A 72089-nucleotide genomic window follows, 5' to 3' on the forward strand; every position below is an offset into this window, starting at 1 on the left:
ATGATGATATATATTACTACCTAGCTAGTTATGATGATATATATGACTTACTGTAGCTACCTAGCTAGTTATGATGATATATATTACTACCTAGCTAGTTATGATGATATATATGACTTACTGTAGCTACCTAGCTAGTTATGATGATATATATTACTACCTAGCTAGTTATGATGATATATATGACTTACTGTAGCTACCTAGCTAGTTATGATGATATATATTACTACCTAGCTAGTTATGATGATATATATGACTTACTGTAGCTACCTAGCTAGTTATGATGATATATATTACTACCTAGCTAGTTATGATGATATATATGACTTACTGTAGCTACCTAGCTAGTTATGATGATATATATTACTACCTAGCTAGTTATGATGATATATATGACTTACTGTAGCTACCTAGCTAGTTATGATGATATATATATTACTACCTAGCTAGTTATGATGATATATATGACTTACTGTAGCTACCTAGCTAGTTATGATGATATACAGTATATTACTACCTAGCTAGTTATGATGATATATATGACTACCTAGCTAGTTATGATGATATATATTACTACCTAGCTAGTTATGATGATATATATATTACCTAGCTAGTTATGATGATATATATTACTACCTAGCTAGTTATGATGATATATATTACTACCTAGCTAGTTATGATGATATATATTACCTAGCTAGTTACACATTATTGTCTGGGGGCTGTTGTTATTGATAGAGTGTGAGAAGGCTGTTGACTAGCTAGACTGGTGAAGCCGGGGTGAAGTACCTGGTATGAGAGGTTGCCAGTACATAAAACAGGTATGTAAAGTCACCAAGAAGGTAAACGTTTTGAGAACCAGATGTATATAAATATTAAGTGTTAGTTGATACAGTTTTGTAGGGGTATTGTTAACCACTGAGCGGTGTATTCTGTCGAACTTTGCATGTCCGCTAGCATTGAGGCTAGTAGCATGCTAATTTGCGTTGAGGGGGAGGGTGGTGATTCGCGCCAGTGTTAAGTGTTTCTTTTGTTTCGTTTTGGCTCCTGGGCTCATTGGGTTTAATGTGTGAATCAGTATGTATGTATGTAATAAAAGTATAAGCTCACTTCAGTTACTGTTGGTAAGTGTAGCCTAGTTTTGTTGATATATGACTTACCCGTGAACGGAGTAGCCTAAATGTCGTGGCTTGGCTAACACAAAGCTAGCTAATCGTTAGCCTCATAGCTAACGAATGTTAGCTGGCTAATAATGATGGAAAACGTTGCACAAGAGATGTGAATGTGTAAACTCACCTTAAGACTTTACGTTGTCAAATTATCTACAAAGGTCTGATTTATAAACAACACTTCTTCACAACACTTCTTTTTCACTTCTTCGCACGGACGGACGGCTGCTTCCGCTGTTGCGAGCGCGCATACACACATCAAAAAACCGCCAACTCACGGCATCATTACTTGCAACTACGGCATCATTACTTGGACACACAACATGTGTTTTAGGCAAATGGCAATAGAACAATAAACGAAATCAAAGAGAAGCCTAGTTTTCCCACATGTACCGTATTCCCACATGTACCGTAACATATACATTATATTGAATGTTTGCTGCCACTTCGAATGCCTAGTACAATTGACCCACTGGGATACATAAAGTCATTTAGTTTAATACATTCCAGTCAATTCAGGAAAATGTTTAGCTTTCCTTCCTTTGTCCAAATTGAACTCAGGAATTTTAAAGGAATTTAAATCCCAACTCCACAGGAACGATTCCAAGTTAGTTGGAGTGAAGGTATGAAGAGAAACACCTATGTATTTAACTAATGTTATATGAGCCATGAGTTTGTTGTTAGTAGAAGTCATATTCATATTATTTACTGGATGGATTCAGCTTTGAACGCTAGCAATCTCTTTGTCTCCCCCTGCTGTCAGGTTTTAGCCATCAAACACATCTCATTGTACCAAGACTTGAGTAGATGAAGAACATGACGTTACCATGTTAATCTTGTCATCATTGTAGTATTACCGCAATTTCCACTACATACATTGCATATGAATTCAGATTTTTCTGTACAAAAGTACAAAACCAACACAAACACATCATATGGAATGCTCTTTATTGGTAAGACTGAAACAAAACATGAAAAAATGAGTCTTAAACTGCACAAAAGATGTAGCCTACTAGAAGCAGTATAGTTTCCCCTCTACAAACAGTGTAGACTGTTTTCTGTTAGCAGTAGCATTCATAATTTTCCTTGTGTCAATATTTGGTCCATGTGAGAATAACAGAGAAACTGACCCTGGAAATATGCATATCCAAAACGTAAATTATTCAATTGCAAAATGTAAGTTAGAAAATAACATCTCCTATACACTGGTCATTCTGATTAAATTCAATATAACTAAATTAAAACCTGCTATAATGTGGGTTTAAAGGCCGTAATATCTACAAAGTGACATGTCCATACTGTACATGGCATATGGCTTTCAGACACCATGGCGATGAGATAACCTGAAACAGTGAATAGTATAGATGTGTGAAAAGAAGACGATTAACGATCTTAAGAAAGAGCTAAAGTGAAATGATAGAACAAGGTGGATAATCTGGGAGTGAGAAAGCAGTGTTCAAAATGTGCTCAGTGATGATGACATGGGACCCCAGAAAAAAACTCTCCTCGGGGACCACCAGCCGTTCCACATATTTGATCTGTTCCACCACCAGCACACCTGATTCAACTAATCAAGTGCAAAGCAATTATGGTTTGTACTTGATTATTTGAATCAGGTGTGCTGGTGGAGGAACAGATCAAATGTGAGTCTCACACAACGGCTTTGCATTGATGAAACCAGGTAGGATGAACGTATAGTTCGCTGTCCATTCCTCTTTAAATGCCCTGTTTTCACCGTCAACTTTCCTCTTTAGACCTTTGGAGAGTGACATTATGTATCTCTTGCTAGTTAGCAGGTTAAATGTTTAGCTAACTTCACCCGACACGCAAACAACCAATCCAATAATAAATAATGTGACCTTGTCTGGAGCAGGGGGGAATCATTCAGAATAAAAGTATGTTAAATAATTATTAGAATAAGTTAGGCTGCGATACATCGTCAGTCCACACATTTATTATTCAAAACTATGGAAAAGGGTGAAACTACGTTTCAACGTTGTTGAGAATCACAACACAAACTCGCTAGTCAAGCCTAATACTGCAACGAAATGGATTGGACTGCTACCTAGTTAATTATAACACTACTTTACATTGTTAGTAGGCTCACAAAACAAGCTGTGTTAGTTGACTAGCGATGTGTACATTTCTCGAAAGAAAAGTCAAAGCATTAGAACGTGTCACATTTTTTAACAATCAATTACTTTAATTACAAATTATCCTTTGATTATGTTCGGGCCCGCCATCTAGTGGCTACATTTTTTTGGGGCCCGAGGCCAAACCTAATTGCCGACCCCTGCCATAGTGGTTGCCCAAGGTGCAAAAACATTCTGAACAATAGCATCACCTTTTGTCCTGGCACAGGTAAACTTCGGCTCATAAAGCTTCCTTGTCAGTTGAGCAGTGCAGTCGAGGGAGCGGTAACTATGATTTGAAGTTTTTCCCAGCCCCCCTTCCGTTTTAGTGTGCTTTTGCGCTCCATCTCTCTCAGTATCTATCTAGTAACTATCCAGGCTAACTAAATTTATTTTGCCGGCCGGCTCGGCCCAAAACTACCGCGAAACTGAGACGGAGGTCTGGTGCTGCGTGCGTGCGTGACCCCTGACCCCCCCCCCTTCTCTCTGTTGATTGGGCCAGCCCAGTGTCTGTATCAAAAATTGACCAATGGGCCGCTGTCCCTGATTTATGGGCCGTTCAATGGTAGCTTTCGATTTATGGGCCGTTCGATGGTAGCTTTCGGCCGGGCCGGCTGGTTAAAAAATAAAAAATAAAATACACTTTTTTTTTTTTTTGCCGGTCGGCTCGGCCCAAAACTACCGCGGCCCACCGGGCAAATGCCCGGTATGCCAGGTGGCCAGTCCAGCCCTGGTTGGTGCTCCACCACAGCAAACCTCCCACCACTGCCTATTGAAAAGGAAGATTTACAAAGGGAGCAGAGCACCATGGTCTCAGCCTGGCCAGGTCTACAAGAATGAATACATGGAAATTCTGCTTGTAGTTTATCAGTGAAATGACACTTCCTCTTCTTTGAAAGAGCCATCTTTTCAGCCTGTCTTCTTTCCTCTTCTTTCCTTCCAATAGGCCTACTCTTCTGCTCTTGTCAATCCTCTCTCCTCTCTTCACTCTTCCTAATCAGTCCTCTTTCTTGTCTCTCCTCCACTCGTCGTCTCTCCTTCACTGTTCAGTCTTCTAAAACAGAGACACAATCCTGTCCCGCTGCTCCAGCTGGTCCATGGCATTCTGCACTTGCAAGTCCATCTCACTCATTTCCGTAAACCTGTCGCGGAAGTCCATGGGTAGCTGCTCGATCATCTCGAGATAATCCTAACATCTTGGCAAATTTGATGTTTCAGGCGTTTATTAAAACGAATTTGTGTCTTTCAATATGGTAATCTATTAATAATACATTTATTTTATAAGGCGCCTTTCAAGACACTCAAGGTCGCCGTACAACAAGTACAATCAGATTAAGATTAATGACATTATTACTAGTTTGAGAAAGTAATAAAGGCACACTTCCATAGGCTATTATACAAATACATAAACATTTGTTGTAGCCTGGCCAGGTCTACAAGAATAAATAAATGGAAATTCTGCTTGTAGTTTATCAGTGAAATGACACTTCCTCTTCTTTGAAAGAGCCATCTTTTCAGCCTGTCTTCTTTCCTTCCAATAGGCCTACTCTTCTGCTCTTGTCAATCCTCTCTCCTCTCTTCTTCACTCTTCCTAATCAGTCCTCTTTCTTGTCTCTCCTCCACTCGTCGTCTCTCCTTCACTGTTCAGTCTTCTAAAACAGAGACACAATCCTGTACCGCTGCTCCAGCTGGTCCATGGCATTCTGCACTTGCAAGTCCATCTCACTCATTTCCGTAAACCTGTCGCGGAAGTCCATGGGTAGCTGCTCGATCATCTCGAGATAATCCTAACATCTTGGCAAATTTGATGTTTCAGGCGTTTATTAAAACGAATTTGTGTCTTTCAATATGGTAATCTATTAATAAGTAGTTTGAAACATCAAACAGACCAACTGGCCTTTTGCAAGAGTATAGCAAAGTAGGTGTGTGTGTGTGTGTGTGTGTGTGTGTGTGTGTCTGTCTGTCTGTCTGTCTGTCTGTCTGTCTGTCTGTCTGTCTGTCTTTCTGTGTCTGTATGTCTGTCCGTCTGTGGGGTCTTTTTCACGAACTTGAAAAGTAAAAGCAAACACTGGCATATCAAAAATATAGAGGGCTACTTCCAAACTGTAGCTCAAGACTTAACTCAACTTAAGAAAACTCAGTGGTCATATTCCAAAGATTGTCACTAAGCAGGGCAGAAGTGTGGTTCAGCAACAGCAGTCCTCCTACACCTACAATACAATTCACTCAAGTCCTACTGAAGTTTCTCCTTAATTTTAGGCAGGTTTTGGGCTAGGAAAACAAGCATGTCCACCCTGTCTTGAGCCAATCTAACACTGCAGATAATTCCTGAGGTGCTAAACACTCGTTCGGAGGCACAGCTCGATGCTGAAATGCACAAGTACTTTCTTGCACATTGTGAGAGGAGTGGCAGAGTTCCTGCATTTAGCTTCCACCACTCAAGTGGGTTTTCTTCTGCACCAATCTCCTCTATTTTGGTGTATATTTCCAGCTCTTTTTGTAGCTTCTGTGTATTGGTCAATCTCTCCTCAGCTCTGAGGTCACTGCTGCTTTCTCCCTTCTTCTTTGTTTTGATACTGGAAAGAAGCCCTCGCATGTCAGTTTTGAACCGCTTCTCTGGTGAGCATACGGGTTGCCTCACCTCAGGCTCAGTGTGATGTCCGGAGTCCTGCTGCTGCGCTTGCTTCGTGAGGCTTTCTTTCACCTCGGGTTCCATTGTCACAAAGGTGTGTTTAAAACGAGGATCGAGGAATGTGGCACAGTTGAGGGTAATCTGTAAATCTCGGTCTGCATATCGCTTCTTCAGATCCGCTGAAACTTTCTCCTTCATTTCACAGGCGAGGTTGCTATCGGCTTCAGATGGGGCAAGGCAAGACGATATCTCCCACATGACCACCTGAACTGCAGAGAGTGTGGGATGTTGCTCTCCACTGAGGGCATCCGTGAACCGTCGTAGTGGACCAAGCACCTCCTTCACAGTTTCAAGGGTAGTGATGTCACTGTCCTTTGGCATCAGATGCCCCTTCTTCCTGTCGCTGGCCAGGACACCACTCACAGCTTGCTGCTGCTCCAGGAACCTCTCTACCATGTCGTACCCGGAGCTCCACCGTGTTGGTTCATCATGAAGCAGCTTGTGCTTAGGTAGATCCAAGTCTGTCTGCTTTTCAGCCAGCAGCCTGGACAGCTTTGATGACCTTGAGAAGGCGGAAATTGTTTTTCGTAGTCTGGACAGGCTGGATGAAATCCTGTCAATGGCCAGTGCTTTATTGGTGGCCAAATCTAGATTATGTCCAAAACATGGTATCCAGGTGTAGTCTTGCGAAAAGGCCTTTATGTTGTTTGATGCATTGTCGGTGGTGATACCTGACATCCTGCTCATGTTCAAACTCCACTCCTCCATCTTCTCATCCAGGGCCTCCCGTAGGCTTTCGGCGGTGTGGTCACTGTTCAGCTCAGAACACCCCAAGCACCACGCATCCATCTCCCAGCTCTCTGTAATCATCTGCACTGTAACAGCCATGTAGGCTTCCATGGCCCTGCTGGTCCACAGATCTGTCGTACAGGAGAAGTATTTGTTAGGACCTGACAGCTCTACTCTAACTGCCTCTCTGGTTTCTGCATACAGCCTGGGTATTTCTGTATACATAAAGAAGTTCCTCCCAGGAAGCTCATATCTGCCATTGAATTTTTTAACCAATCCCCTAAAGCCAGATTTCTCCACTGTGTATATTGGAATTCGGTCCAAGCAAATGAACTCTGCCACTGCTCGATTCAGTGTTTTGGCTTCCTTTGAAGTTTTCTCATATTGTTTTTGCTGCTGAAACAGTTCTGGTAGGGTCTGGGAGCATGAGGGCTGCCTTCCTTTAGCTGGGGTGGCTGCTTGTTTCTGAAATGAGAAGGATGGGAAATGCATATTATGAATTATTCATATAAAATATTTAAAACGCACATCTAACATAACAGAATCAGCCATGTATAGCCTATGTTACGTTACTTCATTAGCTAGCCAGGCTGGCTAGCACCGGCTGGTTAGCCAGCAACAGCAGCAGTGCTGCCGCACACTTTAGCTAAGAAGTTTATTCATTCATTTTTGTAATATTAGCTAATTGCAAGAACACAGATAATTATAACAAATAAAGCCATACTAACCTCATTAGCTTGCTTGTATTCCAGTGCAAGGTCTGGATGACGACATTGTAGGTGCTTTATTAAGTTTGACGTGTTGCCTCCTTTTGCCTGTATGGCATGATTGCATCTCCTGCAGAACGGACGGCCATCATCTATTGCTTTACCTTCGCGATTTTTATATATATATATATTTTTTTTTTTTAACCTTTATTTTACCAGGAAGTCACATTGAGGTTAAAACCTCTCTTACCAGATCTGCGATCTGGTTTAAAACCAAAACAGTTCCAGATAAAACTTTTTGAGTTAGTTTTCTTTAGTAATGTTGGCGTTGATGGTGCGACGCTATGGGTAGGGAACGCTTCTGCCATGACGATACTGAGAAGACTGGCTCGCGCCCAGACAGACATCCAGATAACGTCAGTAACGTCAAACTGCGGAGATGTGCGCGAGCAAACAAACACAACGGTGTCGCGAGCCAGTCTTGTCCTCATTAGCAGAACCAGTGAATTTGGTAATAGAGGTAACACATTGCCCCGCTGGTACCGTGTTCAACACGGTAGTATAGTATTCCACGGTAGTACCGTTGTATAAAGCTCATGGTATAGTAGGCACCGTGACATTTTGGCACCGCGGTATATCGTTGGTACCGGTATATCGTGCAACACTAGTTTCTTGCGATATGCTGACCTGTTATGAAGATTACAGTTACATGTAAAACAATCTGACCTGTTGCAGCTAGCAGTTGCTACAATTTCTATAAGTGTCTGCAAAGTTGAGCAGTTTCATTTAATAGTAATTGATTTGGCTTGTTTCTTGTTTTGTTCTTATTAATGCAATTTCTTACCATAACACATTCTTTGCTTGTCCAACTGTGGCTATCTCAATCTGCTGCTTTTCTTCCTCAGTAACTGCAAGTGATGACAGCACATAAAGAGCCTTGTGCTCAGCTTGCGCATAACCTGGGCTGGTCACAAGCCCATCAAAGGTCTTGATAGGGAGAGTCTAGATTCAAAGTTAAGCACAGTGTCAGATTTGTACAAATAAGAATGATTTCCTTGTAAGTCAATGAGGTTTCAGTGTAATAATAACTTTAATTTCTATAGCGCCTTTCAATTGTGTAATTGGGATGTTTCTGGTAACATGGAAAGCATATCAAAGTACAAAAGACATAAGTCGTACCTGAGGCATTTCTGGACTCAAAATCCACCCCATCCCAGTAAAACGGCCAAGTTTGGACAGGGATGCCAGTGCCCATTCCTTGTCCTCCTGGGTGACCGGTCTTTTGATTCCAGCTGAAATAATAGTATGAAATGAGTAATACTAATTGAGAATATGTGTTGTATTGCTTTAGTAACAACATAAGCACCACTTGCTAATTAATTACTAACCTTGTGTTGTGGATGGAGTCATCTCAGACACTCTCTTGGCTGCAATTTCATTCGTTTTCGGTGTCTTTGCCCTCTTCCACACGCATTCCACGTCGGTACGGGACACATTTTTCTCCACCCAAATCAACAAAGCAGCCATATGGTGGCACTTGTCTCTGCAGATTGGGCACTCGCAGGTGCTGTACCTGACAGACTGACCCTCAACGTGCACCTGCATTGAAAACAATTTTATCCCTAACCACCCTTACATAAATAACTTACTGCTAACTTAACTCACCTCAGACAGAACATGGCATATCATCTCAACTAGCTAACTTACTGCTAACTTAACTCACCTCAGACAGAACATGGCATATCATCTCAACTAGCTAACTTACTGCTAACTTAACTCACCTCAGACAGAACATGGCATATCATCTCAACTAGCTAACTTACCGCTAACTTAACTCACCTCAACCTCGTAAATCTTTTTTTTCATGGATGCCTGGACACTACCCTTGATAATACCCCCTGAGAAAACCGTGACACTAACCACTTTGTTGGAATTGAACGAATGTAGACCCTTTTTAACTCTCAATGGTGCCTCACTAAAGAAAGACGTGATCGTGAAAAGGTTCACAGGTTCAGCCATTGTTGATTAACTTTGTAATTGTTAGCTAGTTATAGATAATATGCTAGTATAATAATAGTGTAATGGTAAGTTATCGCTAGTACAACTGTTATTCTGGTGCGGAGAATTTCTGGTTTGGCCCCGGAAGTTCCTAAACGTCACGTGTGACGTCAGACTTAACAAGCGGATTGAGTACTGGAATTAGGGGAGTGTCTAACCCTAACCCTCTGTGATTGGCTAATCACTCATCAGGTCTAATGAGAATAGAAGATAAGATGTGGAGCTGATCACAACATGTACTTGTGCCAATCGTGGCAACCTTCTGTTCGAGTAATATTTTGAATACTATGAGTATAATATGTACAATGAGTATGATAAGCTTAACACATTATGCTGCTGGTGTATAATGTAAAATGTAGAAAAGTTGGTTGTACAAATTACAATACAAATATGTTTGATGTACTGTATATAATCCTCTTTTTCTATCAATTGTACCATGTTAAACACAGTGATATAATGTGTGATGGACAAAGATGGCATTTTTTAATTACATTCATCTCCTACTCTCTTATATACATGATTTCATCTGTGTAGTTCATCTGTTGACAATGATGCAGCTCACAAAATATAAATGAGGAGAAATAGTTGCAGAACAAGGAAAAAACTGTTTATTCATAAAGAAAAGAGAAAGAACATGTGAGTCTGGAGGCAATAAAGTGAATGAAGATTAAAACAATGAATGAACAGTGAATGAAGATTTTTATTGTGACGTCCTCTGTTGCCTCTCTTTGACCTCAGCTATAATCTTACAGCGATCCTCCTCCCTTATCCATCTCTCGAGGCCTTGCTTGACGTGGTAGCGCGTGTCGCTGAACCACTGGGTTATGTAATGGCGGGTGAGACCCGTCTGCGCCTGCAAAAGTGTGCAGTCCTCCTTGGTGAGCCACTGGCAGGTGAGGAAGGCCTGCCTCAGGATGGCCTGCTGAGCTGTACTCTTCCTCGGCCGGGGGCCTGGCTTGGACGGACTTGTGCTCTGGGGCTTTTTCTTCTTCTGGGGCCCTGGTTTGTTGTTGTGTCTGTGCTGTTTGAGAGAAGCAACAGTGGAAGTGGGCTTCCGAAGAACAGGTGAAGCCCCGGACGACAGGCGGCTAACCTGGGTGGAGACAGGTGACAGTTTGTGCTTGTTGTTGTTGTTGACATCCTCCCTCCTGAGGACAACTCGCCCCTCCAGCATCTTTTCCTTCGCCACCTCCTCCCTTTTTGCCTCCTTTCCCTTCCCCCCCTCCGCCGATTGCGTCGGGGGGTGGAATGGAGTGCAGCAGAGTTTGCTGCGCACCTCGCGTATCTCCTTGCCGTCCCAGCTGATGCCGAAGCGGAGCCTCCGGACCATGAACCACACTCGGACCTGGTCGGGGTGCAGGGAGCAGCTCTGGGCGAGCACGGCCGTCTCCGTCAGGGTCAGGTAGGGAAACACGTTGAAGGCCTCCACCAGCTTCTCTGTGCCCTCCAGCTCCTGGGTCTGCTCTGAGCGCGCCCACAACAGCTGACCGTTCGAGACGAGAGGCAGACACACCATGTGGTTTTGGTTGAGGCTGAATGCGGCGGTGGGGGCGGAGGCGGAACTACACCCCCCGGATACTTCAGATGTGACCCCCTTGTGACCCTCAGCAGGCTCTGGAGGAGAGGAGAGAGTTTTATCTGGGGTGGAGGCCAGGCGTGGTCTTTGAGCAGCGGGAGGTCTGGGTGTAAAGACTAGGCCTGCTGTCCGAGGGATGGACGACCCCTGGTGGATGGTGGTCCATCTTCCTGTGCCTGGTCATTACAGAACTCCTATGAGGGTGTAAAAGAGAACAAATAAATTATCTCTCATCAACACACAAATTGGGACTGTGTTTGGTATAATGCTGAGCACCCCCCCCCACCATCCTATAGTCATAATGCAGATAAATTAATTAACAAAATGTGTTAATCTGTTGCTGCAAGGGTTTGCGATGGCAATGGCTCCACAGCTGAACTAAAAACAACAACAACAACAACATGCTAAATGGAATTAGACTATCTAGCCACTGTAGCTACCTAGCTAGTTATGATGATATATGACTTACTGTAGCTACCTAGCTAGTTATGATGATATATATGACTTACTGTAGCTACCTAGCTAGTTATGATGATATATATTACTACCTAGCTAGTTATGATGATATATATGACTTACTGTAGCTACCTAGCTAGTTATGATGATATATATTACTCACTGTAGCTACCTAGCTAGTTATGATGATATTGTAGTGACTACATTATGGGTTCATGTTCTCCTCTTACTGTTGGTTGTGTAGTGGGAGGGAACCAGTTCTGGCACTAGGGGCAGAGGGGAGGATTATTAACGTTGCACCTTCCTGTTTAGATACACGAGTTTTGGTAACCATTTTCTGGTCCTGTACTGAGAGTACAAGTTGTTGTTTTGATTAAACAGTTATCATTACGTTGCCTACGTCTTTCCTTTTTCCTCCGGCACTACACTGGTGACCCGACGTGGATTTTTGTTAACGTAATTGTGTACAAAAACCAGCGACGAACATTACAATCCTGCAAAATGTCCGGGCGAGGAAGACGTTCAAACCAGCGGCAGCCATCACCATCCCCTGTCAGGGTAACGCGTGGTGCGCACACTCCCACTCTCAAGCTACCAGAATTCTGGGACTCAACGCCTGCTGCATGGTTTGCTATTGTAGAGGCACATTTCAATAAAAGTGACATCGATGACGACGACGACCGGTACAACCATGCTGTGGCAATGTTGGGCAGCTCCACCGCAGCTCGAGTGGTAGGTTTTTTGTCTGCTCCCCCGACGACGAACAAATATGAGCGCCTCAAGGCCCTGCTTCTAGAGACATTTGAACTGTCCACTGCGGAGAGGGTGCGTCGCCTATTTGCCATGTCGGACTTGGGTGACGAGAGGCCTTCTGCGAGCATGGAGAGGATGCTAAACCTGCTCGGTACAGAAGACCCCATGATCCTCTTCACAGAGCTGTTCATGCGCACATTGCCAGCTCAAGTTAGGATGGCGCTGGCCAACACCGCCATCATGGAGCCCCGCGCCCTGGCCAGGGAGGCGGACCGGTTCGTCTTGGCCATGCCTCAACGGTCCCCCGACCTGCTCGCTCCCGCGGCCGCCCCGCCACCCGACCGTCGCAGGAGAGCGAAGGATGACGCCAGACCTTCTGGCCAGCAGGGTAACGCTGCGGGCCATTGTTTCTACCACGCCACTTTTGGCGCCAAGGCCAAACGGTGCCGCTCACCCTGCACCTTCGGACCGACGGGAAACGGCGGGGCCGGCGCTCAGTAGTGGCCCTGAGCGCTGGCGTCACCAACAGGCTGCTCTTCATACAAGACACCGCCTCTGGTCGCAGTTTCCTTTGTGACACAGGTGCCCAGTGGAGCATCATTCCGGCAGAGAGATCGGATATGGCGAAGGAGGAGCGTGGTCCGCAGTTGGCAGGCGCGGACGGCACACCTATCTGCTCTTACGGCACTAGGGCGGTGGACGTGTGCTTCGGAGGGCAATGTTTTTCGTGGGATTTTGTCATAGCGGCTGTCACATTTCCCCTCCTTGGTGCGGATTTTCTGTGCGCCCACAACCTGTTGGTGGACGTGGGGAACAGGCGCCTGGTCAACTCACAGACTTTCGCTTCATTCGCCTGTACGCAGGGGGAGGCGGTCTACAGCGGGTGGTCCAATACGCTCGCCGAAAGTGACCAGTACCTTCGGCTGCTCGCCGAATTCCCCGACCTTACCAAGCCCACCTTCTCCGCGCCCACGGTGAAACACGGAGTGGAGCACCACGTCGAGACCGAGGGGCCTCCCCTCCACGCCAGGGCCAGGCGCCTCAACCCGGAGAAGCTGGCCATCGCCAGGGCGGAGTTTGCGCATATGGAGCAGGTGGGCATCGTTCGGCGCTCGAGCAGCCCCTGGGCGTCTCCCCTGCACATCGTCCCTAAGTCAGACGGCGGGTGGCGCCCATGTGGGGACTACCGCCGCCTCAACGACGCGTCCAAGCCTGACCGCTACCCGGTCCCACATGTCCAGGACTTTTCAGCGAACCTGGCAGGCAAACGCTTCTTCTCCAAAGTGGACCTGGTACGGGGGTACCATCAGGTGCCGGTGCACCCCGAGGACGTCCCTAAGACGGCCGTAATCACGCCATTTGGGCTCTTCGAGTTTCTGCGGATGCCGTTCGGCCTGAAGAACGCGGCGCAGACCTTCCAACGCCTCATGCACTCGGTGCTCCGGGACCTACCATTCCTCTTCGTCTACTTGGATGACATCCTCGTCGCAAGCACCACGGAGGAGGAGCACCTGTCCCACCTCCGGGCCCTTTTCACACGGCTCAGCCAACATGGGCTGATTGTCAATCCGGCGAAGTGTGAGTTCGGACGGAACGCCATCGACTTTCTCGGGCACCGGGTCTCCGCAGAGGGGGTGACCCCCCTCCCCTCGAAGGTAGAAGCTGTCGCTGCTTTCCCGCGCCCCAGCACAATCAGCGAGCTCAAGGGGTTCATCGGGATGGTAACCTTCTACTATCGCTTCCTCCACCACATCGCTCACATCCTGCGGCCTCTGTACGATGCCCAGAAGGGCAAGACTCTGAAGCAGCCGGTGGACTGGACGGCGGAGCGTGTCAAAGCCTTTCAGGACACCAAGGCGGCCCTGGCCCGCGCTGCCATGTTGGCCCACCCCTCGCCCTCGGCACCCACTGCTCTCACCACGGACGCCTCTGACTTTGCTGTGGGAGCGGTGTACGAACAGTGGGTTGGGGACGCCTGGCAGCCTCTTGCATTCTTCAGCCGCCAGCTGTCTCCCAGAGAGCAAAGGTACAGCACATTCGACAGGGAGCTCCTCGGGCTGTGGCTTGCTGTCAGACACTTCCGTTTTTTACTGGAGGGCCGCGAGTTTACGGCCTACGTGGACCACAAGCCACTCACGCACGCCATGTCCAAGGTGGCGGAGCCGTGGTCCGACCGCCAACAGCGCCAGCTCGCCTACATATCCGAGTTCACCACAGACATCCAGCACGTTGCTGGGAAGTCCAACCAGGTCGCGGATTGTCTCTCCAGGGCGGTGGTTGGTGCGGTCCAACTGGGTTTGGACTACGCGCGCATGGCTGCAGACCAGGCCGCCGACCCCGCCGTCCAGGCTCTCAAGTTGTCGGACACAGGACTGCGCCTAGAAGAGGTGGTTTTCGGTGACGCAGGGGCCACGCTCCTGTGCGACGTCTCCATGGGTCAGCCACGACCGGTGGTCCCCGCCAACTGGAGGCGCCCCGCCTTCGAGGCGATACACGGCTTGTCTCACCCTGGTAGGAAACCGTCCTCACGGCTGGTGTCAGAGAAATTCGTCTGGCATGGGCTCAAGAGGGATGTGAGGGCCTGGGTTGACACGTGCATCGCCTGCCAGCGCGCCAAGGTGCATCGACACGTCAAGGCCCCCCTGGAGCAGTTCTCTGTGCCTGAGCGGAGGTTCGATCATGTAAACGTGGACCTGGTAGGGCCGCTGCCCCCCTCGCACGGATACACCTATCTCTTTACCATGGTGGACAGGACGACTCGCTGGCCGGAGGCAGTTCCGCTCTCCTCAACGACAGCCCCCGACCTGGCCCGGGCGTTCATCGCGGTGTGGGTCTCCCGCTACGGCACCCCTGCTGATCTCTCCTCTGACCGTGGCTCACAGTTTACTTCAGAGCTGTGGGCAGCGGTGGCGGAGAATCTGGGGGTCAAGCTCCACCGCACAACCGCCTATCACCCGCAGGCGAACGGGCTCTGTGAGCGTTTCCATCGATCCATGAAGGCCGCCCTTCGAGCCAGCCTCACGGACAGCGACTGGCTTGACAAGCTGCCGTGGGTCATGCTGGGGCTCAGGACAGCGCCTAAGGAGGACCTCCAGTCGTCGTCCGCTGAGCTGGTGTTTGGACAGCCGCTGCGGGTCCCCGGTGACTTCATTCCCAAGTCAACGGAGCCCTGGTCCGCCGCCGCTCAGCGCGCCTCCCTGCTGGACAGCGCCAGGACCTTCGTCCCGGTCCCGACTACGCAGCATGGTGTCCCTACTTCGAGGGTGCCCCCGGAGCTGCACTCAGCGAGGTTCGTTTTCATTCGTCATGATGGCCACAGGACTCCACTACGTCCTCCTTATGACGGGCCTTTCCGTGTCATCGAGGCCGGAGCCAAGAACTTCATGGTTGACATGGGGGGTTGGCCTGAGTGTGTGTCCGTTGATCGCCTCAAACCGGCCCACTTGGACCTTGAACTGCCCCTGGACTTGGCCCTGCCACCGCGCAGAGGCCGGCCTCCAGTCCTACCTCCCCTGCCGCGCCCTGGCCATTCCCCCCTCCGACCCCGACAACCCCCCGCAGCTCGCGAGCCCCCGGTCGTCGCTGCCCCCCGTCCTTCCCTGCAGGAGGACGTGATGGGCGATGTCACACCTCCTCCCGCACCTCCTGACTTTACCTACGATCGTAGGGGCCGGGCCATACGCCCTCCTCGCCGTGAGGATTTCCAATATTGAGGTGAACACTGGGGGGGCTGGTGTAGTGACTACATTATGGGTTCATGTTCTCCTCTTACTGTTGGTTGTGTAGTGGGAGGGAACCAGTTCTGGCACTAGGGGCAGAGGGGAGGATTATTAACGTTGCACCTTCCTGTTTAGATACACGAGTTTTGGTAACCATTTTCTGGTCCTGTACTGAGAGTACAAGTTGTTGTTTTGATTAAACAGTTATCATTACGTTGCCTACGTCTTTCCTTTTTCCTCCGGCACTACAATATATGACTTACTGTAGCTACCTAGCTAGTTATGATGATATATATTACTACCTAGCTAGTTATGATGATATACAGTATATGACTTACCCGTGAACGGAGTAGCCTAAATGTAGTGGCTTGGCTAACACAAAGCTAGCTAATCGTTAGCCTCATAGCTAACGAATGTTAGCTGGCTAATAATGGTGGAAAACGTTGCACAAGAGATGTGAATGTGTAAACTCACCTTAAGACTTTACGTTGTCAAATTATCTACGAAGGTCTGATTTATCCCGTTAAATCTCGGTCACCAAATCTTCTTTTTGTCCTTCTTCGCACTTCGGACGGACGGCTGCTCCGCTGTTGCGAGCGCGCACAATACATCAAAAAACCGCCAACTGAACTACGGCATCATTACTTGGACACACAACATGTGTTTTAGGCAAATGGCAAGAAAACAATAAACAAAATCAAAGAGAGAAAACAGGGGGGGAAACCTAGCTGGGCGGGGGCAAGGTAATTTCTTATTAATTATTAATTACTCAAAATGAGCTTAATCAAACTAACTAATCGAGGTACATCTGGACCGTCATAACTGCACTCTCTGCACACCCCTCCCCTGGCCTCCCCCCTCCCACGCCTCACCCCTCCACTGGCCTCCCCCCTCCCCTGGCCTCCCACACCTCCCCTGGCCTCCAACACCTCCCCCCTCCCCTGCCCTCCCACACCTCCCCCCTCCACTGGCCTCCCCCCTCCCCTGGCCTCACCCTCCCCTGGCCTCCCACACCTCCCCCCTCCACTGGCCTCCCCCCTCCCCTGGCCTCACCCTCCCCTGGCCTCCCCCACCCCACTAGAAATAATAAATAAATAAACTATGAAAAATGAAATCTGTGAGTAGTGGCAGCAGTGACAGTGTTGTTTTGTTTTTTATAAAAGCCGCACAACATCTCCATATTACACAACATCTCCATTTTACACAACATCTCCATTTTACAGTGCATTCTGATTATATTCTGATCTTCTGAGTCTTTTTCACAAGCAGCTTGCTGATGTGCTGATGTGCGTTAATACCAGAGACAGCAGAAGTAGTATAGAGATGTGTGTGTGTGTGTGCGTGCCAGCCAATCACAAAGCTCCCCAACGGCCGTTCAGAGTGGTCACCCAAGACAGGGAGACCAGGAAGGGCGTCACAGCCGGCACTCTGGAGGAGCTGAGAGACAGGGTGAGAGAGAGAGAGAGAGAGAGAGAGAGAGAGAGGGTGAGGGTGAGAGAGAGAGAGAGAGAGAGAGAGAGAGAGAGAGAGAGAGAGAGAGAGAGAGAGAGAGAGAGAGAGAGAGAGAGAGAGAGAGAGAGAGAGAGAGAGAGAGAGAGAGAGAGAGAGAGAGAGAGAGAGAGAGAGAGAGAGAGAGAGAGAGAGAGAGAGAGAGAGAGAGATTTGATGCAAAACACAATGATTATGAAAATATGCAACACAAATGAAGAGATATTGAGGAGAAAAAACCAAACACATAATACAGATTTGACTTCATACTCACTTAGTTGGACTGTTTCCTGAAAATATCCCTTGGCTTTCTGTCTGTCCAGGTGTGCGAGGCTCTGCTGCTGTCCCTGGTGTGTGAGGAGGACGGGACTGAGGTGGACTCTGAGGACTTCTTCATGTCCCTGCCTGACAACACTGTCCTCATGGCCCTGGAGCCTTGCCAGACATGGAGACCCCCTGCTGTAGGTTGTCTGTGGCCCGATACTGTATCAATATTAGAGTATTTTGCTAATGTAGTCTCATCCCTAATCTGTGCATCTCAGTGTGCATGTACATTAGCCTGTCGTGACGTTAGAATTATAAGGTTCTATCTCCATTTTTGTCAAAATTGAGTTTTGTACATAATCTGATCCATTAGGTGTTTATTAATGCATGTGTGGTGTTATTTTTTTAAATGTTGACATTTTTGAGTTAGTAATTCATGAAATACAAAGGTTCCATCTCACAAAACATAATGGATTGTAAAAACTTTGACGCTCAATATCTCTGAACTGCCCTAAACGGAGATAGAACCTTATAATTCTAAGCTCACGCTGTGTTAACGAGTTTTACGATTAATGTTTTGTATTTTATTGTGTTGTATATTTCATATATATTTAATGTAGCTTTGTAATCATACTAATAGTGTAGACAGGGAGCAAAAGACACCTTGGTCTCAGTTTTCCCTGGATAAATAAAGAAAAAAATGAAAGAAAGAAGTGTGTGTGTGATCCATAAGGATCTCGACATGGAATTCTCTGCCTTACCGTCTAAACCAGGGGTCTTCAACCTTTTCAGCCCAAGGACCCCTTGGACGAGAGACAACCAGAACAGGGACCCCCACATGTAATAAATAAAAAATAAAAAAACATTTTAAGGCCTATAATAACTTTATTCACCTTATTAACCTATTTTGTCACGACCAGAGGTAGGACCCAAACGCAGACACAGGTGAACAGGTAAGAGTTAAATAATAAAGGTTTATTTCTAGTAACAAGGCTGATGGGAATAGGCAGGTGGGTCGTCAGGCAGGCGGGAGGTCAAGCAGGAGGAAGGGTCGGCAGACAGGTGGGGAATCAAGCAGGAAGAATGGTCGGCAGGCAGGTGGAGTAGTCGGCAGACAGGCAGGGGGTCAGACAGGAGGAGTAGTCGGCAGACAGGCAGGGGGTCAGGTCACAAGGGAAAATTAATAAGTAACAGGCTAATTACTGGGTTATTAACCTATATGTGTTTATGATTGATAAAACGTTCATGCATAATTATTATTGGTTATTATTATTATTATTATTGTTGATGAGGCTTATATTTTCTATTATTATTATTATTATTCAACAATTAAACATTTAGCTTCAGGAAGTCAGGTATGCTTACCTCAGTGCGATGACTGGCCCTGGTGGGTGGTACACAGCTTGTCTATTCTGGGGGAGATGGAGGTTGTCAGGCAGAGCATCATGTCATCCTCAGGCTGCAGTCTTGAACGGTATTTGCTCTTCAGGTGGGTGAGGGAGGAGAATCCACTTTCGCAAAGATATGTGGTTGCAAAAGGCAAGAGGCTCACCATGGCCTTTGCTGTCAGTTGTGGGAAGAATTTTTGGCAATGGATCCAGAACTGGATCAGTGGCTTTGACTCGTACACATGCTTGTGTGTACTATCTGTGGACAGGTCGATCAGCTGATCTTCCTCAGCGGCTGTCAGATTTGAGCCGTCGGGTGCATTCTCTTTGAAAGGAAACTGTATCCAGGTCTTGTCCTTTCTCCAGGACTCAGTCTCAGAAAAATATTTTTCGAATTGCCATTCAAGTGCCTCCAAGTGATTACCAATTGCGCGTTTCACGTCAGGCGAGATCACAGCGGAATCCGTCAACTCCTCCACTGATGGAAACATGGAGATGTTATCTCCCCTGACGCGCTCTCTCCATCTTTTCGTTTTTTTCAGGAAGCCTTCCATCTTATCATACAGCTGAATGGCGTGTGTATTGCGGCCCTGCATAGAACTGTTCAGCCGGTTCAACTCTGCGAAAACGTCCGCCAGATATGCCAGTTTAAAGACCCAGGCATTGTCGATGAAATGCGCAGCCAGCTCCGCGCGGTTTTGGCCAATTAGAAATTCGTGGATAGCTGTGCGTAATTCAAATACTCGTGCCAATACGGATCCACGGGAAAGCCATCTGACTTCTGAATGGTGAAGGAGCGCTGTGTGTTCCTCTCCTGTAGCGGCGCATAAAGAAGCGAAGAGGCGAGTTTGTAGGGCACTCTTCTTAATAACATTTACAGCCTTTACAACAGTGTCCATAACATCGGCAAACTCAGCACTCATTTCTTTAGCGGCGAGGGATTCTCTGTGCAGCATGCAGTGAGTCCACATCACTTTGGGGGCGACTTTTCTGACAAGCGCCATCAGTCCACTCTTTTGCCCAGTCATAGCGCGCGCACCGTCGGTACACACCGCGACACACTTTGCCCAACTTACGTCATTTTCACCGAAAAAGTCATCAATCACTTTGAAAATTTCAGCACTTGTTGTGCGTTCAGGAAGCTTCTTACAAAACAAGAACTCTTCACACATTTCGTCTTGGTCAACAAAGCGCACAAATGCCAAGAGCTGTGCGTCTTTGGAGATGTCCACTGATTCATCCAATTGGAGTGCAAATGCCTCCGCCGTTTGTAATTTTAAAAACTGCACCCTCACATCCGATGCCATTTCACCAATTCGCCGAGCAATTGTTGTGTCTGACAATGGGATAGTCTTCAACTTTTCTGCATATCCATATCCATCATTCCCAAACATGGTCTTGCACATATCAGTGGCCGCAGGCAATATCAAATCTTCTGCAATTGTGTATGGCTTTTTACACTGGGCAACGCGAAGAGCAACTTGATATGAGGCTTTCAAAGCAAGCTCACCGACTTTCGCAGATTTTCTTATCATTGTCTGTTGGCCTTGGAGAGAGTGCAGACGAGCCTGAAAGTAGTCCAGTGCTTTATCTTGTAAGTGGCCATGATTCGTCTCAAAGTGTCGTTGCAGCTTTGATGGCTTCATGCTTTCGTTTGAGAGCGTCGCCGCACAAACAACACACACCGGCAATTCCACTCCTTCGGTTTCTATGAAAGTAAATCCAAACTTTAGGTACACTTCTGAATATTTTCGGGACTTTTCTCTTTTGCGTTTATCTGCCCCTGGGGCAGGCGCTGCTGGGGCCGAGGTGGAAGGAGTAGGCCTAGCCGTTGGATCTCGAGCTCGAGGTCTCGTTACTGTTACAAATGTATCCATCCTGCTTCACTAATTAATAGTAGTAACTAATAATGTGAAGTTATAATATCATTATCGGACTCGGACAACTTGCGCAGGTTTAGCTCAACCAGTTTAATCAACACTCAGCTTCAACAGTGCCTCGGGTCATTACCCATAATGCAAATGGTAAATAGTACATTTTTATTCTAAATAGTTTTTTGTCAAAAGTAGCTTATTATTGCCTATTAATGCTTGTAGTTTACTCAATATAACTTTTGTTATATTTTTTAATTGTCACAAATTATTTTGGTGAAAATTGTTAATTATTCTGAAAAAATTTGGCGGACCCCCTGCAGTACCTCTGCGGACCCCCTAGGGGACGCGGACCCCCGGTTGAAGACCACTGGTCTAAACTAAAGCCTTGTTTCTCTCATCCAAACCCTCAGGGAAAGGCTTACTCCAAACCCCAAGATCAGATCAAGCCCCGGACAGGAAAAGACATCGCACGTGTGACCTTTGACCTGTACAGACTGAACCCCAAGGACCTCTTTGGTTCTCTGAGCGTGAAGGCCACCTTCAGGGGCTGGTATTCAGTCAGTGCAGACTTCAAATGCCTTGGGCCCAAGAAAACCGTCAGGTGAGCAGAGGATATGGTGACTTTGTGCGTGTAAGAGGGGGGGGGGCAAAATGATGGCAAAATGATGGCAAAGTCGCAGCATTTTTCATGCAAGGTGTATTTATTTGGCCCGTGTAGACAAAGACAAAGCATACAGACACCACAGCATCCTGGCTCTCCCAACCTCCGACTGCCTAGGGTTTACTCTGGGGCCCCTCTTAAACTCTAAGCCCCGCCCCCTTGGAACATACTGGTGGCAGTGGTGGGATAGTGCTTCCGATCACCATGGACACACTCAATCAGGGTCTGGTGACCATGGTTAACACAATGAGCAGGCACATTGACCTTTCTTATCAGTGACAGTGAGCTACCAGTATCTAACATGGCCACGAGGGGTGTCCCATTAACATGTACTGTAAGCAACCCGGTGTTGTCACCCATCCCCTCCTTCTCGTGGTCTGTTGCTCTAGGGACACAACACAATCCTGACAGTTTGGGCTTTCTTAACGGACACACAGCTGCTTTATGCCCTGACTGCTGACAATAAAAACAGACCAGTCCAACCCCACCCCTACTGGCTGACTGCTCCCTCACCTCCCCCTTCCCAAAGTTCACCCCCCCAAAGTTACCTTCCCCATCCCTTGGGTCTCTGGCAGTCTTTGGCGCGAGCACAGGTCGTGGCGGTGCTCCTCTTCGAGCATTGAGGTACTGCAGGGCCAATCTCGCAGCGGCGAGTCCATCCTGTGGCTCGTGCTCTCGAACCCAGGTTTGCGTGTCCAGTGGTAGAAATGTCAAATTTCAGCAACAGTGCCTCCCTCAGATCCGCGTAGACATTGGACATGTCCTCGTCCATGGCGGTGTAGGCCTCTAGGGCTTTGCCCGTCAACAACGGGACCAACCGACACGCCCACTCACCCTCCGGCCACTGCCATGTCCTTGCCATTCTTTCGAACCGCAGGAGGTAATTCTCAATGTCCTTCCCCTGCTGGTATAATGGTATTTTAGGCTCTTTCCGCTGAAAAACCGGCAATTCATCCCCGCTGACGAGGTCAGCCTGGCCGCTTGGATTGCTGGCACGCTGCCCCCAGCTGACCGACGAAACACCCGACCTTCTTGGGCCTGGAGTCGGGAGTGCCCATCTGGGACTACTGCTGGCTGACGTGGCTGGACCCGACGGGACTGCTGCCCCAGCCCCTCTGGACGGTGATGGGAGGAGTGATGCCTGGAGGCCGCGGAGTTCCTCCCGTAGGTCCTCATCTCTCCTCTGTTGAGTAGACAAAAAGTTCTGAAACAGGGACAACAAGTCAGGGTCCGCTGCCGATTCAACTGGGGCTGACCCAGTCCGCCTGGATCTAGGCCCGGGCTTGTCATACCCCTGGCTGTCCTCATCCTCAGAGGTGGTCGCTGCCTGCCATGCCTTCTCCTTTTTCCCTGCTGGGGCCAACCGATCTGAACGCAGCCCCGTCCTGGTCTTCTTCCGGCCCAGGCCCGTACGCACTGGTTTGCGACTTGCCATCCCACCTCTTCTCCGGAGCAAAGTCGTCCTCCTCTTCCTCCTGTTTCACCGCCAGCTGGAACCTGACGTCCTCGTCCGACTCCGAGACGGCCGTCTTCAGGGCCTTGACCTTCTTCTGGGCTTTTCCAGCCGCCTTCTCTTTGCTTCTCTCCTTCTTGGCCTTTGCGCTCTTTGGTGCGTCTCCACTGGACCCTCCTGTCTCCCCGCTCCTCCTCTGCCTGGGTGACTTGGCCTTGGCCTTGGCCTTCTTCTCTCCTCCCATCTCAGCCGTACTGACCTAGACACTGACCAACCGCTTCTCCTGGCCTGGGCAGAAGGACCTGCTAGTTATGTAGAGGTGAGATGAGGACTGTGGTCCGAGCAGGTCTGGAAGAGGATGAAGGCAGAAAGTTTGTACAAAGTTTGTAGAGAGAAGCGCTTCGATGGTGTCCAGTCGACGTGCCAGCGGGGTTGCCAGCCATTGAAGCCATTTAACTTTTTTTTTTTTTACTAATTACTGCCTGTATATTCAACTGATTCACTCACGTTCTTCCTCTCTCAGAGAAGCCCTCCGTGTTGCCTCCACCCTCCTCCAAGCAGCTGGTCATATTATGATCAGCGCTGCTTCTGTGATTCGCCGGATCATCGAGGGGGCGGAGTCCTGGCAGCCCCAGCCGGCAGGCTCTATGGAGTACTGGAATTAGGGGAGTGTCTAACCCTAACCCTCTGTGATTGGCTAATCACTCATCAGGTCTAATGAGAATAGAAGATAAGATGTGGAGCTGATCACAACATGTACTTGTGCCAATCGTGGCAACCTTCTGTTCGAGTAATATTTTGAATACTATGAGTATAATATGTACAATGAGTATGATAAGCTTAACACATTATGCTGCTGGTGTATAATGTAAAATGTAGAAAAGTTGGTTGTACAAATTAAAATACAAATAAGTTTGATGTATATAATCCTCTTTTTCTATCAATTGTACCATGTTAAACACAGTGATGATATAATGTGTGATGGACAAAGATGTCATTTTTTAATTACATTCATCTCCTACTGTCTTATATACATGATTTCATCTGTGTAGTTCATCTGTTGACAATGATGCAGCTCACAAAATATAAATGAGGAGAAATAGTTGCAGAACAAGGAAAAAACTGTTTATTCATAAAGAAAAGAGAAAGAACATGTGAGTCTGGAGGCAATAAAGTGAATGAAGATTAAAACAATGAATGAACAGTGAATGAAGATTTTTATTGTGACTTCCTCTGTTGCCTCTCTTTGACCTCAGCTATAATCTTACAGCGATCCTCCTCCCTTATCCATCTCTCGAGGCCTTGCTTGACGTGGTAGCGCGTGTCGCTGAACCACTGGGTTATGTAATGGCGGGTGAGACCCGTCTGCGCCTGCAAAAGTGTGAGGTCCTCCTTGGTGAGCCACTGGCAGGTGAGGAAGGCCTGCCTCAGGATGGCCTGCTGAGCTGTACTCTTCCTCGGCCGGGGGCCTGGCTTGGACGGACTTGTGCTCTGGGGCTTTTTCTTCTTCTGGGGCCCTGGTTTGTTGTTGTGTCTGTGCTGTTTGAGAGAAGCAACAGTGGAAGTGGGCTTCCGAAGAACAGGTGAAGCCCCGGACGACAGGCGGCTAACCTGGGTGGAGACAGGTGACAGTTTGTGCTTGTTGTTGTTGTTGTTGACATCCTCCCTCCTGAGGACAACTCGCCCCTCCAGCATCTTTTCCTTCGCCACCTCCTCCCTTTCTGCCTCCTTTCCCTTCCCCCCCTCCGCCGATTGCGTCGGGGGGTGGAATGGAGTGCAGCAGAGTTTGCTGCGCACCTCGCGTATCTCCTTGCCGTCCCATCTGATGCCGAAGCGGAGCCTCCGGACCATGAACCACACTCGGACCTGGTCGGGGTGCAGGGAGCAGCTCTGGGCGAGCACGGCCGTCTCCGTCAGGGTCAGGTAGGGAAACACGTTGAAGGCCTCCACCAGCTTCTCTGTGCCCTCCAGCTCCTGGGTCTGCTCTGAGCGCGCCCACAACAGCTGACCGTTCGAGACGAGAGGCAGACACACCATGTGGTTTTCGTTGAGGCTGAATGCGGCGGTGGGGGCGGAGGCGGAACTACACCCCCCGGATACTTCAGATGTGACCCCCTTGTGACCCTCAGCAGGCTCTGGAGGAGAGGAGAGAGTTTTATCAGGGGTGGAGGCCAGGCGTGGTCTTTGAGCAGCGGGAGGTCTGGGTGTAAAGACTAGGCCTGCTGTCTCAGTCTTGTCCGAGGGATGGACGACCCCTGGTGGATGGTGGTCCATCTTCCTGTGCCTGGTCATTACAGAACTCCTATGAGGGTGTAAAAGAGAACAAATAAATTATCTCTCATCAACACACAAATTGGGACTGTGTTTGGTATAATGCTGAGCACCCCCCCCCCCCCACCATCCTATAGTCATAATGCAGATAAATTAATTAACAAAATGTGTTAATCTGTTGCTGCAAGGGTTTGCGATGGCAATCAGGCTCCACAGCTGAACTAAAAACAACAACAACAACAAAAACATGCTAAATGGAATTAGACTATCTAGCCACTGTAGCTACCTAGCTAGTTATGATGATATATGACTTACTGTAGCTACCTAGCTAGTTATGATGATATATATGACTTACTGTAGCTACCTAGCTAGTTATGATGATATACTGTATATGACTTACTGTAGCTACCTAGCTAGTTATGATGATATATATTACTACCTAGCTAGTTATGATGATATATATGACTTACTGTAGCTACCTAGCTAGTTATGATGATATATATTACTCACTGTAGCTACCTAGCTAGTTATGATGATATATGACTTACTGTAGCTACCTAGCTAGTTATGATGATATATATTACTACCTAGCTAGTTATGATGATATATATGACTTACTGTAGCTACCTAGCTAGTTATGATGATATATATTACTACCTAGCTAGTTATGATGATATATATGACTTACCCGTGAACGGAGTAGCCTAAATGTAGTGGCTTGGCTAACACAAAGCTAGCTAATCGTTAGACTCATAGCTAACGAATGTTAGCTGGCTAATAATGATGGAAAACGTTGCACAAGAGATGTGAATGTGTAAACTCACCTTAAGACTTTACGTTGTCAAATTATCTACTAAGGTCTGATTTATCCCGTTAAATCTCGGTCACCAAATCTTCTTTTTGTCCTTCTTCGCACTTCGGACGGACGGCTGCTCCGCTGTTGCGAGCGCACAATACATCAAAAAACCGCCAACTGAACTACGGCATCATTACTTGGACACACAACATGTGTTTTAGGCAAATGGCAAGAAAACAATAAACGAAATCAAAGAGAGAAAAAAGGGGGGGAAACCTAGCTGGGCGGGGGCAAGGTAATTTCTTAATAATTATTAATTACTCAAAATGAGCTTAATCAAACTAACTAATCGAGGTACATCTGGACCGTCGTAACTGCACTCTCTGCACACCCCTCCCCTGGCCTCCCCCCTCCCATGCCTCCCCCCTCCACTGGCCTCCCCCCTCCCCTGGCCTCCCACACCTCCCCTGGCCTCCAACACCTCCCCCCTCCCCTGCCCTCCCACACCTCCCCCCTCCACTGGCCTCCCCCCTCCCCTGGCCTCACCCTCCCCTGGCCTCCCACACCTCCCCCCTCCACTGGCCTCCCCCTCCCCTGGCCTCCCCCCTCCCCTGGCCTCCCCCCTCCCCTGGCCTCCCATGCCTCCCCCCTCCCCTGGCCTCCCATGCCTCCCCCCTCCCCTGGCCTCACCCTCCCCTGGCCTCCCACACCTCCCCCCTCCCCCCTCCACTGGCCTCCCCCTCCCCTGGCCTCCCCCCTCCACTGGCCTCATCCTCACCTGGCTTTCCATGCCTCACCCCCTCATGTCTCCTTCATACTAACTTCAGTAAACTACTAGGGGTTCACTAGTTAGTTTAACTTCAGTAAACTAGGTAGTTTAACTTCAGTAAACTACTAGGGGTAGTGGTGGTCTAGTGGATAGTGAGTTGGACTTGTGATCGGAAGGTTGTGAGTTCAAATCCCGCCTGAAACCACACCACTACTAGTGTGCCCTTGAGTAAGGCACTTAGCCCTCAGTTACTCCAGGGGGAATGTCCCTGTAATTCGTAATTGTAAGTCGCTTTGGATAAAGGCGTCTGCTAAATGGCAAAATTAATTAAATTAAATTTACATTATTTAATAACATTTTTTTTATGTTGTTGAAAATATTACAAACATTTACAGTAGAAATAATAAATAAAAAAACTATGAAAAATGAAATCTGTGAGTAGTGGCAGCAGTGACAGTGTTGTTTTGTTTTTTATAAAAGCCGCACAACATCTCCATATTACACAACATCTCCATTTTACACAACATCTCCATTTTCCAGTGCATTCTGATTATATTCTGATCTTCTGAGTCTTTTTCACAAGCAGCTTGCTGATGTGCGTTAATACCAGAGACAGCAGAAGTAGTGTAGAGATGTGTGTGTGTTCGTATCCCGGCTCGCCAGATCCAGATATGGCCGAGGCACACGGGAAGCGGCATATTGGCCGGCCGCTTCCGAGGGTGGTATAGGAGTATTTCTGGACTAGGATCCGTCGCGCAACACCGCCCCCGTCTGGTGCTGGAGTAACGGTACTGGGCTCGAGGAGCCAGTCAGCCTAGTCTGCCTGGCGGCCTCCTCTGGGACTGCCGGCCACGGGGTCGTGCGGCGGATCCTTCGCAATAGGCAGGGGATAATTGGATGCTAAATTGGGTTAAATTGGCTACCAAATTGGGTGAAAAGGGGATAAAATCTGAAAAACAAATAAAAAAAAAAAAGAGATGTGTGTGCGTGCCAGCCAATCACAAAGCTCCCCAACGGCCGTTCAGAGTGGTCACCCAAGACAGGGAGACCAGGAAGGGCGTCACAGCCGGCACTCTGGAGGAGCTGAGAGACAGGGTGAGAGAGAGGAAGAGAGAGAGAGAGAGACTTGATGCAACACACAATGATTATGAAAATATGCAACACAAATTAAGAGATATTGAGGAGAAAAAACCAAACACATAATACAGATTTGACTTCATACTCACTTAGTTGGACTGTTTCCTGAAAATATCCCTTGGCTTTCTGTCTGTCTAGGTGTGCGAGGCTCTGCTGCTGTCCCTGTCCACCATGTGTCTGTCCCTGGTGTGTGAGGAGGACGGGACTGAGGTGGACTCTGAGGACTTCTTCATGTCCCTGCCTGACAACACTGTCCTCATGGCCCTGGAGCCTTGCCAGACATGGAGACCCCCTGCTGTAGGTTGTCTGTGGCCCGATACTGTATCAATATTAGAGTATTTTGCTAATGTAGTCTCATCCCTAATCTGTGCATCTCAGTGTGCATGTACATTAGCCTGTCGTGACGTTAGAATTATAAGGTTCTATCTCCATTTTTGTCAAAATTGAGTTTTGTACATAATCTGATCCATTAGGTCAGGGGTCCCCAAACTTTTTTCTGTGAGGGCCACATCATTTTTCCTTTCTGTGATGGGGGGCCTGGGTTGGTCTCTAACATAAAATAATATGGAACGGAGTGGAATGGAGGCGGTTGCGCAAAGCAATTGCGCGCAGGAGAGCACTGGTGGATGCAAACAAAGTCTAAACAGTTGAATTTGGATGGAATTTATACCTATAGTGATATGTCAATGAAATATAATCAGTTTTACAGTCTGATACTTGAGGGAGGACCCTCATCATACACGGGGGGACCCATGAAGCAGGGATGTCTGGGGATCCTTAAACGAGCATCAAACACTTAATTTCTTGCATTCTGGTGAATTTAGATGCAATTTGTGCCCTTTCTGCATCAATTTATGGTGGAAATTTATTTCCAATTATTTGCGAAACAGCGCCCCCGCCACCACTTCGGTGCAATGCCGCAATTGCAGTTAGAAATTACACGTTGTTCAAAGGGCCGGTCCAAGTGTGGGGGTGGGCCGTAGTTTGGGGACCCCTGCATTAGGTGTTTATTAATGCATGTGTGGTGTTATTTTTTTTAATGTTGACATTTTTGAGTTAGTAATTCATGAAATACAAAGGTTCCATCTCACAAAACATAATGGATTGTAAAAACTTTGACGCTCAATATCTCTGAACTGCCCTAAACGGAGATAGAACCTTATAATTCTAAGCTCACGCTGTGTTAACGAGTTTTACGATTAATGTTTTGTATTTTATTGTGTTGTATATTTCATATATATTTAATGTAGCTTTGTAATCATACTAATAGTGTAGACAGGGAGCAAAAGACACCTTGGTCTCAGTTTTCCCTGGATAAATAAAGAAAAAAAAGAAAGAAAGACGTGTGTGTGTGATCCATAAGGATCTCGACATGGAATTCTCTGCCTTACCGTCTAAACTAAAGCCTTGTTTCTCTCATCCAAACCCTCAGGGAAAGGCTTACTCCAAACCCCAAGATCAGATCAAGCCCCGGACAGGAAAAGACATCGCACGTGTGACCTTTGACCTGTACAGACTGAACCCCAAGGACCTCTTTGGTTCTCTGAGCGTGAAGGCCACCTTCAGGGGCTGGTATTCAGTCAGTGCAGACTTCAAATGCCTTGGGCCCAAGAAAACCGTCAGGTGAGCAGAGGATATGGTGACTTTGTGCGTGTAAGGGGGGGGGGTATTGATTTTTTTTTTTTTTACTAATTACTGCCTGTATATTCAACTGATTCACTCACGTTCTTCCTCTCTCAGAGAAGCCCTCCGTGTTGCCTCCACCCTCCTCCAAGCAGCTGGTCATATTATGATCAGCGCTGATCTCTAAGATCATAAACAATAACATCAATAATGCCCGCATCCTTTTCAGAACTGTTGACAGACTAACAAATCCCCCAACACCCATTGCTCAGGAATTTCACTCAACTAGTAAATGCAATGAGCTTGCATCCTTTTTTAACAATAAAATAGAAACCATTAGACAAGGCATTAGGTCTTCTGTGTCAGGCATGAAAAACATGTCCCCATTAACAACCCCAAATAGGGCGGACATAACAACCATGTCACAATTTAACACGATTGATTACAAGACCCTAGATAAAATCATGTCACGTCTTAAACCATCCACCTGTGCCCTTGATGTCCTGCCAACAAGCTTTTTAAAAAACATATTTAGCTGCATGGCAGGCGAACTAATACAAATAATTAACACCTCCCTTTCATCAGGAATCTTCCCTGAAGCCCTGAAAACTGCAGTTATTAAGCCTCTACTAAAAAAGAACGGCCTAGACCCATTTGTACTAAACAACTACAGACCCATATCAAACCTTCCCTGTACAGGAAAAATTATTGAAATGGTTGCCCACGAACAACTTAGCAATTATTTGACCCTAAATGATCTCTTTGATGACTTTCAATCAGGCTTTCGCCCCCTACATAGCACTGAATCGGCCCTTATTAAGGTCCTTAATGACATTCGCGTAAACACAGACTCCGGAAAAATCTCAGTTTTGGTACTACTAGATCTTAGTGCTGCCTTTGACACTGTAGACCATGACATTCTAATAGATAGACTAAAAACCTGGGTAGGACTTTCGGGCACTGCCCTAAACTGGTTTAGATCCTACCTACAGGACAGAAGCTACTATGCCTCCATTGGCAACTTTGTATCTGACCAAATTAAAATGACATGTGGGGTTCCCCAAGGGTCAATCCTTGGCCCCCTTCTATTAAATCTCTACATGCTTCCATTGGGACACATCATAAAAAAGAACAAAATTGCCTACCACAACTATGCGGATGACACTCAAATCTACATAGCCCTCTCACCGAACGACTATAGTCCCATTGACAATCTCTGTAATTGCATTGAGCAAATAAACGCCTGGATGACACAAAACTTCCTCCAACTAAACAAGGACAAAACAGAGATAATTGTATTCGCTGCACCTGACAAAAGATCGAAAGTCAGTGCAAAACTTGATTCTCTCTCTCTTCACAGTAAAAAACAGGTCAGAAATATTGGTGTAATTCTAGACTCCGATCTAAACTTCAACAGCCACATAAACTCAATAACTAAATCAGCCTACTATCACCTGAAAAACATAACAAGAATGAGAGGTTTCATGTCCAAGCAAGACCTTGAAAAACTCATCCATGCATTTGTTTCGAGTAGACTTGATTATTGTAATGGTCTATGTAACCCCTGCCATATGGGCGGGGCCTGAGTTCTATTTTAAATAAGTGGCGGTATTACCTGTAATAATAAACTATTCAAATTATGACGATCAGTGCCTCCATTAACTATGTGGAAGTATTTTAAATAGGACTTCCTTTTTAATCCTTTTAATGTATTTATGTTTTAATCATCTGAATATGAATTGCCTATTACCTGTTTATGACACAACACAGTGGCTTTAAATACAAATACCAAAGGGTATATATTTATTTACTAAATGCTAAATTTAAAGTGTTGGTAGTCAATTATAATGTTATACAAAGTCAATAGACAATATTCACAATACAATGTCAACAGACAATATCACAATATCACATAACAAAATATAGGCTCAAAGCCTATTCCAATTCCTTTCAAGGAAATAAATGTAATGTTTCCAATAAACTCAAAGTCAACTCAAAGGATTCACAATTGTACAATATATCATTCAGTAAAATAAAAAGGTGGGCCCACACTCACACACACACACGCACTCTGTAACTCAGTCCATTAACTAGTGTTACCGTTGCAGCTGACGGTGCTTGTGAGCGGGGGCCTTGAAACTGTTATGGCCACTTCACTCGTCCACACGAGTCCAAACAAAAGCTCGTGCGTGGTTCAGTACTCACGTAACCTCGTGGGGAACTCGTAGGTAAACGAGGGGTTTGAAAGATGGTGTAAAAAGAGGCAGAGATGAGGGGGGATGAGGTCCAGCGCTCTCCCACGAGCGCAGGAGAATGATTGAAGGACACTGACGCGAAGATTCAATGGACGGTCTCGAGTTACCCCAGGCGATTGGAAACGGTCTCCGTTGTCCAACGGAGAGCTTTCCTTTGGCTTGGTCTCTCGACTTCCAATTCTCTGGTAGCTTCAATGTGCACCAACATCCAAAGAATAACTGTTCGTTGATTCCCGAATTGTTAATACACACAGCATACACAAGTCTTACTTCCTCGACGAGGTCCTCAAACATTCTGACACGCAACCTAACGCTATTAGTACAAAGTCCCGCCCCCTCTCTCTCAGCATACATTTCATTGGCTAGCTCTTCCCGATGGACCAATGAAATAAAGAAATGAATGAATGACATATAACCAATGAGCGAACTCACATTAGAGTTTGTAAACAAGTACACATTATAAACTTATAACAATGTTAATAACCGTGTACATAACCATGAAATGATGCTTATTTATTAAATGGACTTATTTATTGAAATGCTCATAGCTCACGTTAGTAGCTGGGCTACATCTACTAACAGGCCTATCTAAAGGAGCTGTTCGTAAATTGCAGCTCATCCAAAACGCCGCTGCTAGGGTCCTAACAAAAACAAAGAAATTTGAACACATTACACCAATCCTGAGATCCCTGCACTGGCTACCAGTCTCTCAGAGAATTGAATTCAAAATCCTCCTAATTACATACAAATCACAAAATGGTCTTGGACCAAAATACATATCAGATCTCCTCCCACCCTATATTCCCGCAAGGTCCCTAAGGTCAGCTGAGACAAATCAGCTAATAATTCCAAGAGTAAAAACAAAACACGGTGCAGCAGCTTTCAGTCACGCTGCTGCATGCTCCTGGAACAAACTCCCTGAAGAAATCAAACAGGCCCAAACCCTTAAAATATTTAAATCTAAGCTAAAAACCTTCATGTTTTGCACCAGTTATGATTAAACACAAACACTTCTATCAATGTATTTTGTCCATTAACTATTGTCTTTTTAAATGTTTTATCTATTTACTTCTTATATTTGCTTTTATTCATTGTAATTTTAATTTTCTTATGCTCCTCTTGCTGTATTTTTAAATAATGCATGTAAAGCACTTTGAATTGCCCCTGTTGTATGAAATGTGCTATACAAATAAACTTGCCTTGCCTTGCCTTGTTTTTTTGCAAGCTTTATAAATGAGGCCCCTGATGCCCATTAGAATACTCTGATACCCAATTCAGATTTGATCTGAGATTTATATTTACATTTCTGACATTCAGCAGACGCTTTTTTATTTATTTATTATGATCTGTAAAGGCAAGGAAGAGCTGGAGGCCATGCTGGAGTCCAAAGGCGACCAGGTGGACCTGTTCTCCCTCGCCCAGGAGGACGAAAGGTGGCACAGCTCAACAAGGCCCTGCTGGACTTTGACTCCCGGGTGGGGCCTGGCAAGCTGCACCCCAAGCACCGGCTCATCCCCGACTGTGGCCGCAGCACCAAGATGCCCATGTATCAGCTGTCACTGACCATCAAGATGCCCATGTATCAGCTGTCACTGACCATCAAGATGCCCATGTATCAGCTGTCACTGACCATCAAGACGCCCGTGGTGTTTGACAAGCTACACTCAGAGGCGTGGAGCATCAGTGCCAAGCTGCACTGGTTCGTCTTTGGGCATGCGCCCCAGGACCCGCGGGAGAAGTTTGAGATCTACTACAAGCTCTTGCCAAGCTGCAATCAATGTACACCTTCTCAGAGAGGACGTTTGAGAGCATTCAGTCAAGCCCTTTCTCCATCAACCTGGATAAGAGCACATCAAGCTCCAATAAGAAGGTGCTGTCAATCCTTGTTGGTTACTTTAATCAGGAACTGAAGCATGTGGTCGTCGAGCACCTTGGCTCCATTGAAGTACTAAAGGGCACTGCTGAACATCTGGAAAAGGCCCTAGTGACCTTTTTCAAGGAACACACAACTCAATTTACTAACATGGTTAGCATGATGATGGACTCCTGCAACGTCATGCGAGGGAGTAAGTCCGGGCTGGAGATCAGGATAAGGTCCAAGTACTGTCAGAACCTCCTAGATGTTGATGGAGATTCATGCCACCACATCCACAATGCCGGCAAAATTGGAGATATACAAGATCCACAGTGATATAGTGGAGATATACAAGGACCACAGTGTTGGTGAGCGGGCAAAGGCCAGGATACAATTTTTCCACCAGGACCCCCCCAAAAATTCTTTAAATTAATCTAATATTGTAAAGGGGGGCCTCAGCCGCCAACAATCTTATGTGATTAATCCTCTTGTATACTGTATGTAGCCCAAAATACATATTGTATTTAATCTCTCTCTTCCAGGAATGACGCAAGTTGGGAAGGACAGGAAAGAAAGGGTGTGGAAGAAGCTCTGGTTTGAGAGTCGCAACACAGACCTCCAGCTGAGCATTTACCTCGGCGTCCTTCCCATCATGAAGGAGTATGTTACGGTGTTCCAGGTGTGTGTTTTCACACTAATGAATTAGTGAATTATCAATCTCTGATAGATAAACTAAATAGGCCTATCCTTGTATTCTCTCATCAGTTAGATTGTGATATAAACAGACCCTCAACTGCATGTCTGTGTATGGTAATAGAATTGTTGTAGCATTTTATAATAATGCCATTATTCACAGGGCAGCCAAACCCTTGTCCACAAGCTGCATGACAAGCAGCTTGAAGTTGTGAAAACCTTCATGGGGTGCTTTATCAAGGCTGAGAATCCGCATACCACCCCAAAGAATATCATGGAGTTGGATTTCAAGGCCAAAATGCTGCCTCTCTGTGAGCTGTATGTCGGACAGGTGGCGGAGAAACTGAAGGCAGGAAATCCACGTAATCAGGTTAGTAAATGTATTAAAAACGGCAAATCAAACATTTATAAATTTCTCCAGCTAAAATGATTTAATTGCAATCGTTTTAATGTTTTACAGAGTGTGCTGCAGTTTCTCGAAACAGCGAAGACTGCATACATGTCGACAGCAGCCTATATGCAGAAAAAGCTGCCACTGGACAGCAGGACCCTGCAGTCACTGTCTGCCTTGGACCCATTGGTGAGGGGCCACTCAGAGACGGGCATCCTCCTGAAGTGGCTGGCAGGGATGATGAGCCACTTGGTGCCACACCCCAATTTGACATGCCACTGGAAGTTGTCAAATTCAGCACAAATTCCACCCTTCCCCTGTACACTGATGGGGACAACATGGTTAACTGGTGGGCAAATGTCATTGACACTGGAAGGTACCCAGGCCTCAACCATGTGGTTCGAGCAGCGCTCTCCATTTTCCATGGACCAATGGTGGAGTCATCGTTCAGTGCCATGGGAGATATTATTGACTGCAAAAGCACCAGAATGAGCATGGACACCTTTAGGGACAACCAATCCAGACAACCAAGTATGCCCTCAGGTCCAGGGGTCAGACAGCAATACAGATGTTCAGGAGAGAGGATGTCAAGTTCTCAAAGGTAGACAAGGTCCTATGCAGGAACATCCACACTGCAGGCTCAAAAGACAAGGCTCGCAGACAACAGGCCCTGTTGAAGACAAAAGGGAGGCAGGAAGAGTTTGGTTGCCAGCCAACAACCAGTGCTGCACAAAGCAGGAAGACTGCAGTGGAGGATGACAGGCAAGCCACAGTGAGGCACATGGCTGCTCAAAAAAGAAAAAAAAGCACTGGAAGTGCTGGTACAGGCAAAGAAGGCAAAAAAGCACAAGTGATGTGCTTGGTGGGATGGACTTCATCAGAATTGGTTTTATTTGTTAAAAAATAAATGTTCAAAATATATTTACAGAGCATCTTCTCCTCTTTCATTTGGGAGAGTAAGTCACCAAGGATTAGCCAACAAGTTTTACAACTTCCATATAATGATGGTGGCTTAAACCTACCGAACCTTAACATTTACTTTCTGGCTGCCCAATTTACCCAGATTAGGCAGTGGTTCTCTAGCTCATCTAGCGCATGGTCAAGACTGGAATCTTATGACATTCTTCCATATGAACTGAGATACCTGCCTTATATTGGTTTACAACAGGTTAAAAAAATCACAAATAATCCTATTATTATTAACAGTTTACTAATATGGAAGAACTCCCATAAACGTATGGGTCACAAGGAACACCTTTCGCCCTATACTCCTATCTGGAGAAACCCCAATGTTACATCTTGTTTTAATGATGACACCTTCAAGTCTTGGTACGACAAGGGGATAAGGGAAATAACACATCTTTACGACAGTGGTACATTTGTTTCTTTCCTTCAGTTAAAGTCAAAATATAATTTATCTTCCACACATTTATTTCGATTTTTTCCAAATCTGCCATATGATACAGACAACTCAAGGCACTCTTGAAGAACTCAAGCCCTCCAAAATAGAAGGCCTTATCAATAAGGAGGTTCAAAGTTCTAAATGTATTTCTCAAGTTTATTTATCTCTGCTTGAATGCTTGTCTACAAGTACAGATGCTACGAGGTGTAAATGGGAAAAGGATTTAGACATGGATATAAGTAAAGAGGACTGGTCTTTCTTTTGTCTTAAAGTTCATAAATGTTCTTACAATATGAGGCACAAACTCCTTCTTTTTAAAATTTTGCACAGAACTTATTATACACCTGCAAAACTTTATAAAATGAATAATGAAATGTCCTTTTTGTGCTGGCGCTGCAAAAAACAGAAAGGGGACTTTTACCATATGTTTTGGTCATGTAATTTGTTGTTAACATTTTGGAACTTTGTAATTGACACGATAGCATTATGTTTAAATATTCACATTGCAAAATCATCTCGCTTGTGTCTTTTAGGCACAATCAATATGGATCCTTGGAATGAATTTAAAAATATATATATTGATCTTGCTTTGATTGCTGCAAAAAAGTGTATTGCAATCCATTGGAAATCCGATTACTCTCCTACAATATCACATTGGTTAAATGAAATCTCTAGCTACATTCCATTAGATAAAATATACTATAATATAAGACATAAGAGTCAGGACTTTGTAAAAATATGGCAACCACATATAGATTTTATGGCAAGAAGTTCAGCTTCAGGTACTATTGTTTGATGGACAGTGTTTCTTGTAGGGATGCACAGTGATGTGAATTGCTGTTAATATCATAGCGCATCCCTAATGAATGTATTATTGTGTGTGTGTGTGTGTATGTAGGCATGTGTGTTTTGTCTTATTATTATTATTATATTTTTGTTGTGTTGTCGTTGGGCGTTGCCGCACAATGGTGGGTGGGGGGGGGGGGGGGGGTGGATACAAGGGGGCGGGGAAACAAGAAAAAATGTGTTCAATTATATTGTAAAAATGTTTGAATCTTTGAAAAAAAAAAAAAAGAAGAAAAAAAAGAAGAGGCGGCCCCAGGTCATCCAGGAGTTCCAGAGCCCCGCTCCTGACGGCCCCACGATCATGCTGCTGTCACTCAAAGCTGGCGGGGTGGGACTCAACCTGACAGCCGCCTCCCGTGTTTTCCTCATGGATCCAGCGTGGAACCCTGCAGCAGAGGACCAGTGTGTGGATCGCTGTCACCGCCTGGGCCAGAAGAGAGACGTCTTCATCACCAAGTTCATCGTGAAGGACTCTGTGGAGGAGAACATGGTGAAGATTCAGAGGCAGAAGCAGGATCTGGTGGACAAGGCTTTCGGCTCCAAGAACCCCACCGACAAGAAGGCGTCACGCATTAATGAAATAAAAGCCCTCATGGAGCTGTAGACGTCCCTACGTATGGGAACCTTGTTAAGAAATTCCCATTTTGAAGTTTAGTTTTGATACTGTTTGTTGTGGAATGTTCTCTCAGCACATATGTCCATCGTTACATTCCCACTCACCACACTGCCCTTGGTTAACAAGTCTCATGATACATTTACATTTTTGGGCATTTAACAGATGCCTTTATCCAAAGCGACTTTTCTTTTTTGGGATTGATGTGTGGTTTCATGTATGTGGGAATAAATGTTTTAAGTGACAAAACAAAAAAACTAAACAAAAACAAACAAATTATATTTACAAAATAAATACATCTTTCTTCTAATTCTAATAGATGCGTTTTCATTATTGTTACCGCTGCTTCATAGGTCTGAATAACACTGACAGGCTTTATATGTGTCCCTTGAACAGAGCTTGTATAGAAAAATTATAGCATGCATCATAGGAAGGTGCCTGGGCGCCGTGCAATGATAATTTCCGTCGTTTTCAGTGAAAATAATTTTGTCACCTTTTTGGGCCAGCACCCCTGCATTCCCCAAAAATTTGATTGAGATTGAGATTGAGATAACGTTTATTGCCACTATGCATTACACATATAGGAATTTGCTTCGTCACCACAGCAAGTGCGTTTATACTTTTTTCACATATCAAAAAACAGGACAACACAACAACAACACAGGACAGACAACAGTGCATTGGATAGTGCGGTATAAAGTAAAGTGCAGTGCAGAGTTTTTTTTTTTATTGAGTCCAGTTCAGTCCTGGGCAGACTTGGGGGCGGGGGGGGGCCATTGAATTGTTGCACTCTCTCCAGCAATTACCAGTTCCCGGTGTACCATTCTGTAAGTATTTTCTTCGTGGGGTAATAAAAAACCTAATAATGTTCTTCCATGAAAATTCTCTCCATTGTCCAGAGCTAGAGGTGGTGGATTGTATTTTACATTTTTCAACCATTCTTCCTCAGTTAGGACTATGTTTGCTTCCTTCTCCCACTTATCCCTAACATATAAGGTGGAGTGATTCTTGGTGGACTGTATACTCTTCTGTATAATTCTTGACACCAGTTTCTTGTGGGTGTTGCCCTTATACGCATCAATAAAAATGTTGACGAGACTCATTTCAGAAACCTCATTATTCTTTATATTCTTATAGAAGTAGTATGCCTCAGTTGTAAATACCTGTAGAAATCTTGTTTCTCTAGGTTGTGATTATCAATAAGATATTGAAAGGCCTGTATTGGATGAAATTAGGTAGGGATGTCCCGATCCCATTTTTTCACTACCGATACCTGGGCTTCAGGTATCTGCGATACCGATATCAATCCGATATTTTTATTTATTGTTTTACTCCTGAATAATAACAAATACTTCCCCAGTATAGTCCACAACATTTGGCTATTAAAGACTGCCAGCCTTTATTCAAGCAACAAAAACAGTACTCACTGTTACTCACTACTCGGTGACCAACTGGTTTCAAGTTAAAACAATTTAAACAGCAGCATTCAGCATTGTAGAAAAAAAAATGAGTTACTGTCTGATTTCTAGTTGTAGTGCATTCAGTTCTCTTTCATAGTATTCGTTTGGGAACGCCCCCTGCGTGACCTCATCGCCCAGGCGACGCTTTTATCACGAGGGACGGGACCCTCCGCCTATATAAGACGTACACACGGCATCTGTCGTCATTCAAAAACCTTTGCTCGCTTCTCACTGGAGCTGACAACAACTGTGCGGGTGGCTAGAGCTAAACAGTCAACAGATACGAGCGACCACAACACACACACACACTGTATGGAAAGTTTGAGCGGCAGTGACGGCCGCGCGCTGCTCTTGATTATTTTGAACGTCTCGCTCAGCCCGTCAGTGACGGTGCAGTGTGTGTGTGTTAGCCCGTCAGTGACGGTGCAGTGTGTGTGTGTTAGCCCGTCAGTGACGGTGCAGTGTGTGTGTGTTAGCCCGTCAGTGACGGTGCAGTGTGCGTGTGTTAGCCCGTCAGTGACGGTGCTGAGCCGTGCTGTACGTTAACAAACACGTTTGTACAGCTGTTCCTTTGTGTCGACCTCCCTCTGTGCCTAGAGACTCTTACACTAACGTTACCACCAGGTGCTAGCTAGCTAAGGTAGCTAATGTTACCACCAGGTGCTTGCTAACTAAGGTAGCTAATGTTACCACCAGGTGCTAGCTAGCTAAGGTAGCTAACGTTACCACCAGGTGCTAGCTAGCTAAGGTAGCTAACGTTACCACCAGGTGCTAGCCAGCTATGGTAGCTAACGTTACCACCAGGTGCTAGCTAGCTACGGTAGCTAATGTTACCACCAGGTGCTAGCTAGCTAAGGTAGCTAACTTTACCACCAAGTGCTAGCTAACTAAGGTAGCTAATGTTACCACCAGGTACTAGCTAGCTAAGGTAGCTAACGTTACCGATGCATCATCAGACAGAAATGAGCAACTGCGACTCCGCTGGCAGAAGGGTGAAAGAGGAGAAACACTTTGAAATGGATACCATTTCCACCGACATAAGAACTATTGCCTCTCGCGTAGGCTATTATGAAGGAGTGCACACAAAGGATACGTGCACACTGCACATATCGTATTCGTCCATGTCCTGTACTAGGGTGCATCAAAATGCAATGCAAAAAAAATAATGTCAAAATATCAACTTGTTCATTGTTGCATTTTGCTCTAGTGCACATACAAATGACTTTTGCAATGTTTTGGGAAAATTCATTGAGATTTAGAGGTGTAACGCAGCATGTGAAATTTTGAAATGTTTGTGTTCTATCAAATCAAATCAAATTTTATTTGTATAGCGCATTTCTTACAAGATGCAACTCAATGCGCTTCACACAATGAACATTTTCAGTCAATCAGTCAAATCTGAACAAACCCATGGGTTGATGCAGGCACGGAGGAGAGGAGGGAGAGGGACGTTGTGGCGTAGAGGCCTCCTACATGGGGATGTTGAGCCTGTAAAAGAGCCTGAGCATTGTCAATGGAGAGATCATTCAGCCAACAATTGGGAGTCAGAACGAAAGGCCTAAGCACCTCCAACCTGCTACGTAAAGCTGGACAGGCCCGCCCCAGCTGAGCATCTGTGATGATGACATCTAGCAGCTGAGATGGTGCCTAAAAAACATAATGATGTTGGGTTAAAGGGACTGTCATGTTACAGTACTCAGCCATTGGAATTTTGATTATTTAAAATGAATGAAGCTAGGATTTTTAAGTTTACCTGAAGTGAGTCCCACTCCGGCTCAGAGTTTAGCGGTTCAGGGTCATCAGAACACACTGGCTCCGGTGGATGGGACACAGCTTTCTGAGTGGGCGGGCAGGCTCGGAATCCTTAAGTCAATCAACAAAACAATTTTAGAATGACATCTTGTGGTAAAAAAAATACAGTTTCACATTACATTAACTTTAAAATGTGAACTGTATGTTACACTTACTCGTCCGCAGAGGCTTCACTGAGGCATAGGGGGTTTTGGTTCCCAGTTGTTGGCCATCCAAGGTCTCCAACTGCACCAAATTGTTGTCCCCAACCTCAGTCACCCTGAAGAAAATATGTATTAATAATGGCAAAATTGGACATCACACATCACCCTCTCATTCTGAATATTCTTAAAAGTCTAACATTTACCGGTACGTAGTTGGCCAGTCTGGGTCCATTGTGCCACCAGGTCTCCCACGTTTCCTCTCATTCTTCTTCAGGACCTCCATGCCCGGGAGGATCTCAAACCGCTTGGTTCCCTTCTTGATCCTCTTCCGGTAGCTTTCCCGCTGTTTCTCCTGGGCCTTCTCCACGTTGAGTCGCACCTTGATCGTTGAAGAAAAAGCGAAGCAGCAGAGATTGTAATTCTCTGTTGTGCAGTATAGCTCTGTATATTGCTGAGGCATTGTTATTGCTTTAGCAGTTACTTAGCATCACTCAGGTGGTTGTTCAGTATATAGTTGTGTAATATCTTTCACCTCGTCAAAGACCTCCTCATCCTTCTCAGCCCTGGCGTGGAGATAGTCTGCAGCGGTGTCTTCATCAATCTCGTCCACCTCCACAAAAGGACGGTCGCCTGTGATCTGAAATGAGAGGCAAATAGAGATACGCAATACATACATTTGCATAGAGTTAGTGTTTTATTTTTTGTTTATATTGAGAATCAATTTGCAAAACAAATTATATATTATAAGAACAATAATATCAAGAGTTGACATACCTCAGAGGACAGCCGTGGCTCCCGACCGTACATCAGGCGGTAGGGCGAGTACTTGGTGGAGGCCTGGACGCTGGTGTTATGTGCGAAAAGGATTAACTTAAGGTTGTCCTCCCACCGCTCCTGGTGCCCATCCAGAGATTTCCCGATAGCCCTCTTGAGTGTTTGATTGGTCCGCTCGTCCAGTCCGTTGGTCTGGGGATGGTAGGCAGAGGTAATCCGGTGCTTCATCCCCCACTTCTCAAACAAAATCTGGTTGACCTAAAAAAGAAAGTAAGACAGAAGTCATTAGTTTTGTCCATACAAGTATGTCCATAACTGTTACAAGATCATATGTTTTAGCAAGTACATGACCTTGTTGCAGAACTCTTTGCCCTGGTCAGTCAGGATGACCTCCGGCGCACCATGGGTGTGGAAGATGTCTATCAGGGCCTGGGATGTTGCCACAGTTGGGTTTGTTGTTGAAAAATAAGAACTTGCACTTGGATTCTTAACTCAATGTTTCGTTCACAGTTTCAAACTGAAACCACCACTACAACAATGAACACTGACAACCACAGCAAAACATTTAGAAAAACCCTCCATTCATAAGTGATTAAAACATGCTGTCACGACTTCAGTTTCATCAGAGGTACAGTAGATGTAACAGAGTTAGCATGTAAGCAAAGGTGACATGCCATTAATACACGCCATTAAAATGTCAACACATCAGTTGATTTGAGACCCGATGGAAATAATTGTAATCGTAAACTACTGAATCTGGCAGGTGTTTTTTGTATGGCAGTCAGTCAGCCATTTTCAGCTGACCAAGCACTTTCCAACGAAAGGAGAACATCCATGCATTAAGGGGTTTTCAATGGAGCACTTTGGAAAAACACGGGTTCGGGAACTGCCCCCTGAGGTACTCCAGGAAAAACCTACATCAAAACACCTTGACTGACTTGACTGAAGTAGCTGTTTCTTTTTGGGGGTAGAGGTGTGTGGGTTTGGACTGTTGGGAGTGTGTGGCAGGCTTGTCAGAAACCCCAGTCAACCATGTAGCAGGGCTATCTGTGTACAATCTGGAAAATACTTAAAAAACAACTTTACAAGCAGTACAAACAAATTCATTAGGAAACATAATATTAATTGACACACAAGACGAATGGAAAAACTTGAAACACCTCCTGCAGGATACCTGAAGCTCTGGTCGGATGGTCCTCCTGCAGATGCAGTGCACACTAACGTCCATAGTGTACACTGACTGGGCCGTGCGTGGACACCGTATGGAGCTGCGGAATGGTGTCAGGTGCCCATCCTGAAAGCAGGAAAAGAGGTGCTTACGCATAGCAGACTGATCAAATTCCTTGCTTGCTGGGTCCTCACCTCTGCAGCATGTGAGACTGTTCGCAATAGCAAACAGCCCACAGTCTGAGCTGCCTCTCTGCTGCTGGACATCAGGCCACTGCAGAAGGACCTTGGGACCTGAAAAAGAGAGGAGACCTGTTATTTGAGAAATGAACTCCTCGGTCGACCCGTGACCAGAGGAGTCATAAACGTTAACAGTACCTACCTCGCAGTTGATGTTACTTACCGTAACCCAGTGATTTGAACAAACATTTAAAATCTGAACAAACCCCTGGGTTGATGCAGGCACGGAGGAGAGGAGGGAGAGGGACGTTGTGGCGTAGAGGCCTCCTACATGGGGATGTTGAGCCTGTAAAAGAGCCTGAGCATTGTCAATGGAGAGATCATTCAGCCAACAATTGGGAGTCAGAACGAAAGGCCTAAGCACCTCCAACCTGCTACGTAAAGCTGGACAGGCCCGCCCCAGCTGAGCATCTGTGATGATGACATCTAGCAGCTGAGATGGTGCCTAAAAACATAATGATGTTGGGTTAAAGGGACTGTCATGTTACAGTACTCAGCCATTGGAATTTTGATTATTTAAAATGAATGAAGCTAGGATTTTTAAGTTTACCTGAAGTGAGTCCCACTCCGGCTCAGAGTTTAGCGGTTCAGGGTCATCAGAACACACTGGCTCCGGTGGATGGGACACAGCTTTCTGAGTGGGCGGGCAGGCTCGGAATCCTTAAGTCAATCAACAAAACAATTTTAGAATGACATCTTGTGGTAAAAAAAATACAGTTTCACATTACATTAACTTTAAAATGTGAACTGTATGTTACACTTACTCGTCCGCAGAGGCTTCACTGAGGCATAGGGGGTTTTGGTTCCCAGTTGTTGGCCATCCAAGGTCTCCAACTGCACCAAATTGTTGTCCCCAACCTCAGTCACCCTGAAGAAAATATGTATTAATAATGGCAAAATTGGACATCACACATCACCCTCTCATTCTGAATATTCTTAAAAGTCTAACATTTACCGGTACGTAGTTGGCCAGTCTGGGTCCATTGTGCCACCAGGTCTCCCACGTTTCCTCTCATTCTTCTTCAGGACCTCCATGCCCGGGAGGATCTCAAACCGCTTGGTTCCCTTCTTGATCCTCTTCCGGTAGCTTTCCCGCTGTTTCTCCTGGGCCTTCTCCACGTTGAGTCGCACCTTGATCGTTGAAGAAAAAGCGAAGCAGCAGAGATTGTAATTCTCTGTTGTGCAGTATAGCTCTGTATATTGCTGAGGCATTGTTATTGCTTTAGCAGTTACTTAGCATCACTCAGGTGGTTGTTCAGTATATAGTTGTGTAATATCTTTCACCTCGTCAAAGACCTCCTCATCCTTCTCAGCCCTGGCGTGGAGATAGTCTGCAGCGGTGTCTTCATCAATCTCGTCCACCTCCACAAAAGGACGGTCGCCTGTGATCTGAAATGAGAGGCAAATAGAGATACGCAATACATACATTTGCATAGAGTTAGTGTTTTATTTTTTGTTTATATTGAGAATCAATTTGCAAAACAAATTATATATTATAAGAACAATAATATCAAGAGTTGACATACCTCAGAGGACAGCCGTGGCTCCCGACCGTACATCAGGCGGTAGGGCGAGTACTTGGTGGAGGCCTGGACGCTGGTGTTATGTGCGAAAAGGATTAACTTAAGGTTGTCCTCCCACCGCTCCTGGTGCCCATCCAGAGATTTCCCGATAGCCCTCTTGAGTGTTTGATTGGTCCGCTCGTCCAGTCCGTTGGTCTGGGGATGGTAGGCAGAGGTAATCCGGTGCTTCATCCCCCACTTCTCAAACAAAATCTGGTTGACCTAAAAAAGAAAGTAAGACAGAAGTCATTAGTTTTGTCCATACAAGTATGTCCATAACTGTTACAAGATCATATGTTTTAGCAAGTACATGACCTTGTTGCAGAACTCTTTGCCCTGGTCAGTCAGGATGACCTCCGGCGCACCATGGGTGTGGAAGATGTCTATCAGGGCCTGGGATGTTGCCACAGTTGGGTTTGTTGTTGAAAAATAAGAACTTGCACTTGGATTCTAAACTCAATGTTTCGTTCACAGTTTCAAACTGAAACCACCACTACAACAATGAACACTGACAACCACAGCAAAACATTTAGAAAAATCCTCCATTCATAAGTGATTAAAACATGCTGTCACGACTTCAGTTTCATCAGAGGTACAGTAGATGTAACAGAGTTAGCATGTAAGCAAAGGTGACATGCCATTAATACACGCCATTAAAATGTCAACACATCAGTTGATTTGAGACCCGATGGAAATAATTGTAATCGTAAACTACTGAATCTGGCAGGTGTTTTTTGTATGGCAGTCAGTCAGCCATTTTCAGCTGACCAAGCACTTTCCAACGAAAGGAGAACATCCATGCATTAAGGGGTTTTCAATGGAGCACTTTGGAAAAACACGGGTTCGGGAACTGCCCCCTGAGGTACTCCAGGAAAAACCTACATCAAAACACCTTGACTGACTTGACTGAAGTAGCTGTTTCTTTTTGGGGGTAGAGGTGTGTGGGTTTGGACTGTTGGGAGTGTGTGGCAGGCTTGTCAGAAACCCCAGTCAACCATGTAGCAGGGCTATCTGTGTACAATCTGGAAAATACTTAAAAAACAACTTTACAAGCAGTACAAACAAATTCATTAGGAAACATAATATTAATTGACACACAAGACGAATGGAAAAACTTGAAACACCTCCTGCAGGATACCTGAAGCTCTGGTCGGATGGTCCTCCTGCAGATGCAGTGCACACTAACGTCCATAGTGTACACTGACTGGGCCGTGCGTGGACACCGTATGGAGCTGCGGAATGGTGTCAGGTGCCCATCCTGAAAGCAGGAAAAGAGGTGCTTACGCATAGCAGACTGATCAAATTCCTTGCTTGCTGGGTCCTCACCTCTGCAGCATGTGAGACTGTTCGCAATAGCAAACAGCCCACAGTCTGAGCTGCCTCTCTGCTGCTGGACATCAGGCCACTGCAGAAGGACCTTGGGACCTGAAAAAGAGAGGAGACCTGTTATTTGAGAAATGAACTCCTCGGTCGACCCGTGACCAGAGGAGTCATAAACGTTAACAGTACCTACCTCGCAGTTGATGTTACTTACCGTAACCCAGTGATTTGAACAAACATTTAAAATCTGAACAAACCCCTGGGTTGATGCAGGCACGGAGGAGAGGAGGGAGAGGGACGTTGTGGCGTAGAGGCCTCCTACATGGGGATGTTGAGCCTGTAAAAGAGCCTGAGCATTGTCAATGGAGAGATCATTCAGCCAACAATTGGGAGTCAGAACGAAAGGCCTAAGCACCTCCAACCTGCTACGTAAAGCTGGACAGGCCCGCCCCAGCTGAGCATCTGTGATGATGACATCTAGCAGCTGAGATGGTGCCTAAAAAACATAATGATGTTGGGTTAAAGGGACTGTCATGTTACAGTACTCAGCCATTGGAATTTTGATTATTTAAAATGAATGAAGCTAGGATTTTTAAGTTTACCTGAAGTGAGTCCCACTCCGGCTCAGAGTTTAGCGGTTCAGGGTCATCAGAACACACTGGCTCCGGTGGATGGGACACAGCTTTCTGAGTGGGCGGGCAGGCTCGGAATCCTTAAGTCAATCAACAAAACAATTTTAGAATGACATCTTGTGGTAAAAAAAATACAGTTTCACATTACATTAACTTTAAAATGTGAACTGTATGTTACACTTACTCGTCCGCAGAGGCTTCACTGAGGCATAGGGGGTTTTGGTTCCCAGTTGTTGGCCATCCAAGGTCTCCAACTGCACCAAATTGTTGTCCCCAACCTCAGTCACCCTGAAGAAAATATGTATTAATAATGGCAAAATTGGACATCACACATCACCCTCTCATTCTGAATATTCTTAAAAGTCTAACATTTACCGGTACGTAGTTGGCCAGTCTGGGTCCATTGTGCCACCAGGTCTCCCACGTTTCCTCTCATTCTTCTTCAGGACCTCCATGCCCGGGAGGATCTCAAACCGCTTGGTTCCCTTCTTGATCCTCTTCCGGTAGCTTTCCCGCTGTTTCTCCTGGGCCTTCTCCACGTTGAGTCGCACCTTGATCGTTGAAGAAAAAGCGAAGCAGCAGAGATTGTAATTCTCTGTTGTGCAGTATAGCTCTGTATATTGCTGAGGCATTGTTATTGCTTTAGCAGTTACTTAGCATCACTCAGGTGGTTGTTCAGTATATAGTTGTGTAATATCTTTCACCTCGTCAAAGACCTCCTCATCCTTCTCAGCCCTGGCGTGGAGATAGTCTGCAGCGGTGTCTTCATCAATCTCGTCCACCTCCACAAAAGGACGGTCGCCTGTGATCTGAAATGAGAGGCAAATAGAGATACGCAATACATACATTTGCATAGAGTTAGTGTTTTATTTTTTGTTTATATTGAGAATCAATTTGCAAAACAAATTATATATTATAAGAACAATAATATCAAGAGTTGACATACCTCAGAGGACAGCCGTGGCTCCCGACCGTACATCAGGCGGTAGGGCGAGTACTTGGTGGAGGCCTGGACGCTGGTGTTATGTGCGAAAAGGATTAACTTAAGGTTGTCCTCCCACCGCTCCTGGTGCCCATCCAGAGATTTCCCGATAGCCCTCTTGAGTGTTTGATTGGTCCGCTCGTCCAGTCCGTTGGTCTGGGGATGGTAGGCAGAGGTAATCCGGTGCTTCATCCCCCACTTCTCAAACAAAATCTGGTTGACCTAAAAAAGAAAGTAAGACAGAAGTCATTAGTTTTGTCCATACAAGTATGTCCATAACTGTTACAAGATCATATGTTTTAGCAAGTACATGACCTTGTTGCAGAACTCTTTGCCCTGGTCAGTCAGGATGACCTCCGGCGCACCATGGGTGTGGAAGATGTCTATCAGGGCCTGGGATGTTGCCACAGTTGGGTTTGTTGTTGAAAAATAAGAACTTGCACTTGGATTCTTAACTCAATGTTTCGTTCACAGTTTCAAACTGAAACCACCACTACAACAATGAACACTGACAACCACAGCAAAACATTTAGAAAAACCCTCCATTCATAAGTGATTAAAACATGCTGTCACGACTTCAGTTTCATCAGAGGTACAGTAGATGTAACAGAGTTAGCATGTAAGCAAAGGTGACATGCCATTAATACACGCCATTAAAATGTCAACACATCAGTTGATTTGAGACCCGATGGAAATAATTGTAATCGTAAACTACTGAATCTGGCAGGTGTTTTTTGTATGGCAGTCAGTCAGCCATTTTCAGCTGACCAAGCACTTTCCAACGAAAGGAGAACATCCATGCATTAAGGGGTTTTCAATGGAGCACTTTGGAAAAACACGGGTTCGGGAACTGCCCCCTGAGGTACTCCAGGAAAAACCTACATCAAAACACCTTGACTGACTTGACTGAAGTAGCTGTTTCTTTTTGGGGGTAGAGGTGTGTGGGTTTGGACTGTTGGGAGTGTGTGGCAGGCTTGTCAGAAACCCCAACCATGTAGCAGGGCTATCTGTGTACAATCTGGAAAATACTTAAAAAACAACTTTACAAGCAGTACAAACAAATTCATTAGGAAACATAATATTAATTGACACACAAGACGAATGGAAAAACTTGAAACACCTCCTGCAGGATACCTGAAGCTCTGGTCGGATGGTCCTCCTGCAGATGCAGTGCACACTAACGTCCATAGTGTACACTGACTGGGCCGTGCGTGGACACCGTATGGAGCTGCGGAATGGTGTCAGGTGCCCATCCTGAAAGCAGGAAAAGAGGTGCTTACGCATAGCAGACTGATCAAATTCCTTGCTTGCTGGGTCCTCACCTCTGCAGCATGTGAGACTGTTCGCAATAGCAAACAGCCCACAGTCTGAGCTGCCTCTCTGCTGCTGGACATCAGGCCACTGCAGAAGGACCTTGGGACCTGAAAAAGAGAGGAGACCTGTTATTTGAGAAATGAACTCCTCGGTCGACCCGTGACCAGAGGAGTCATAAACGTTAACAGTACCTACCTCGCAGTTGATGTTACTTACCGTAACCCAGTGATTTGAACAAACATTTAAAATCTGAACAAACCCCTGGGTTGATGCAGGCACGGAGGAGAGGAGGGAGAGGGACGTTGTGGCGTAGAGGCCTCCTACATGGGGATGTTGAGCCTGTAAAAGAGCCTGAGCATTGTCAATGGAGAGATCATTCAGCCAACAATTGGGAGTCAGAACGAAAGGCCTAAGCACCTCCAACCTGCTACGTAAAGCTGGACAGGCCCGCCCCAGCTGAGCATCTGTGATGATGACATCTAGCAGCTGAGATGGTGCCTAAAAAACATAATGATGTTGGGTTAAAGGGACTGTCATGTTACAGTACTCAGCCATTGGAATTTTGATTATTTAAAATGAATGAAGCTAGGATTTTTAAGTTTACCTGAAGTGAGTCCCACTCCGGCTCAGAGTTTAGCGGTTCAGGGTCATCAGAACACACTGGCTCCGGTGGATGGGACACAGCTTTCTGAGTGGGCGGGCAGGCTCGGAATCCTTAAGTCAATCAACAAAACAATTTTAGAATGACATCTTGTGGTAAAAAAAATACAGTTTCACATTACATTAACTTTAAAATGTGAACTGTATGTTACACTTACTCGTCCGCAGAGGCTTCACTGAGGCATAGGGGGTTTTGGTTCCCAGTTGTTGGCCATCCAAGGTCTCCAACTGCACCAAATTGTTGTCCCCAACCTCAGTCACCCTGAAGAAAATATGTATTAATAATGGCAAAATTGGACATCACACATCACCCTCTCATTCTGAATATTCTTAAAAGTCTAACATTTACCGGTACGTAGTTGGCCAGTCTGGGTCCATTGTGCCACCAGGTCTCCCACGTTTCCTCTCATTCTTCTTCAGGACCTCCATGCCCGGGAGGATCTCAAACCGCTTGGTTCCCTTCTTGATCCTCTTCCGGTAGCTTTCCCGCTGTTTCTCCTGGGCCTTCTCCACGTTGAGTCGCACCTTGATCGTTGAAGAAAAAGCGAAGCAGCAGAGATTGTAATTCTCTGTTGTGCAGTATAGCTCTGTATATTGCTGAGGCATTGTTATTGCTTTAGCAGTTACTTAGCATCACTCAGGTGGTTGTTCAGTATATAGTTGTGTAATATCTTTCACCTCGTCAAAGACCTCCTCATCCTTCTCAGCCCTGGCGTGGAGATAGTCTGCAGCGGTGTCTTCATCAATCTCGTCCACCTCCACAAAAGGACGGTCGCCTGTGATCTGAAATGAGAGGCAAATAGAGATACGCAATACATACATTTGCATAGAGTTAGTGTTTTATTTTTTGTTTATATTGAGAATCAATTTGCAAAACAAATTATATATTATAAGAACAATAATATCAAGAGTTGACATACCTCAGAGGACAGCCGTGGCTCCCGACCGTACATCAGGCGGTAGGGCGAGTACTTGGTGGAGGCCTGGACGCTGGTGTTATGTGCGAAAGGATTAACTTAAGGTTGTCCTCCCACCGTTCCTGGTGCCCATCCAGAGATTTCCCGATAGCCCTCTTGAGTGTTTGATTGGTCCGCTCGTCCAGTCCGTTGGTCTGGGGATGGTAGGCAGAGGTAATCCGGTGCTTCATCCCCCACTTCTCAAACAAAATCTGGTTGACCTAAAAAAGAAAGTAAGACAGAAGTCATTAGTTTTGTCCATACAAGTATGTCCATAACTGTTACAAGATCATATGTTTTAGCAAGTACATGACCTTGTTGCAGAACTCTTTGCCCTGGTCAGTCAGGATGACCTCCGGTGCACCATGGGTGTGGAAGATGTCTATCAGGGCCTGGGATGTTGCCACTGCCGTCTTGTCCTAGCAGTGTATACACACAGGATATGGTACTATTATATTAATACTTATAATGTTAATTTTAAGATGAAAATTGGGATACATGGTGATGAACTGTTCAAGTACAATACATTCAAGTATTTTAAAAAGCATGGTCATGATCATTATATTTGAGAAAACAACACTAAACACAGATATAACACACCTGGATAGGAATGGCCTCCACCCACTTGGTGAAGAAATCTGTCGCTGTGAGGCAGTAGCGATTGCTATTCTTGGATGAGGCCTTGAATGGTCCGATGAGGTCCACACCTAGCAAGAAAAATGTGTTGGCATACTCTAACATTGGACAAGCGGAAGTAAAACATTCACACTTAAAGAGCATACTGAAAGAATGCATGGTGGGAAACAAGTCAAAACCCAAAAAATTAATTGGGATATAAAAGTGTAGAACTCACCAATCATGTACCACGGTGAAACAGGCTTGATGCTCTTCAGCTCAGGGGCTTCAGTCTTCACCTTCTCAAACCTCTGGCAAGCCACGCAGGTACGGACCTTGAAACAATCAGTAAAGTGCAAGTTGAAATGAAATGTGAATGAATGAATATTATCTGTGTGTAAAATACAATCTTGCTACTGTTTGTAAAACATAAAAACTAACTAAAGAAATAATAGATTTGCTTGCCCAGTCTTTCACATCCTTCACAATGCCAAACCAGAAGAAGCGCTGATTAATCTTGTTAATCATGCGCTTCACTCCGAAGTGACCGGCATTGACCTCGGTCAGCACTTCCTCCTTTTCCTCGTCTGACATGATGACCCTCCTTTGTGGCTGTCCCTTCTTGGGCCTATAATACATGAGACGATCGACAACATCAAAAGGATTAGAGAAAAGAGACCAGGACTTGTTAAAGAATGTTTTTTGTTGTTGTTGTTTTTTTACAGTAGTACACTACTTTATTGCTTTATGGGTTAATTTAACAAATCTTACCCAAGCATGTAATTCTCAGCTGCTCTCCGGAGAGCACGCTTCTTCTCTGCAGACATATCCTCCTGGAACTGGGCTTTGGACAGATATAAGAACATGTCACTGTGGCTAGTATAGGATGCCATATCTATTATCTGATATGTATAATAATTGTGTATATATATATATATAAATGGTTGGAAAGCTAGCTATCAATGCCCTGTGTGTGTGTGTGTGTGTGTGTGTGTGTGTGTGTGTGTGTGTGCGCGTGTGCGCACAAGTTAGCTAGTTCGAAATAAATCACAATCTAAAATAAAACAATTTACAATACAAGCACAATATAAGAGTAACGTATAAAAGGAAATGATAGGGTTATCTGTAGTAGTTCTCTAGTAGTTCTCTGTAGTAGCAGGTGTGTCGTGTAGCAGGTGTTTCGTCGTGCGGCAGCAGAGCAAAATGGTGGAGTAAAGTGCGGAGGATTAAACACAGCGCACTAGAATGACGTCACAGTCACCACCTGGTCCTGACACGTTCTAAACGATTATTGATTGATTGATTGATTGATTGATATATCAGATACCACCACCACAACCTTTAGACTTGCCTAAGAGAGAAACAAATATAAAGTTATAAAAATGCAGGGCTTCATTCTTGTTGACAATGTTTACTTTGATTTTTTTTCTTTTCTTGGATACAATGTTTACTGTAGTAAAAAAGAAATGCATGTATGAGGACAAGAGCTCACCAAGTATAATTCTCCTCCTTCAATCCAATGCTTCCATCCTTTGTTCTTCTTCTCTCCCCTCTGGACACAGACCAGCTTGTCATTGTCCCACTTAACAGTTGACTGTGTAACATACGTATATTGGTTCTATTATTGTTGAATTTGTGAATGATATGTTACTCCCTAACTATTATTATATACCTGATTGTAACCTGTACAGTTCTTTTGCAAACGTTATCCCCCTGATGTGTTGTGTATTTATATATAAAGTTTATTCTGTTTTCTCAATCGTCTGACATTGGCACGTTTTATTACAATATCAACTACTAAGTTACATATGACTGTACTTATCATAACTGTACATGTCCTACTCTAATGGATCTTGAACGAAACGCGCATTTTTTTTATTTAGTTGAATTGCTGTGCATTGTTTTAGGATGCTTAGTCCAGGGCTCAAGTTGCGTTTGCAACTTTATGAGAAATGATCTGCTGATCAGACCTCCGTTTCTTTCTTTATATAAACGGGTTATTTTGATAAACCGGATACATTTTGTGAATATATATGGTTACTTTCTCGCCTGAAAACATATTAAAACTTCATAAAATGACATATTAGGATACATTTTGTGAATATATATGGTTACTTTCTCGCCTGAAAACATATTAAAACTTCATAAAATGACATATTAACACTTGTAGAGGCAAATTACAGCTTTTCGCTAATCAAAAACACTAGACTGACGCGTCACAGTCGCCAGCTGGCACGCGTTAGGCCGGCAGCTTTTGGCAGCGGCAGGTTTTGGCATGACAGCTCCCCTGGTGCTAGGAAAGAAAAAAAAACGAAAAAAAACACAAGGGAAGGAGCTGGTTTACATAAATAAAGGCTATGTACACTATCCACTATACTATACTGTACAGATAGACGACTAGGGTTGTCATATTGCACATAGTGTTATTGCACATTCATTTGAAGTGTCGCAGTTTGCAGGCTAGAAATTTACATATTTGTGCCTCTACTACTTTATAAGGGTAACATTCCCGATAAGTCCAATGATTGCAATATCCATACAGTGAAGAACATGAACAGGCCCACTGTAGACAATTGACTATCATCCCCAAGTAGGCCTGTATGCATGTTATTTAATTATCTTGTATCCACCTAAGGTAAGGTGACCAGATTTCTCAGATGCAATCTGGGGACATTTCCAACTTTTTAGGAAAAATGTATACATTTTATCATGATGAAATACAGAAACGGGGACAATTGCGGTTTCATTTATTTTGACCTTATTTTGACCAATGTATACACATTCAAGCAAGAATACTCAAGTGTAACAACTGGAATGTGCCTCTCAACATTACTGTAAGTGGTATTAAAAGTAATTCTTAGAACTGTTCAGGTTGACGAGCCAACCAAAGCTGTTCTGGTTGCATTATGGATGATGTGGGCAGGACAACCCAAGCCAATCACCTCCCGCTGCAGAGAATCTTTTACTTTGGTGTGGACATTGACCCTCCCTGCCCTATTCAGGCCCCCAAAGTTTGTGTTTGTATTATCTGCAGAGAATGCCACCACTTTGTTCTGAAGAGTCAGTGTATTTCTCTATGACAACAAGGATCTCAGCTGCCAGTTGCTCTGCTGTTTCCCCCTTAAGCTCAACAAAATCAAGTAGCTTTGTTTCTACTGACAGGCTCCCATCATATATTTTGCAGTACCTGACTAGTACTGGCATCAGCTTAACATGTCCATGATTTGAAGCATCAGTTGAAATGGACACAAATTCAACTCTATCTAGGTCCTGTGTTACCATAGTGCAGGGGTCGGCAATAGGCGGCCCGTGGGCCATTGCTGGCCCGTCACCAATAATATTTGGCCCAGCAGATTATTTTGAGAATCCTCTTTTTTTTTCTTCTTTTTTTTTTACAATATCGGACCGACAGTCCCACACCGCGCCTATAATGTCCGAATAGAGAATCTACCACCACCTGAATAATGCTTATTGTACTTTTATTCATGTTGAGAGTGAATGACACAGGGACAGACAATCAGGCAGCGGGGTGCACCGAAGTTAATGAGTCACCTCAGAGAGAATCATAAGCAGGTGGACAAGGCGTGGTGCTGAAATAGCCGACATGCGGTGTGGTTTGAAAAAAATAACATCAGCTCATTAAATCATTCAAACGTAATGTTTACGTATGTGACTGCAACACACATATGAACAGTAACAAAGCAAATTCTGTTTAATTTTCTGAAAAACATTGACAACAAAATCGGCGCAAAAGTGGTGGTAGGCCTATGCTCCTGAAACGACAGAGCAAACGCGCTATTAGGGATAATAATTACAATGAGCCATAAGCCATTCATTCAAAATATACAAAATACAATTAGGTTATTAAATACAATAACGACAGGCTTGGTACTCACTTAATGTGAAAAGTGGCATCTCCCATCGGTCACACTTTGCTTGATATCTGGTGATATTGACGTCACTTTAATCCGCAGGCAGTTTATTTTAATTTTTATGCATCTATCGATTCCTCTCGTGCGTCTTTATCACATTCATTGAGGAAAAGGATGACTCGCATGTATAGAAAGGGAACATTGTGAGCAGGGAAGATGTGAGTCTCACACAACGGCTTTGCATTGATGAAACCAGGTAGGATGAACGTATAGTTCGCTGTCCATTCCTCTTTAAATGCCCTGTTTTCACCGTCAACTTTCCTCTTTAGACCTTTGGAGAGTGACATTATGTATCTCTTGCTAGTTAGCAGGTTAAATGTTTAGCTAACTTCACCCGACACGCAAACAACCAATCCAATAATAAATAATGTGACCTTGTCTGGAGGAGGGGGGAATCATTCAGAATAAAAGTATGTTAAATAATTATTAGAATAAGTTAGGCTGCGATACATCGTCAGTCCACACATTTATTATTCAAAACTATGGAAAAGGGTGAAACTACGTTTCAACGTTGTTGAGAATCACAACACAAACTCGCTAGTCAAGCCTAATACTGCAACGAAATGGATTGGACTGCTACCTAGTTAATTATAACACTACTTTACATTGTTAGCAGGCTCACAAAACAAGCTGTGTTAGTTGACTAGCGATGTGTACATTTCTCGAAAGAAAAGTCAAAGCATTAGAACGTGTCACATTTTTTAACAATCAATTACTTTAATTACAAATTATCCTTTGATTATGTTCGGGCCCGCCATTTAGTGGCTACATTTTTTTTGGGCCTGAGGCCAAACCTAATTGCCGACCCCTGGTCTAAACTAAAGCCTTGTTTCTCTCAACCAAACCCTCAGGGAAAGGCTTACTCCAAACCCCAAGATCAGATCAAGCCCCGGACAGGAAAAGACATCGCACGTGTGACCTTTGACCTGTACAGACTGAACCCCAAGGACCTCTTTGGTTCTCTGAGCGTGAAGGCCACCTTCAGGGGCTGGTATTCAGTCAGTGCAGACTTCAAATGCCTTGGGCCCAAGAAAACCGTCAGGTGAGCAGAGGATATGGTGTGACTTTGTGCGTGTAAGGGGGGGGGTATTGAACTTTTTTTTTTTTTTTACTAATTACTGCCTGTATATTCAACTGATTCACTCACGTTCTTCCTCTCTCAGAGAAGCCCTCTGTGTTGCCTCCACCCTCCTCCAAGCAGCTGGTCATATTATGATCAGCGCTGCTTCTGTGATTCGCCGGATCATCGAGGGGGCGGAGTCCTGGCAGCCCCAGCCGGCAGGCTCTATGGAGTACTGGAATTAGGGGAGTGTCTAACCCTAACCCTCTGTGATTGGCTAATCACTCATCAGGTCGAATGAGAATAGAAGATAAGATGTGGAGCTGATCACAACATGTACTTGTGCCAATCGTGGCAACCTTCTGTTCGAGTAATATTTTGAATACTAAGAGTATAATATGTACAATGAGTATGATAAGCTTAACACATTATGCTGCTGGTGTATAATGTAAAATGTAGAAAAGTTGGTTGTACAAATTAGAATACAAATATGTTTGATGTATATAATCCTCTTTTTCTATCAATTGTACCATGTTAAACACAGTGATGATATAATGTGTGATGGACAAAGATGGCATTTTTAAATTACATTCATCTCCTACTCTCTTATATACATGATTTCATCTGTGTAGTTCATCTGTTGACAATGATGCAGCTCACAAAATATAAATGAGGAGAAATAGTTGCAGAACAAGGAAAAAACAGTTTATTCATTAAGAAAAGAGAAAGAACATGTGAGTCTGGAGGCAATAGAGTGAATGAAGATTAAAACAATGAATGAACAGTGAATGAAGATTAAAACAATGAAGATAGATAGATTGACACCACTCCTCAACAAACAGGTATGGTATAAAGAACAGCAACAAAAGGTGCATTAAAAAGTTGAGGACCACTCACATGGAGTTGTGAGACACAATACAATTCATAGCAATATAAATTAAAAACGTACATTCAAGTACTATTACACTTGAACTATTACACAAAAAATACCATTGGCATTACAATAAAATACAATATATAAAGCAATTAAATATGTATAAAAAAAAGGAGGGGGCAGTTTATTTTGCGGTGCTCATGAAGGCTACTCTTCTTTGTAGGAGGTGGCAGGCCTTGGCACATTCATTAATGAATGAACAGTGAATTAAGATTTTTGTTGTGACTTCCTCTGTTGCCTCTCTTTGGCCTCAGCTATAATCTTACAGCGATCCTCCTCACTTATCCATCTCTCGAGGCCGTGCTGGACGTGGTTGCGCGTGTCGCCGAACCACCGGGTTATGTTACGGCGGGTGAGACCCGTCTGCGCCTGCAAAAGTGTGCAGTCCTCCTTGGTGGGCCACTGGCAGGTGAGGAAGGCCTGCCTCAGGATGGCCTTCTGAGCTGCTGAGGCCTTCCTCGGCCGGGGGCCTGGCTTGGACGGACTTGTGCTCTCTGGCTTTTTCTTCTTCTGGGGCCCTGGTTTGGAGGTGGAGACAGGAGGAGGAGGTGGAGGAGGAGGAGGAGGAGGTGGAGGTGGAGGAGGAGGAGGAGGTGGAGGAGGAGAAGGAGAAGGAGGAGGAGGTGGAGGAGGAGGAGGTGGAGGAGGAGGAGGAGGCAGTTTGACAGTTTGTGCTTGTTGTTGTTGTTGTTGACATCCTCCCTCCTGAGGACAACTCGCCCCTCCAGCATCTTTTCCTTCGCCACCTCCTCCCTTTCTGCCTCCTTTCCCTTCCCCCCCTCCGCCGATTGCGTCGGGGGGTGGAATGGAGTGCAGCAGTTTGCTGCGAACCTCGCGTATCTCCTCGCCGTCCCAGCTGATGCCGAAGCGGAGCCTCCGGACCATGAACCACACTCGGACCTGGTCGGGGTGCAGGGAGCAGCTCTGGGCGAGCACGGCCGTCTCCGTCAGGGTCAGGTAGGGGAACACGTTGTAGGCCTCCACCAGCTTCTCTGTGCCCTCCAGCTCCTGGGTCTGCTCTGAGCGCGCCCACTGCAGCTGACCGTTATGGACGAGAGGCAGACACACCATGTGGTTTTCGTTGAGGCTGAATGCGGCGGTGGGGGCGGAGGCGGAACTACACCCCCCGGATACTTCAGATGTTACCCCCTTGTGACCCTCAGCAGGCTCTGGAGGAGAGGAGAGAGTTTTCACAGGGGTGGAGGCCAGGCGTGGTCTTTGAGCAGCGGGAGGTCTGGGTGTAAAGACTAGGCCTGCTGTCTCAGTCTTGTCCGAGGGATGGACGACCCCTGGTGGATGGTAGTCCATCTTCCTGTGCCTGGTCATTACAGAACTCCTATGAGGGTGTAAAAGAGAACAAATAAATTATCTCTCATCAACACACAAATTGGGACTGTGTTTGGTATAATGCTGAGCACCCCCCCCCCACCATCCTATAGTCATAATGCAGATAAATTAATTAACAAAATGTGTTAATCTGTTGCTGCAAGGGTTTGCGATGGCAATCAGGCTCCACAGCTGAACTAAAAACAACAACAACAACAACAACAACAACAAAAACATGCTAAATGGAATTAGACTATCTAGCCACTGTAGCTACCTAGCTAGTTATGATGATATATATGACTTACTGTAGCTACCTAGCTAGTTATGATGATATATATTACTACCTAGCTAGTTATGATGATATATATGACTTACTGTAGCTACCTAGCTAGTTATGATGATATATATTACTACCTAGCTAGTTATGATGATATATATGACTTACTGTAGCTACCTAGCTAGTTATGATGATATATATTACTACCTAGCTAGTTATGATGATATATATGACTTACTGTAGCTACCTAGCTAGTTATGATGATATATATTACTACCTAGCTAGTTATGATGATATATATGACTTACTGTAGCTACCTAGCTAGTTATGATGATATATATTACTACCTAGCTAGTTATGATGATATATATGACTTACTGTAGCTACCTAGCTAGTTATGATGATATATATTACTACCTAGCTAGTTATGATGATATATATGACTTACTGTAGCTACCTAGCTAGTTATGATGATATATATATTACTACCTAGCTAGTTATGATGATATATATGACTTACTGTAGCTACCTAGCTAGTTATGATGATATACAGTATATTACTACCTAGCTAGTTATGATGATATATATGACTACCTAGCTAGTTATGATGATATATATTACTACCTAGCTAGTTATGATGATATATATATTACCTAGCTAGTTATGATGATATATATTACTACCTAGCTAGTTATGATGATATATATTACTACCTAGCTAGTTATGATGATATATATTACCTAGCTAGTTACACATTATTGTCTGGGGGCTGTTGTTATTGATAGAGTGTGAGAAGGCTGTTGACTAGCTAGACTGGTGAAGCCGGGGTGAAGTACCTGGTATGAGAGGTTGCCAGTACATAAAACAGGTATGTAAAGTCACCAAGAAGGTAAACGTTTTGAGAACCAGATGTATATAAATATTAAGTGTTAGTTGATACAGTTTTGTAGGGGTATTGTTAACCACTGAGGGGTGTATTCTGTCGAACTTTGCATGTCCGCTAGCATTGAGGCTAGTAGCATGCTAATTTGCGTTGAGGGGGAGGGTGGTGATTCGCGCCAGTGTTAAGTGTTTCTTTTGTTTCGTTTTGGCTCCTGGGCTCATTGGGTTTAATGTGTGAATCAGTATGTATGTATGTAATAAAAGTATAAGCTCACTTCAGTTACTGTTGGTAAGTGTAGCCTAGTTTTGTTGATATATGACTTACCCGTGAACGGAGTAGCCTAAATGTCGTGGCTTGGCTAACACAAAGCTAGCTAATCGTTAGCCTCATAGCTAACGAATGTTAGCTGGCTAATAATGATGGAAAACGTTGCACAAGAGATGTGAATGTGTAAACTCACCTTAAGACTTTACGTTGTCAAATTATCTACAAAGGTCTGATTTATAAACAACACTTCTTCACAACACTTCTTTTTCACTTCTTCGCACGGACGGACGGCTGCTTCCGCTGTTGCGAGCGCGCATACACACATCAAAAAACCGCCAACTCACGGCATCATTACTTGCAACTACGGCATCATTACTTGGACACACAACATGTGTTTTAGGCAAATGGCAATAGAACAATAAACGAAATCAAAGAGAAGCCTAGTTTTCCCACATGTACCGTATTCCCACATGTACCGTAACATATACATTATATTGAATGTTTGCTGCCACTTCGAATGCCTAGTACAATTGACCCACTGGGATACATAAAGTCATTTAGTTTAATACATTCCAGTCAATTCAGGAAAATGTTTAGCTTTCCTTCCTTTGTCCAAATTGAACTCAGGAATTTTAAAGGAATTTAAATCCCAACTCCACAGGAACGATTCCAAGTTAGTTGGAGTGAAGGTATGAAGAGAAACACCTATGTATTTAACTAATGTTATATGAGCCATGAGTTTGTTGTTAGTAGAAGTCATATTCATATTATTTACTGGATGGATTCAGCTTTGAACGCTAGCAATCTCTTTGTCTCCCCCTGCTGTCAGGTTTTAGCCATCAAACACATCTCATTGTACCAAGACTTGAGTAGATGAAGAACATGACGTTACCATGTTAATCTTGTCATCATTGTAGTATTACCGCAATTTCCACTACATACATTGCATATGAATTCAGATTTTTCTGTACAAAAGTACAAAACCAACACAAACACATCATATGGAATGCTCTTTATTGGTAAGACTGAAACAAAACATGAAAAAATGAGTCTTAAACTGCACAAAAGATGTAGCCTACTAGAAGCAGTATAGTTTCCCCTCTACAAACAGTGTAGACTGTTTTCTGTTAGCAGTAGCATTCATAATTTTCCTTGTGTCAATATTTGGTCCATGTGAGAATAACAGAGAAACTGACCCTGGAAATATGCATATCCAAAACGTAAATTATTCAATTGCAAAATGTAAGTTAGAAAATAACATCTCCTATACACTGGTCATTCTGATTAAATTCAATATAACTAAATTAAAACCTGCTATAATGTGGGTTTAAAGGCCGTAATATCTACAAAGTGACATGTCCATACTGTACATGGCATATGGCTTTCAGACACCATGGCGATGAGATAACCTGAAACAGGGAGCGGTAACTATGATTGTGTTTCAATGTATGATATGCCAAGAGTTTCTTTTTGTTTTTCTCCCTAAGTTTTTCCCAGCCTCCCTTCCGTTTTAGTGTGCTTTTGCGCTCCATCTCTCTCAGTATCTATCTAGTAACTATCCAGGCTAACTAAATTTATTTTGCCGGCCGGCTCGGCCCAAAACTACCGCGAAACTGAGACGGAGGTCTGGTGCTGCGTGCGTGCGTGACCCCTGACCCCCCCCCCTTCTCTCTGTTGATTGGGCCAGCCCAGTGTCTGTATCGAAAATTGACCAATGGGCCGCTGTCCCTGATTTATGGGCCGTTCAATGGTAGCTTTCGATTTATGGGCCGTTCGATGGTAGCTTTCGGCCGGGCCGGCTGGTTAAAAAATAAAAAATAAAATACACTTTTTTTTTTTTGGGCCGGTCGGCTCGGCCCAAAACTACCGCGGCCCACCGGGCAAATGCCCGGTATGCCAGGTGGCCAGTCCAGCCCTGGTTGGTGCTCCACCACAGCAAACCTCCCACCACTGCCTATTGAAAAGGAAGATTTACAAAGGGAGCAGAGCACCATGGTCTCAGCCTGGCCAGGTCTACAAGAATGAATACATGGAAATTCTGCTTGTAGTTTATCAGTGAAATGACACTTCCTCTTCTTTGAAAGAGCCATCTTTTCAGCCTGTCTTCTTTCCTCTTCTTTCCTTCCAATAGGCCTACTCTTCTGCTCTTGTCAATCCTTTCTCCTCTCTTCACTCTTCCTAATCAGTCCTCTTTCTTGTCTCTCCTCCACTCGTCGTCTCTCCTTCACTGTTCAGTCTTCTAAAACAGAGACACAATCCTGTCCCGCTGCTCCAGCTGGTCCATGGCATTCTGCACTTGCAAGTCCATCTCACTCATTTCCGTAAACCTGTCGCGGAAGTCCATGGGTAGCTGCTCGATCATCTCGAGATAATCCTAACATCTTGGCAAATTTTATGTTTCAGGCGTTTATTAAAACGAATTTGTGTCTTTCAATATGGTAATCTATTAATAATACATTTATTTTATAAGGCGCCTTTCAAGACACTCAAGGTCGCCGTACAACAAGTACAATCAGATTAAGATTAATGACATTATTACTAGTTTGAGAAAGTAATAAAGGCACACTTCCATAGGCTATTATACAAATACATAAACATTTGTTGTAGCCTGGCCAGGTCTACAAGAATAAATAAATGGAAATTCTGCTTGTAGTTTATCAGTGAAATGACACTTCCTCTTCTTTGAAAGAGCCATCTTTTCAGCCTGTCTTCTTTCCTTCCAATAGGCCTACTCTTCTGCTCTTGTCAATCCTCTCTCCTCTCTTCTTCACTCTTCCTAATCAGTCCCCTTTCTTGTCTCTCCTCCACTCGTCGTCTCTCCTTCACTGTTCAGTCTTCTAAAACAGAGACACAATCCTGTACCGCTGCTCCAGCTGGTCCATGGCATTCTGCACTTGCAAGTCCATCTCACTCATTTCCGTAAACCTGTCGCGGAAGTCCATGGGTAGCTGCTCGATCATCTCGAGATAATCCTAACATCTTGGCAAATTTGATGTTTCAGGCGTTTATTAAAACGAATTTGTGTCTTTCAATATGGTAATCTATTAATAAGTAGTTTGAAACATCAAACAGACCAACTGGCCTTTTGCAAGAGTATAGCAAAGTAGGTGTGTGTGTGTGTGTGTGTGTGTGTGTGTCTGTCTGTCTGTCTGTCTGTCTGTCTGTCTTTCTGTGTCTGTATGTCTGTCCGTCTGTGGGGTCTTTTTCACGAACTTGAAAAGTAAAAGCAAACACTGGCATATCAAAAATATAGAGGGCTACTTCCAAACTGTAGCTCAAGACTTAACTCAACTTAAGAAAACTCAGTGGTCATATTCCAAAGATTGTCACTAAGCAGGGCAGAAGTGTGGTTCAGCAACAGCAGTCCTCCTACACCTACAATACAATTCACTCAAGTCCTACTGAAGTTTCTCCTTAATTTTAGGCAGGTTTTGGGCTAGGAAAACAAGCATGTCCACCCTGTCTTGAGCCAATCTAACACTGCAGATAATTCCTGAGGTGCTAAACACTCGTTCGGAGGCACAGCTCGATGCTGAAATGCACAAGTACTTTCTTGCACATTGTGAGAGGAGTGGCAGAGTTCCTGCATTTAGCTTCCACCACTCAAGTGGGTTTTCTTCTGCACCAATCTCCTCTATTTTGGTGTATATTTCCAGCTCTTTTTGTAGCTTCTGTGTATTGGTCAATCTCTCCTCAGCTCTGAGGTCACTGCTGCTTTCTCCCTTCTTCTTTGTTTTGATACTGGAAAGAAGCCCTCGCATGTCAGTTTTGAACCGCTTCTCTGGTGAGCATACGGGTTGCCTCACCTCAGGCTCAGTGTGATGTCCGGAGTCCTGCTGCTGCGCTTGCTTCGTGAGGCTTTCTTTCACCTCGGGTTCCATTGTCACAAAGGTGTGTTTAAAACGAGGATCGAGGAATGTGGCACAGTTGAGGGTAATCTGTAAATCTCGGTCTGCATATCGCTTCTTCAGATCCGCTGAAACTTTCTCCTTCATTTCACAGGCGAGGTTGCTATCGGCTTCAGATGGGGCAAGGCAAGACGATATCTCCCACATGACCACCTGAACTGCAGAGAGTGTGGGATGTTGCTCTCCACTGAGGGCATCCGTGAACCGTCGTAGTGGACCAAGCACCTCCTTCACAGTTTCAAGGGTAGTGATGTCACTGTCCTTTGGCATCAGATGCCCCTTCTTCCTGTCGCTGGCCAGGACACCACTCACAGCTTGCTGCTGCTCCAGGAACCTCTCTACCATGTCGTACCCGGAGCTCCACCGTGTTGGTTCATCATGAAGCAGCTTGTGCTTAGGTAGATCCAAGTCTGTCTGCTTTTCAGCCAGCAGCCTGGACAGCTTTGATGACCTTGAGAAGGCGGAAATTGTTTTTCGTAGTCTGGACAGGCTGGATGAAATCCTGTCAATGGCCAGTGCTTTATTGGTGGCCAAATCTAGATTATGTCCAAAACATGGTATCCAGGTGTAGTCTTGCGAAAAGGCCTTTATGTTGTTTGATGCATTGTCGGTGGTGATACCTGACATCCTGCTCATGTTCAAACTCCACTCCTCCATCTTCTCATCCAGGGCCTCCCGTAGGCTTTCGGCGGTGTGGTCACTGTTCAGCTCAGAACACCCCAAGCACCACGCATCCATCTCCCAGCTCTCTGTAATCATCTGCACTGTAACAGCCATGTAGGCTTCCATGGCCCTGCTGGTCCACAGATCTGTCGTACAGGAGAAGTATTTGTTAGGACCTGACAGCTCTACTCTAACTGCCTCTCTGGTTTCTGCATACAGCCTGGGTATTTCTGTATACATAAAGAAGTTCCTCCCAGGAAGCTCATATCTGCCATTGAATTTTTTAACCAATCCCCTAAAGCCAGATTTCTCCACTGTGTATATTGGAATTCGGTCCAAGCAAATGAACTCTGCCACTGCTCGATTCAGTGTTTTGGCTTCCTTTGAAGTTTTCTCATATTGTTTTTGCTGCTGAAACAGTTCTGGTAGGGTCTGGGAGCATGAGGGCTGCCTTCCTTTAGCTGGGGTGGCTGCTTGTTTCTGAAATGAGAAGGATGGGAAATGCATATTATGAATTATTCATATAAAATATTTAAAACGCACATCTAACATAACAGAATCAGCCATGTATAGCCTACGTTACGTTACTTCATTAGCTAGCCAGGCTGGCTAGCACCGGCTGGTTAGCCAGCAACAGCAGCAGTGCTGCCGCACACTTTAGCTAAGAAGTTTATTCATTCATTTTTGTAATATTAGCTAATTGCAAGAACACAGATAATTATAACAAATAAAGCCATACTAACCTCATTAGCTTGCTTGTATTCCAGTGCAAGGTCTGGATGACGACATTGTAGGTGCTTTATTAAGTTTGACGTGTTGCCTCCTTTTGCCTGTATGGCATGATTGCATCTCCTGCAGAACGGACGGCCATCATCTATTGCTTTACCTTCGCGATTTTTATATATATATATATTTTTTTTTTTTAACCTTTATTTTACCAGGAAGTCACATTGAGGTTAAAACCTCTCTTACCAGATCTGCGATCTGGTTTAAAACCAAAACAGTTCCAGATAAAACTTTTTGAGTTAGTTTTCTTTAGTAATGTTGGCGTTGATGGTGCGACGCTATGGGTAGGGAACGCTTCTGCCATGACGATACTGAGAAGACTGGCTCGCGCCCAGACAGACATCCAGATAACGTCAGTAACGTCAAACTGCGGAGATGTGCGCGAGCAAACAAACACAACGGTGTCGCGAGCCAGTCTTGTCCTCATTAGCAGAACCAGTGAATTTGGTAATAGAGGTAACACATTGCCCCGCTGGTACCGTGTTCAACACGGTAGTATAGTATTCCACGGTAGTACCGTTGTATAAAGCTCATGGTATAGTAGGCACCGTGACATTTTGGCACCGCGGTATATCGTTGGTACCGGTATATCGTGCAACACTAGTTTCTTGCGATATGCTGACCTGTTATGAAGATTACAGTTACATGTAAAACAATCTGACCTGTTGCAGCTAGCAGTTGCTACAATTTCTATAAGTGTCTGCAAAGTTGAGCAGTTTCATTTAATAGTAATTGATTTGGCTTGTTTCTTGTTTTGTTCTTATTAATGCAATTTCTTACCATAACACATTCTTTGCTTGTCCAACTGTGGCTATCTCAATCTGCTGCTTTTCTTCCTCAGTAACTGCAAGTGATGACAGCACATAAAGAGCCTTGTGCTCAGCTTGCGCATAACCTGGGCTGGTCACAAGCCCATCAAAGGTCTTGATAGGGAGAGTCTAGATTCAAAGTTAAGCACAGTGTCAGATTTGTACAAATAAGAATGATTTCCTTGTAAGTCAATGAGGTTTCAGTGTAATAATAACTTTAATTTCTATAGCGCCTTTCAATTGTGTAATTGGGATGTTTCTGGTAACATGGAAAGCATATCAAAGTACAAAAGACATAAGTCGTACCTGAGGCATTTCTGGACTCAAAATCCACCCCATCCCAGTAAAACGGCCAAGTTTGGACAGGGATGCCAGTGCCCATTCCTTGTCCTCCTGGGTGACCGGTCTTTTGATTCCAGCTGAAATAATAGTATGAAATGAGTAATACTAATTGAGAATATGTGTTGTATTGATTTAGTAACAACGTAAGCACCACTTGCTAATTAATTACTAACCTTGTGTTGTGGATGGAGTCATCTCAGACACTCTCTTGGCTGCAATTTCATTCGTTTTCGGTGTCTTTGCCCTCTTCCACACGCATTCCACGTCGGTACGGGACACATTTTTCTCCACCCAAATCAACAAAGCAGCCATATGGTGGCACTTGTCTCTGCAGATTGGGCACTCGCAGGTGCTGTACCTGACAGACTGACCCTCAACGTGCACCTGCATTGAAAACAATTTTATCCCTAACCACCCTTACATAAATAACTTACTGCTAACTTAACTCACCTCAGACAGAACATGGCATATCATCTCAACTAGCTAACTTACTGCTAACTTAACTCACCTCAGACAGAACATGGCATATCATCTCAACTAGCTAACTTACTGCTAACTTAACTCACCTCAGACAGAACATGGCATATCATCTCAACTAGCTAACTTACTGCTAACTTAACTCACCTCAGACAGAACATGGCATATCATCTCAACTAGCTAACTTACCGCTAACTTAACTCACCTCAACCTCGTAAATCTTTTTTTTCATGGATGCCTGGACACTACCCTTGATAATACCCCCTGAGAAAACCGTGACACTAACCACTTTGTTGGAATTGAACGAATGTAGACCCTTTTTAACTCTCAATGGTGCCTCACTAAAGAAAGACGTGATCGTGAAAAGGTTCACAGGTTCAGCCATTGTTGATTAACTTTGTAATTGTTAGCTAGTTATAGATAATATGCTAGTATAATAATAGTGTAATGGTAAGTTATCGCTAGTACAACTGTTATTCTGGTGCGGAGAATTTCTGGTTTGGCCCCGGAAGTTCCTAAACGTCACGTGTGACGTCAGACTTAACAAGCGGATTGAGTACTGGAATTAGGGGAGTGTCTAACCCTAACCCTCTGTGATTGGCTAATCACTCATCAGGTCTAATGAGAATAGAAGATAAGATGTGGAGCTGATCACAACATGTACTTGTGCCAATCGTGGCAACCTTCTGTTCGAGTAATATTTTGAATACTATGAGTATAATATGTACAATGAGTATGATAAGCTTAACACATTATGCTGCTGGTGTATAATGTAAAATGTAGAAAAGTTGGTTGTACAAATTACAATACAAATATGTTTGATGTACTGTATATAATCCTCTTTTTCTATCAATTGTACCATGTTAAACACAGTGATGATATAATGTGTGATGGACAAAGATGGCATTTTTTAATTACATTCATCTCCTACTCTCTTATATACATGATTTCATCTGTGTAGTTCATCTGTTGACAATGATGCAGCTCACAAAATATAAATGAGGAGAAATAGTTGCAGAACAAGGAAAAAACTGTTTATTCATAAAGAAAAGAGAAAGAACATGTGAGTCTGGAGGCAATAAAGTGAATGAAGATTAAAACAATGAATGAACAGTGAATGAAGATTTTTATTGTGACTTCCTCTGTTGCCTCTCTTTGACCTCAGCTATAATCTTACAGCGATCCTCCTCCCTTATCCATCTCTCGAGGCCTTGCTTGACGTGGTAGCGCGTGTCGCTGAACCACTGGGTTATGTAATGGCGGGTGAGACCCGTCTGCGCCTGCAAAAGTGTGCAGTCCTCCTTGGTGAGCCACTGGCAGGTGAGGAAGGCCTGCCTCAGGATGGCCTGCTGAGCTGTACTCTTCCTCGGCCGGGGGCCTGGCTTGGACGGACTTGTGCTCTGGGGCTTTTTCTTCTTCTGGGGCCCTGGTTTGTTGTTGTGTCTGTGCTGTTTGAGAGAAGCAACAGTGGAAGTGGGCTTCCGAAGAACAGGTGAAGCCCCGGACGACAGGCGGCTAACCTGGGTGGAGACAGGTGACAGTTTGTGCTTGTTGTTGTTGTTGACATCCTCCCTCCTGAGGACAACTCGCCCCTCCAGCATCTTTTCCTTCGCCACCTCCTCCCTTTTTGCCTCCTTTCCCTTCCCCCCCTCCGCCGATTGCGTCGGGGGGTGGAATGGAGTGCAGCAGAGTTTGCTGCGCACCTCGCGTATCTCCTTGCCGTCCCAGCTGATGCCGAAGCGGAGCCTCCGGACCATGAACCACACTCGGACCTGGTCGGGGTGCAGGGAGCAGCTCTGGGCGAGCACGGCCGTCTCCGTCAGGGTCAGGTAGGGAAACACGTTGAAGGCCTCCACCAGCTTCTCTGTGCCCTCCAGCTCCTGGGTCTGCTCTGAGCGCGCCCACAACAGCTGACCGTTCGAGACGAGAGGCAGACACACCATGTGGTTTTGGTTGAGGCTGAATGCGGCGGTGGGGGCGGAGGCGGAACTACACCCCCCGGATACTTCAGATGTGACCCCCTTGTGACCCTCAGCAGGCTCTGGAGGAGAGGAGAGAGTTTTATCTGGGGTGGAGGCCAGGCGTGGTCTTTGAGCAGCGGGAGGTCTGGGTGTAAAGACTAGGCCTGCTGTCCGAGGGATGGACGACCCCTGGTGGATGGTGGTCCATCTTCCTGTGCCTGGTCATTACAGAACTCCTATGAGGGTGTAAAAGAGAACAAATAAATTATCTCTCATCAACACACAAATTGGGACTGTGTTTGGTATAATGCTGAGCACCCCCCCCCCCACCATCCTATAGTCATAATGCAGATAAATTAATTAACAAAATGTGTTAATCTGTTGCTGCAAGGGTTTGCGATGGCAATGGCTCCACAGCTGAACTAAAAACAACAACAACAACAACATGCTAAATGGAATTAGACTATCTAGCCACTGTAGCTACCTAGCTAGTTATGATGATATATATGACTTACTGTAGCTACCTAGCTAGTTATGATGATATATATGACTTACTGTAGCTACCTAGCTAGTTATGATGATATATATTACTACCTAGCTAGTTATGATGATATATATGACTTACTGTAGCTACCTAGCTAGTTATGATGATATATATTACTCACTGTAGCTACCTAGCTAGTTATGATGATATATGACTTACTGTAGCTACCTAGCTAGTTATGATGATATATATTACTACCTAGCTAGTTATGATGATATACAGTATATGACTTACCCGTGAACGGAGTAGCCTAAATGTAGTGGCTTGGCTAACACAAAGCTAGCTAATCGTTAGCCTCATAGCTAACGAATGTTAGCTGGCTAATAATGGTGGAAAACGTTGCACAAGAGATGTGAATGTGTAAACTCACCTTAAGACTTTACGTTGTCAAATTATCTACGAAGGTCTGATTTATCCCGTTAAATCTCGGTCACCAAATCTTCTTTTTGTCCTTCTTCGCACTTCGGACGGACGGCTGCTCCGCTGTTGCGAGCGCGCACAATACATCAAAAAACCGCCAACTGAACTACGGCATCATTACTTGGACACACAACATGTGTTTTAGGCAAATGGCAAGAAAACAATAAACAAAATCAAAGAGAGAAAACAGGGGGGGAAACCTAGCTGGGCGGGGGCAAGGTAATTTCTTATTAATTATTAATTAGTACATCTGGACCGTCATAACTGCACTCTCTGCACACCCCTCCCCTGGCCTCCCCCCTCCCACGCTGATATAATGTTCGTGACGCCATTTGATAATAAGGAGATCTTTCTTGGTCACGTGGCCGGAAATTATATATTGATGACTCAGAGAGAAGGTTGAATCGTAATCATTGTATTAGGCAGATCTGGGTTGCATTCCCATGTACAGATGTTTCCAAGGCAGCATGCTCTGTTAAGTCCAAGCTTCAAGCATGGCTACGACATGGCTGGTGCCGAGCCTGGCTGTGGCATAGATGCCAAGCAAAGTACTGATGTTTGTTACAGCTTATATACAGTTCTCAGAGAGGGAAATAGCTTTACCTCGTAACTTACAATAGTGACATTAGTTCCCATACATGGCTATGCTATGGTCATGCTGTTCTGCTCTGTTGACCACTGCAGTGAGGCTCCTATGTCCTTTAGAGTTAAACTGGTCTCACTGTTACTTGATATGGTATGTGCCTGCTCCTAAATATGTTGACTGAGAGTGGGCACACATAACATATGTTTAAGGTTAAACAATGAGTATTGCAATATTTGATATGCACACAACAATTTGGCATAGTCACACAAAAACGCATCATATCAGCTCACTCTTTTTTTTCCCCATGATGTAAGATTAATTTGACTGGTAAATTATTTCTATTGAAAAACATGTGGTGTTCTTAATAAAGTCAATGACCACATCAGAAATACATTAGGCATCGGTTCCATCATACAAAGTACATTATATGTCAATATAACAATGTCTGGAAGTAGATCTTCAATCAAAGGAACGGCCTTGTGTTTCTGGTAACAAGGAGTGCTATTTGATTCTTTGATGGTCATCAGTCTTGCACGTGTTCTTGCCTCTGTTCACAGCGTTAATAGGTTTTATTAACTTAAGACAATTTAAGCATTATCATTACACTACACCCCTCCTTTTCTTGACTCAAGTCTATACAATCTTATAAAAAAGGCTCTCCATCAATGGATTGTGGAATTAACCTGCTCAGAAACAGTTGGAAACAAAAATACAGATGTTAAGCATAAGTCTGTTAATTGGGTTATCTGGACTGTTGTTCCCGTCCCTTAGAATTCCTAGAAGAAAGTTTGTAAGTTCATGCTATGAGTAGTGTGTGCATGGTATTGCAAACTTGCAAGTGTTTGTTCTCTCTTAAGAGTATACAAATTTTGTATGTTGAATTCAGCTGTTTACTGCTGATGACACTGTTAGTTGCGTGCGTCAGTACAATTGAACAATTACGACTACATAAAAGTATGTGTAAGTCTCTCTTGTCATCATCATGTCTCTGTCTTAAATCATAAGAATTAACATTTCCATTGTTTGTCACATTGAAATGTCATTAGTTTGTCTCATTTCTCTTGTTTCATCCGGCAATAGCTTCCTTCAGCATCTGCAACATTCTCTCCCCACTTCTGCAATGGTTAACTTAGACCAGATCTGAACATCATCTCGGTCTCTGAGTCCTTCGCTCAATGTCTCTTGATTTCCTTGATTCTGTCAGGAAATAGAATTGACAGGCATTGTCAGAATACATTCCAGGTCTTTCTTGCTGAATTGTGTTTTCTCCATCAGAAATGTCCTCCTTTGATGTTTCACAGTCTTAGAGTCTTAATGCGTATTTCTCTGTTCACTAAATCAATCAAAATGTTATATGTCTGCTGAATCAACACAGATTTGCATGATAATTTCAATATGAGACAGATTTGTCTATTTGTTGTATGTTGTAGCTCTATGTGTGTGTGTGTGTGTGTGTGTGTGTGTTTGGTTACAGGAGCAGTCTCCGTTCTATTAATAGCCTAGGGTC

At 44.8% G+C, this 72089-nt stretch overlaps 2 protein-coding genes across 2 annotated transcripts; both read left to right on the plus strand.

The window, feature by feature from the left end:
• Nucleotides 1–17314: 17314 nt before the first annotated feature.
• Nucleotides 17315–23880, plus strand: LOC308150079 (lipid transferase CIDEB-like; the record flags this gene model as incomplete). Its single annotated transcript, XM_080522945.1, has 4 exons — nt 17315–17440; nt 17803–17940; nt 21416–21606; nt 23643–23880. The coding sequence occupies 4 exons, from the start codon at nt 17315–17317 to the stop codon at nt 23782–23784; spliced, it is 597 nt and encodes a 198-aa protein (XP_080379071.1). The 3' UTR covers nt 23785–23880.
• Nucleotides 23881–27373: 3493 nt separating this feature from the next.
• LOC308150080 (lipid transferase CIDEB-like) lies at nt 27374–56644 on the plus strand (the record flags this gene model as incomplete). Its single annotated transcript, XM_080522946.1, has 5 exons — nt 27374–27389; nt 27950–28050; nt 28231–28389; nt 56191–56381; nt 56503–56644. 5 exons carry the CDS (start codon nt 27374–27376, stop codon nt 56642–56644), a joined length of 609 nt encoding a protein of 202 aa, XP_080379072.1.
• Nucleotides 56645–72089: the final 15445 nt, after the last annotated feature.

The sequence above is a fragment of the Nansenia antarctica genome (genome assembly GCF_963989245.1).
Source record: "Nansenia antarctica genome assembly, chromosome: 2".
NCBI lineage: Eukaryota > Metazoa > Chordata > Actinopteri > Argentiniformes > Microstomatidae > Nansenia > Nansenia antarctica.